Below are 72,089 nucleotides of genomic sequence, written 5' to 3'. Positions count from 1 at the left end.
TTCTTATGCAAGTTGCAATGATTAATATCGCAACTTTTAGTCTAGATATCGCTTATAATTTAACATTATTATAATTTCTTTTTTAAAAAGATTTCTAAACATTACAATTTAATGTTATTTATTTTGCGACAAAAGATTACAGAAACTCAATGAAAAATCCTACATTTTGTATGCAACATTACAGATTCGTCTAAAGACGAAAAATTTGAGCAATCGACAATAAAAGGTATTAGAAAAAGATTGGCACAATAGGGGACACTTTGGGGCCTGAATAAAAAGCTAGTAATTATCTTATAATATGATGTGCCTCCTCTCGTCTTCGTTGCTTAGAGGTGGTACTCGTGGAGCCTTAAATTAGAGATCTGTAGATGCTATTGTATTACGAGACTGCTGGAACTCTGTGCGCGAAGATTAATATTTCTAAATTTCCACCCTCTCGAGAAAGACTTGTACTTAATCTTGGACCGATACTCACATGCAATTATCTAAGTTAAGACTCTGAAAGCAATAAGAAACACGGCGTGACGTATATATCATCGTTGTTATCATCACGGATACTCAGTTGTGTGCTCTCTTTTCCTCCCTTTCTATCTATCTCGACAGTGAGCGAGAGACACGTGAGAACTTAAGAAAGTAATACTTAGATAACATTTACTCTTACGCCGTATACATTAAAAGTAACAAATTTTATGGCTCCACTGCTGCTGCGTAGTCGCTTTAGAATAAGAAGGAGCTTTGCTTTATAACGATAATAGAAAGAACTTAATAGAGTTCTATATCTACCTCCTACATACATTTATACGTCATTTTTAATATGTGTAAAAGACTTTTGCATCGATCTTCTGGAAATTGGCTTTTTTCGTTGAATTGACTATATAAATTTGGATAATATAAATTTGGATACACACATTGCAATCATCATTCTGAACAAATGTCTTTGTAAGACCAACTTCCTTCTATGGCTAGTTTTTGTTAAAATATAAAGGAAGACGTATTGAAAAATCAATAGCTTCCGAGTGATTTATACTTTACTTTGGCACATTTTAACATGAAATATTAAATATCTCTTTAATTATTAATTGTATTATATATGTATTTACACATATATATATACATATATATATATATATATTCATACATATATTATGTATATATTTATTTTACATATTTATTAATAATGATATAACATTAATAATACATAGAAACCCAATTAAAAAAAAAATAACTTAAATCTTAAATTTTTGCACTACAAAAACTAGCCATAGGAGAAATTTGGTCCCATAGAGACATTCGTTCAGAGTGATGAAGATATGTCCAAAATATAGCCAATTCGATAGAAAGTTAATTTCCATAAAGTTGGTGCAGGGTTCTTCATTAAAGTTGAGATGGATTTAAATAAAAATTCAATTTCAGTTTTTTGATCATCAGAATAAATGAGATAAAAACAATGACATACAATATATCAATATTTAGAGGCTATAGTTTAAATTCTATAGTGAAAATCATACATCTCGATTGTATTTTCAAGATACCGGATGTCGATTTTAATTTCTTTTTTGTTTTATTCCAATTTGAGTCTGTACGCGTAGTAAAATAACAAAAATGTAATGGGCCGGGGTCTCCGCCCTCCGCCATTTCTCCAGAATTGTATAGCTAACGCGTCAAGAAACGGGTGTTAAGCGATCTTATAGCGCATAATACTATGGCCAGTGCATCTACTCATGATATCGTAATATTTAACGTGTCGTATACCTAATCAACATTGCCAAAAATAGATTTAGTCTACGTACGTAGGATAGTTAAGCACGTACACACAAAAATTTAGCCTTCTTTACTTTCCACCCTCCTATCTCATCACTGTCTTTCTTTATCTTTTTTTTTTTCTTATCTTTTCCCTTTACCCTTCTCCTCGTGTACATAAATATATATTTCGTCGTCTTTCTTTTTTTTCCAAAATCATAAAAAAATCATACCTTGTTTATTAATTTTTCTTTCCTAATTCTTTTCCTCTTATTGCGGAGACCCTCGGAATGTTCTTGTAAGATTTCGAAAACAGCTCGCAGCAGCTCGCGGAGTACCTTGACGTTAGTTATTAAAGGTCAAAGAGTCTTATAAACAAATACTTTTCCCATTAGGAATGCCGTTCTATTGCCTATAAATTATTTCGATTTCAAATCTGTTCTTTTCACAAAGTGAGGAGAGTTTTAGGAACTTAATTTATAAATATATTTAATTTTAAAAAATCACAGAAAAATGTATTAAAAAATTTTACTGCTAAGTTTTTGCAGATTTTTATTTATTTATTTTTTTTAAGAACATAATTTTAAAATATTTGAAAGAACGACATTTTTGGATATTGGGGGAATGTTCTCTGCGTGCGTGCATACGTGCGTTGAGAGAGAGTAGAGCTTGAAACTTTTAAATATTTTATAAAAATTATCTTTTTTACATTGAGTGTTTCCGTATAATTCATTAAAATCAGTATATATTCTGCATATTAATAATTTTATCATAAAAAGTTAACATTGCTAATATATATCGGTTTTGGTACAAAAATATTTTATATATTAATGACAATTCTATAAAAAAAAATTGTTTCTTTTATCTCATTATTATATATTATTAAACAAATGGTAGGATGATTAAATTCATGAATAATTTTTAATTTATATAGCAGAATATATAGAATGAATAGATTTTTACGGAATGAGTATTTTATTATATTACATATATAGAATATTTGTGGAAGTTTTTGAACTTTTTCAATTTTTTAATTTAACTACATTGTTTTATACAAAAGCGAAAAGTTTAATTTACTTATTGTACTATATTTATTATACATATATAATATTTCAAGTAATTTTTTAAAATCTTATTTTTTCAATATGCGATATTATATATAATATATATTTAAATTAACATACATATATATACTCGTATATTACTATATATGTAGTATACAGGATGTTACAGACCAACTATATCACTCTTTTTCTTCAGAAATGGATAGTTGTCGAAAATTAGATAAAAAGTTTTATTACTAAGACCTGTATGAATTGTTTTATGAAAAAAATCATTTTAATTTTCCGGAAACTATTAAAAGTGTGGTAAACTTGAGTTAAGTCTGAAATTTTTAATTGGTCAAGTAAGATATCTCAAAAATGTAGCAAACTTTTAAACTTTTAATTGAAACATAGATGAGTAAGATCCATGATTGAATAGTTTTATTGAGGAAAAAAACACCTCTTTAAATAGATAAGTTTTAATATTTCTTTATCCAATGCGTGATAGGTCTTCCTCATCTATATTTTAATTTAAAAGTTTGCTGCATTTTTCCTATTCCTCTTTATTCTTAGAAGTATAAACACCACCATTTATTCGTAACATCCAACGATACTCTATTCGACTTATGTTCCTATTAAAAATTTTGTATTTGTTCCAGGGTTATTCTATTTGTGATTATTCTATTAGTAATTTTCCAAAAAATCAAAACACTATTAGATTTATATAGGCTTTTGTACTGAAATTTGTTTGCCAAACTTCCGACTACTATTCATTTCTCAGAGAAGAGTGATGTGAGTGCTTTGTTACACCTTGTAAAATACACACATGCACGCACACATATATAGTGTGCAATAAATAGGGTAGTCAATTCTAATCTACCTACTATTCTATGTATATATAGGGTGTCCCAATAACTATTACCACCTGAAATATATATTGTCTAGGTACCAAGATTTTAGAAATAATTCTAAGTCCTGTATCTTTTCGAAATATCGTGTCGAAAATATTTAAACATCCATTCTGTTTACGACACACTGGATTACTTAAAAATAATTCCAAGTTCTATATTCTTCAGAAAAAACAGGTGTAAACGAGATTGTTGAAAGAATTTAGACATCCAAATGTACTCTGCTTGCAATCAACAACTGCTCAGCAATTTTTGGAAATTAATATGTAATAACTATTGCGAAAATTTTTTGCAAAATAGTGGAGGACTTTTTGACTCAGTTTTTAGTTCGGTTTGCTTGCCCGCAAGCGGTGTATGAACAAGTTTGGGACACCCTATACGCACGCACGCACACACATACAGAGAGAGAGAGAGAGAGAGAGAGACAGACAGACAGACAGACAGACAGACAGACAGACAGACAGACAGACAGACAGACAGACAGACAGAAGTATACATATATATGTATATAATATCTCTATACCTTCAATATAAAATTCGATAAAAATAATCGATGCATAAAAGAAAATTTACTATGTGATTCAATTTATACCTTCGACGAAAAATATTTCAATATTTAATGAAAATAGGTTATAAACCTTGTAACATATAATGTTATTTTAACGTGATAAACTTAACTGAAAGATTTAACTGTTATTTGACCGTATTAATATGAATTTTCGCGTCATACGGAAACACTCGTTAAAACTAAACGAATCATTTTTACATTCTGCTGCCAATGTATATGTGTGTGTATAAATTATACATATAATAATGCATACGCGCATTAACGGGAGAAATATTCTATATATTATTATATAGGGTGTTTGAGAAATATTGAAAAATTTTGTCGCAAAGGGGTAGAATGGACTAAACTGAGAAGAAAAGTCCTATACCATTTTATAATTTTCGCGGTAACAAGCGGCAATGATCGTCATTAGACAATGTCTATTTATAATGTTATAAACGTGTGCTGAGCGATGGCGAACGTGCGTGGCACGCCTCGCTGGGCGGTCGTATTCAGCCGCGCGCTTGCATTTGGCGGTGGGCCGGGCGAATTTGGATATTTTTATAAATTGATATCTCGTTAACTATTGCGAAAATTGTAAAATGATACAGGACTTTTCTTCTCAGTTTAGTCCATTCTACCCCTTTGCGACAAAATTTTTCATTACTTCTCAAACACCCTCTGTATATTGTCAAATTTATATAGGTTGTTCTCATATGAGCTACTCTTTTTTTATCGTAGGAGATAAATCAATAAATGTAATATTACATTAAACGTTTCTAATTAAACTATTGTAAGCACTTTTAAAAAAGCTATTTATTTTAGAAAACGGGAAAATATGTAGATATATTTCTTTTATAATGAAAATAAATATTTGAATGTAACAGTTGTTGCGTCCGTTAACGAATACGATGAATGATATAACAAAATTATTTTACAAAATTATACAAGTTTATAATATGTTAGTAATAGAGTTCAATAAGTTTGAAACTAATAATAAAGAGAAACAAGGTTATGAACCAATAAATTCGTAATTTTACAAGTTCGACGACTGTTGATTCGAAACTAAATAAAAAGATAGTCATTTGCAAAAATTTTAAATCGAAATAACACACACACATATAATATATATCATTTATATAATAATTCTGTTATATCATATATCGTTATATCGTTAGAACGGATGCTACAACTGTGATTACATCAAAATTTTTATTTTAATATGCAAAACTTATACATATCTCTCCGTTTTCTAACATGGATAATTTTTCTAAGTAATCACTGTGCTTGTAACAAAGTTCAGTTATTGGAACTGTTTAATTGGATGTTATATTTATTACTATCTCTGTTAATTTTTGAAATAAAAAGGATTGGCCAATTATACATATATGGGGACATCCTGTATGCAAGACGTTTGGTAATAATGGCAGTACTTCTTGTGAGATATAACGGATTAAACTCATTGTCAGTTGAAAAGATACACGCTCATTCGGGGATCTTTAGAAATTAATTTTTTGTTAACTGTTACAAAAGTTGCAAAACAGGACTTTTTGATTCAATCCGTTCTATCTGCGCACGAGAGGCGGTAATTACCATTTGTGATTATTATCTATGTATATCCTGTATAACTATATACAGACCCGCGTAAAGTGTGACAAGTTAATAACTCGAAAAATATGGAAGATACGAAAAAACATTTTTTTTGTTAAATGGAATTATGTTTTTTTTTTTACATAATATATGATTCCTTTAATTATTTTGTATTTAAAAGTATTGAAATAGAGACATGAAAAACGAATAGTTTACAACATATAATATTTTATACTTTATTCTGGCACATATTGACATGAAATATTAAATGTTTTGTAAAAAAAAAACTATTGATAAAAATATCTTAATACTTTTGTGATCAGAATAATTAGATCAATCAATTGATGTAAACAAAACACATAATGGCTTATTTAAAAAATTACTCATTTTACCTACATATTTTTTTAACATAATTACGTGTTTTTACATCAGTTGATTCATTTCATTATTCTGTTCATAAAAGTATTAAGATAGGATTATCAAAAAATTAATAATTTACGAAATATTTAATATTTTATGTCAATGTGTGTCAGAATAAAGTGTAAAATTTCGTAAACTATTGGTTTTTTATATCTCTATATTAATATTTTTATATACATAATAATATTAGAGAGATCATATTACGTAAAAAAAAAATTACGTAATTTTATTTTAAAAAGTGGAAGTGACTTTTATGACGGTTTCACTTAGAAGACACCGAAATACGTTCCTTGAAATTTTATTGTCTGAAATGCTTTTCCGTATCTTCCATATTTTTAGAATTATTGGCTTATTATACTTTACGTGGGTCATTCTGTACAGGATCTTTTAGATTCCTCGTACCATTGTTAGTAGCAGATTTCTGAAATCATTTCGAAACGAAAATTTTGATACCAAAATATCAAGGTTATATTAGTTTTTAAATTAACGATTAACATTCTCTAACCACAAAGCTGATGTTTTGTACGCTCAGACGTGATGATATGAAGTAATAAAGATGCTTCAGCAATTTCAAGATTATTGTGAAATATATCACAAATATAGATAAATATATCATAGAAGCCCCCCCCCCTTCATAGATTCCCCCGATCATATTGTTAATTTAAAAACTAATTATAGCATCGAGACATTTAGTGTTATAGGATTTTCGTCTCGAAATGATTTCAGGAATTTGCTATTAACGAGTGATACGGGAGATCTGGGACACCCTGTATACACTGGTATGTTTATACACACTATTGCACTTTATAGTTCGAAAATGCTTGCTATTTTCTCGCACTTTAAATCAACTGAAGGGAATCTTAAAGTTGTCTATAAAATTTTTATACTTGAAACATTCTTTAAAATATTTATTTATAACATCGAGAGTCCCACCATTCGTCTTCGGAATAAACAATAAATGTGGACAAAATGTACCTACTTTTTAATAAAAAAGATTATTGACGGTCGAAAATATTTTTTAATTTTGGAAAAGCTTGTGCAAGTCAAGCACTTGTGATAAACATTTTTTTCTTTATCTTTTTTTATAAACTTTTTATTTTTGAACTAAAAATATTTTTAAAAAAGTAAATTTTCAAATAAGAAATTCGATTCTTTTGCGAAAAATTATGGTACCATCTTTTTTTATAAAGCATTGATACAAATTTTGTCCGATGATGTTACATCAAAAAATATAACATTCAAAACAAAAATATTTAAAAAAAAATACCAGTTTTTAATATTATGTAATGTAAAAACATAATATTATAGAGAAGAAATGATTCAAATATACTGTTTTAAAACTGCACCTTTCTATTTTGAAATGCACATTATCAAAAATTTGATTTTTTTTACCGATACTTGAAACTTTTATGAAATGTGAGAAAATCAGAAGCGTTCCGTTAGTATATGCGATTGTATCTGTATATATGTAATTGTGTATGCATACATATGTGTATATTTGTACAGGTGTATACATATTTATACGTGCGTGCATAGGTCACAAAAGTGTACACAAATAAAAATGACAATATATCACTGAATCGTAAATGCTCGTTTCCAATGTAGATTAACTTTAATCTCAGTTCAACTTATTGTTCATCTTTTTCTAATTTTTAGAACTAGAAAAAGACGAAGAGCAAATTGAATCGAGATTAAAATTAATCTACATTGGTGAAAATGGGCAAGTCGCGATGAATTTATAGTTGATAATGACGAGTACAAAATATAAATACGATGACATGGAGCTTCTGGTCTTGTATGTATATGGTCGAATGACCATCTTTTTATTTTAATTTGTACTCGATATTCTCTCCTCTCTCTCTTTTTCTCTCTCTCTCTCTCTCTCTCTCTCTCTCTCTCTCTCTCTTTCCCCTCTTTTCTCCCTCTCCTTTATACAGAATACTGCTCGTTGAGTAGTCGCAGTGGTCAAGAGATGTAGTAGTGTCTCGCGCCAAATTATCTTAATAAGGAAGACAAAGTAGTATGTAGCTTTAGTGTATCATCGCATTAATCAAAGCTCCCTCTCTTTCATAATCCCTGTTTTTTTTTTTACTTTCTTTTAGGAGACTTAAATTATTCAGAAATGCCGTAGCTTATCTGAAAAGCTTGACCTTAAAGCCTATTTGCAATTGGCGTTAGCGTAGTTATAAGGAGAGATTTACCGGATCGTAAAATTACCGATTACCGGATATCGGATATCCGAAAAAATGTGACACCAGTTATCCCATATTCGATCAGAATTCTTTATTTAAAAAAATAAGAGGAAGCAAAAAGGAAAAAATAACGACAAATACTTAATCTGCTGCGGATTGTTTGCAATGCAATTTCAATATTGCTTAATAATTAAAGTTTAATAATAAATCTTTTGTAATGGACAAAGACATTTCAATATTTTCCGGTGACAATCTATTTCGATTACCGATATAAACCACCGTAACTGTACAAGAAGTTTAGCTGAAAAAAGAATAGTATTCTGCATCAATGACGCAAACTTTCAATATAAAATTTCAACCGGATAGATTGCAATAATATCCGGTTGTCCGATCGGATGATAAAAAAATATCGGATAAAACTGGATATTATTTGGAAATCCGATGTGTCCCTTGTATAAGTGGTTGTAATTGTCAATCACAATTAAATATTTTCTTCATATTCGACTGCGATTGGTCAATTCTTACAACTATACTTACGCAATCGTACAATAGGCTTTATAATTATTTATACTATAAATATTAAGCAGACAAAAAAATCGCGATAACAAATCGTAAGCCTCTGATGCTGACTAAATCATCCGTGAGAAATACAGAGCCGTGACGTGCATCCGTTAATTAAAAAGTGACGTTAAGATATCCATTAGTGCAGTGTTCAGTAAATCGACAAAGTTTGAGACGATAAACGGAAGATATTACGAAATGGAAAATGTCTGTATTTACAAGCGGCACCGTTAACAATTTAAACGTCAGAAACGCGAACATTAATTTCGAGATTTTGGGAATGTTTTTGCTGGTCAGTACCGAAAGGAATAAGTCACTGTGCAGATCGCGTAGCTAATTTAGCGTCCGTCCAACACTTGGTGAAGAAAACACTACGCGAATTTAATATTGTATGTCGTATTAGTACTTTATCCAAATCCTCGGCTGATCCTAGTTCTCCATCTCCTTACTTTTGGATCGAGGCGAACGAGCTCACTTCGTTCCGGGAATAACGCGTCGATGAGCTAATCTCTCACGCCGGTTATCGAACACATCAGCCGAGCTCTCTATGCTGTAGAAATGCCACTTTTATAGTAAAAGAAAAAGCGCATTGTCGTTAGCGGGTATATTAACGTAAAGAACGATGTACTTTTGCTATACATATACTCCCCGATCGTGATTGTACATGATAGAATTTTGGTCGTTGGTCTGACACATACACACTTATACACATTTAGATATTTAGATATTATATTATTATTATTATTATTATTAATAATTGAATAATTATTTACATCATCACTAAAACATAGATTAGGTTAGATTTGAGCTCTCTTCTAAATGTGGATTTAGAGAATATTTTTATAATCATTACGATCTGAGTATTGCTATATTATTATATATATTAATTATTATTAGCGCTTATTATTATTATTATTATTATTATTATTATTATTATTATTATTATTATTATTATTATTATTATTATTATTATTATTATTATTGTCATCATCATTATCATTGTCATCATCATCGTCATCATCATTATCATTGTCGGCGACGTTGATTGAGTATATCCGATCAAACGACGACGCTGCCCTCCTTATCTTGTCTTCTGTTTTAACTCTCTTAAGATCTTTTTTTTTTTCGAGTATGTAGCTACTTTGCGAGTAAGCGCCATGAGTTTGTTCCGACAATGATAAGGCCGAGGCTTTTTATATACGTGTTTTTTTTATGTATCAGTATTCTACGCGTTTGATTTTTAGTGAATAAGCAATTGTTTAACCGACGTTACTTAAATCCTCAACACACACGCGACATGGCGAGATTTACAATTACTTAATTAATAAATTATTGATTTCGCCCTCCTTTTATTGTCCCATTCTCTTCTTCCGTGTTTTTTTATATGTCTATCATTATATAGTCTCCTTTCTCTTCACACCCACTATCCCTCTACCTAGTTGCTGCTTTCCTTTTCCACATCTCTCCTTTGGAATATTATTTAAATACTAATTTATTGTATTTCACGTGTACATCCATACGTAATATATACTCGTATATACAGACGTACATACATATTTACACATGTACACACACGCGCGCGCGCACGCGCACTTACTCATACATACAGATTATATACATAGCATCTTTTGTGCGAATTTTGGCGACTGGCTTAATTTATTATACTATTATTACACTGTATGAACGTAAAACCGCATATGTAACAATGCAGACTTTTTTGCCTGCAACCCTTCCTTTTCTATCGTAGACGTACATTTCGCACGCGGCATGCGACACAATGACGTGTAATTTTGTATGGAAACGAAAGGGTTGAGAAGTTTAGTTTTTGTACAATAATCAGGCACTCGTTATATGCCTCTATGCCCGTTCATTCGCATCGGTGTACTTGTATTCGCTTTAATTCGCGTTGAGAGCACGTTGCCGGCGCTTTGGGTGCCTTTGCCGTTTTCAAGAATTCACGCGATATCGAATAGTATCTCAGTCTGTCTGTCTCTATCTATCTGTCTCTTTCTCTCCCCCTTCTTTATCTTCCTCCCCTCTCTTTCTTTTTTCTTCCTCTCACTCGAACGAAAGTAAACACGTTATATTTACTCAACGTAAATTTCATTGTCAGCACGATAATACAGAATTTTTCTAAAAGACTTATGATTTTATACACGCGGAAAAGCTTATAAAAATGTTATAAAGTCGAGTTGATCTGAATTGGATGGACGATGGTTCGATTGCAAAAATTTCAAGCGTCCTCGTTTATAGTATCTAAATTGCTTTGATACAATTTTAACGCGTAATACGAATATCAATTTTAATTGTTTAGAGTAACGTTTGGAAAACCGATCTTCACGTGGAATGGAATAGAATGTAAAATTAATAGCGGCGCATTATTTATGACAAAATTGTCTCGAGCAATAATTATTTATATGTATATCAAAGTAGAGGGGAAGAATAGTCGACAAAAACCGAAAACTTATAAAAGAAGAAGTAAAAGTATTCTTCGCAAAAACGTATAATAGATTTAAGAACTAGTCTCGACGTAGTCGACGAGTGATTGCATCACGTAATAATCGCCATCATCCACACCATTCAGCTCGATTTAGCTTTGCGTAGCCAATTGTCTCTTTGGATACCCGCCGAAAACTTCCCTTAAACACGAGTATTAATCCCAACCGATCGACTGAACATTATTTTTTTATTGCGAGATGTACGATAAGACGATAATGACAGATGCAATGAAATTGTAAGATGAACCGCGCGAATGTATATTTTATACAGAACGCTATGCCGAATTGCTTCGATCAATCGAAAAGTAACTTAATCCTATTGTAAACTATTATAAATCTATATCGCAACATTTTCGCGTGTCCCATGTTGATAAAAACGTATGTAACTGAAATATGCGATTAGGCTCAAACAAAATGTGCCAAAAAAAATTAGAAAGATTTACCTAAACACCGCGTAAGTACAAAAATTTTCGTAAGTACAAAAAATATTCGATTTCTTGCTCTCTATGTGTATTTTATCGTGAAATCGTCCTATATAAAGACGTAAAACAAATTACTTAAGCCTTAAGCACTGAAGTAAAAAGTAGTAACATTTTTGCTGAGATTGATTCCTGGGACTTTGATAAAAAAAAAACGTGTCGTGTTTTTACTACCAAGGCTCACATGTCACTAGCTAAACGAAAGCTACATAATAAGCGAAAATGAGATAGTGTTTTGTTTTTATTTTTCATAGTCCCACGGACCAACCTCAATACATACTTGAGGATAAATGTTCCTTGATACTATGCTGTTATATTGCAAAATTTACTACAAGTACTGAACATCTATAGATTACGGCACTATAGATTTTCAATATCGACAATAAATTTTGGCACATGGCCGCAATGGGACATATTTTATTATTTAGAAAAAATGCTTTCCATACCAATTCGTACATATTATGCCATAATACTATCGTGAAGTGAGTAATGTTGTATAAAATGTACAATAGCATTTTGATGTCTTATTTTCATAGCTTTGTTTCAAAAAAGGAAATTAAAAAATCAATCAATTTTTTATTCTTCTGAAGTGGAATTGTTACATTTGATAGATAATTCGTCAGCGATGTTACGATTAATTTCGAATATTAAAAAATATGTAATATTTGATTATATTCTTTAATCATACTTGATAGAGTTAAATAATGTATAATATATTGAGCGAGCTGTACTGAGCTGTACTGCGCAAATCTTGATATGAGATATTTATTTTCCGATTTTCAAAATCGATTTTCCCAAAACAGAATATTTCACTCAGCACACTGAGTATAACTGTTACATACCATAGATGTAACAGTTATATAAAATACGGTAATGCTAAGCACGGGGAAATGCCAGCTGTAACTTTCAATTTTCATAATTCAAAAAGTATTTTATGAAATTTAACTTTATTGTAGTGTTTTGAAAAACGTTTGACACTCTAGCTATTAGATTCTGAACAAAAAATGGGGTATGCTTTAAAAAAATGTGGCCTTGATTTTGGTGATGCCATCTGAGGTTAGACTGATCAGACCAGTGATTAAATCATGTAAAAAAACCTTACCATTTTTGTAGGAAATATTTCTTTCGGAAATACTTAGTTTTCGAGATATTTCACCGGTTCGGGACTTTTTATTAATCTTGTATATTTACATCTATGTTACGTAATAGTTATACTCGTGGTTTGTTGGGCATATAGTAATTCTCCGTTGAGCTCATTTTCTCATGTAAAATCATCTTCCAGTTATAACAACGGAATATATCTACATATATGTTATTCTGTACGTATTCGCACTTGTCAATGACACGCGTGAATCAAACCGCATATTTTAATTACATCATGGTTGCGTCCGGTTTAGACATTCATACGCATAAGCGTTTATATAATCATCATTCTGTCTATCGTTCATTAGACGTGAAAAAAAGTGAAAGCACTGAAAACGTTTAAACTGAATGCAACTTATATCAATATAAAAAAAGAGAAATCGTTTTTTCTTTTGTTGTGGTGATTGAAAGAGCGAATGGGACACGCGGGAATTCCGTGACACAATTGAAAGCTTTCCAATCAATCAGGAAAGCCGAGATGGAAGCGTGCGAAACGTAGCAATAGCGAGAAATTACTTTTGTATTTATGATGTATGCGTAAGTTAATTCGGGCCAAGGCCAGCAGCTGTTGAGATTATTCAAGGTTGTGTATATCATAAGTATTTTGAATTGTTGAATAATAATAGTATAAATGGACATTATAGCGTTGCACGATGCAGCTGCACCGAAAGAAATGAAGATACTTACGAAAGTGCTGTTGTTTCTATTGGCGCCGCTACTTCGTCTCCTGAATATTCGGATCAGATTCCTTTCTCTCATCACTCTTATCACACTCATTTTGTACAATCGACTTTTATTTTTATCTACTGTTTTTTTTTTTTTAACGAATTATACGCGGACTGGCCTTTTTTGCGTAGATATACGCCAGCTTGTAACATGCTGAATATACAAAACACGTCCCGTAAAAGACGTATATCAGCGATGTTAATTGAATGGATTCCCGGTATGCACCTTTTATGGGATTACGAGAGCGTATGTAGGGCGAAGCTGAATCTTCTTTCGATAGACTTCTGAAAATGATATTAATACAATGTGGCAGGATTAGTGTAGGTGAAGCGGAAACTACAATTGATAATAGATATTTGCTTTGAAATAAATCGGAGACTTGTACAATTATTATGAAAATGTAAAAATTTGCTATCTTATTTCTTAAATTAGTGCTAAGAAAATACATGTATTATCGCATTTTAAAATAACAGCGAGAAAGACGAACAAAGTTACAAACACACGTACCTGAAAAGACCTAAAGTTCAGATGAATAAAAAAAAAGAAAGATATAGAAACATGTGTCGATTTAAAGATCATTCTCTGCCAACGCAATGAGAAAATTAGTAGACATATTTATGCTGTCAATATACGCGAAACTTTGTAAGATAATCCCATGTTCCACGTGAAAAATAACCAACAGCAAAGAAAGCGACCGCCGTCATTTATACATTGAACAAAATTTCCTAAATCCAAGTAATATTTTCTCGAATAATGTTAAGTGAACATTTCCTTTATTCTTGTTGCAAATAAATATTTACTAAACAAATATATATTATTTGATTATTGAAGTATTGATTTCTTTTTTTGAATAAATATTTGTTTGCTGTAAAGAAATGTTTATTCAGCATTATCGAAGAGAATTTTATTTAGATATAGAAATTTTTTCAGTGTGTAGTTGTAAATAATAAACGTTTTTATTTATTTGTACTCTTGCGCCAGCAGTATCTTTTGTATTACACAGAAATTTGCGAATTCGTTAGAAATAATTACAAATGCCATTTACATCACCTGTACAAGTTTGTCGTTTGAGTTTGGCTTCACCATGTATACGTAGATACACGTTGTACGCGTGGGTATGTTTTTACATGTCATATATGTACCTCAGCAAACCATGAGTATGAGTATTACATAACAGATGTAAATACATATCATTTACGTCTATGTTAAGTTATACTCGTGGATTGTTGAGTATATACATATATATGTGCACACATACATGCGCACGCAAAAACACACACATACACACATACATACACTGCTGCATCGGAGACACTTGTGTAATTTATGAATATTAACAGCGCACTTCACGTGATTTCTCTTCCATGACAAGTATACCTAATTAATTATTTACTTACGGATTTAACGAATCATTGAAGGCCGGTTGTTCCATATTCGGATAAACTATGTGATAACTTATCTAATAAATAAACAAAAGAGTAAAAAAATAAAGAGAGTAATAAAAGAGTAAGAGTGAGCTGAAGTTTATCGAAAAGTGGAACAACTCAACCTAAATCGCGTTATTTTCTTCCTTTTTTCTTGACTATTCTTTCTTTTCTCTTTCTTCCTCATTACGTAGCTAATTGTTTAAGCTAGTTAAAGTCTAGGGCGCATAATAAGTATTTCTCTACTTTCTTTTCCTTTTTGTTTTACCTTTTTTTCTTTTATCTCTTCTTCCTTCTCAAGTTTTTATATAACATACGGTAGGCGATAACGCTGTTAGACGTTTTAAGGTATATTTATTGGGCTGCTATGTGATTTGTTGGAAATTATTTTGAAAGATCTTTTTTAACTCGGAGAGCGGAAGTGCCCGGAGATGCAGCTGTAACGCCGGTGGCCTTAGTAATAATGCGATGCGATACAATGCGATGCGATGCGATGCGATGCGATACGATGCGATACGATACGATGTGACACGATATGATCCGATGCGATGTGTGTTGTGCACACATGTTTGTATTTAATACAGCTATTTTGTCAGATTGAGTTTAAGCAATGGCGTGTAGCGACAGGCGAGATGGGCAAAGGACCAAAATGTATAATTCGCATTTGTCGATCTAAAACTCTTATGATTGGCGTATTCACATCCATTTTTTATACGCGACGCATTAATAAGCATCAAGGAGTCTTCTTTATCCGTAATCTGGATGAAATGACTCGAGGCATCTTGTACTTGCAAGGGCATTGTTGTGATACCACAGATGCAGCTTCATTGAAACTTGAATAAAAAAATGCGTTAACAAAACGACATTTATTTATTTCCAATTATTGCAGGTTTTTGTATTACGCGAATCTTCCATATTGGCCTCCGTGTTGTTGATTTATTATTTTAGGACACAATTAGGTCTACTCCATACTTGACACTTGAAACGAGAAAAACATTCGCATTCTAGCGAATAATGATTTTAAAATAAAAATAAAAACAGAATAGAAAAATTAGGATATTTTATTATAGTTTCTTTTAAATATATTCTCTTCTAAATTTTTTTATTACATTATTACTATTTTTTTTTACATTTTATTTTTTATTCCGAGGACTCCATAGATATAATAAGAATAGACCGAGCGTAACCTCTCTACTTTGGCTTTAGCATGAAAAGTAAAAAAATATAAAGAGCAACCTGTATAGCAAGTATACCCTTAAATACCTACCTAACAAAAAAATCAAACGAAATAGTTCAAGTAAAAGTTACTTAATAAATTCATTAGCTCATAATAAACATTTTTTATCTATGGAATCTCGTCAGAAAGAGAAAGTTACATGACATTGTCTATCCTTTTCTACCTGATCTTCAAACTACACACTCGATCTATTCTTATTATGTCTATAGGTTACTCATTAATGAAACGAATTTCGATTTTTTTTTTTAATACTATTTTAAAGTAATTTTAAAGTGATTTCATTTGCTTCCGGGAGAAATTCGAGATGCGCTAATTTTTTAAAGATTAAAGATCTAGTTTTGATCGTTATGGGCCTTTAATATATCTTTCTTATTAATTGTGCTCTCATATGTACGATCTAATAAGATTCTTATTGTTTATTATTTTATTTGTTTTAATATATAATGTATAAAAATTGTAGTATAAGTTGAGCGCGAAATATTTTTTCACTCAATTTTCTTTTATATAATACTATAAATATAATCGAAAATATTAAGGCTGTAAGAATAAATCTAGTATAAAAAAATTAAAAAGTCATGTGGTTATTGGTGCACAAAATTTAATTTATTATTTACAAATTATATGATACAACCATTTTGACCAATCTTTCTGGTCCTCTTCGATACATTAAATAATCAAATAGAGTAACATTCAAGGAAACGCACATTACAAATCACGGAAATCTTCGTTAATATATGTACAAACCTGCTAAGTTGTCTTTTGTCATGAATTAAAATAAAATAGAATTATAAGATGGTCATCTTTTTATCGTAAAGTCCAACGAAAATATTGTTTAACACTGATTGAGTGAGAAAAAAACCAATATTTATTTAATACAAGACATTCCAACAAAAATATTTGTGACTGTATATCATAGATATACGTTAATAATAATAAAAAAAATTATTAATAAATTTCACTCGTTTTTTGCAATGCAAATTAAAATAAACAAACGGTCTATATCGAGCTAAATAAATTTTATATTGGTCTTAAATTCATTCAGCTTGACATAGACCATTTATTTTAAAAAAATTATGTAATAATTATGCATAAATGTGCAAAATTATTATTAGAACTCATGTGAGTACATAAAGGATTATACCTATATACGATTATTCCAGTAACGAATAAACACTATAATGACAAAGTTCAAGCGATGCATTATTATACGAAGGGTGAAAATTATCAATTGAAAATATAAATAAATACACAATGATAAAATAATAAAAGGTCAAAGTAACAAGACTCTTTAAGTTAATTTTAAGATATTGTTATAATGGGAAACGAGAAATCAGAGTAGTTATACAAATTAATTAACCCGTATATCTGTCGTTACATATTGATTTCTTTATCACTTGACTACTGTTAAATATTACGTTGCGGTAACAAGATGACTATTTTATAATTCTATTTATTTTAATTTTTGATGATCGGTGGGAGCGCCTGATTAGGATAACCAATGGTTTTACTCAAGAAAACGATACTGAAGGTAGGTTTCTCTCATACAAAAAAAATGAGTACGAAATTATGCGACTGCAGATCTGACAGATGATCCGATGCAACAAAAGCCTCTGACCCGATGCTGTTTTCACAAAAAACTTCTCTAAACAAAGTACCCGATCTGGACAAGTTCAAAGTTATTTAAATAAACGAATGAGAAGCGGATAGAAACCGTGATTCTTAAAATTAATACAACTGAAGACGGAAGTGTGTAAATTTGATATATATTTACAGCTTCGCGTACAAATTAGAATAAAAATTTTATACATTCGAGAATACCGCGTGCCAAAAAATTTTACATTTAAGATCTTTGAATATTACATTCGATGGAATATATTATAAGAGGATGTATATTCTTATGCTCAGATTAGATATTGGGAGTTTTCCAACAAGAGAAACAGAGATGACACAATATAACATAGTGAATCATTACATCCTTATTCGCTAATGTTAAACAAAGATAAAATAATTACTGTGCTACAGTGTCACTTGTTTGAAAGCTCCCATTGAGAGATTGAGATACAACTTGACAATCAAAGCAAAGTTTACTAAATTAACTTGATGTAGGTTTTTTCTTCCTATTGGTCAATTTCGATTTAAATCTTATCTTAATCATAATCTCCAGTCTGATATAAGCATAAGACAGGCCTATTCAACACTTTGGTGAGCTAAATGCTTTTTTCTATTATATTTTATTGATCGGTACAAAAAGAAAACAAAAAAATATACATGAGAACTCTGCCTATAACTGGTTTTTATGTTTTCTCTTTACCTCGATTAAAAACATGCGATTCCATATTTATTTAATCGATTATTAGTTATTACTGACCGTATCAAACCCACTGAGTTGAACAGGCCTGCTCTAAGATATTAAATAAATACTCTGCTTTCACATATTCCGTTGACATTCTGCACGCTCACATTTAATCATGTATTTATCAATTTCATACATACTCTCATTTACAACTATTACGCAAAGTTATAGCTCTAGAACCATTTGTTTTGGACTTTTTACATCAAATTAGTCTTTGCTTCTTTCATATTTACAAAAAATCATCGAGCAAAAAGAAACTGTGTAATTATTGCAAAAAGATTAAATCTCACCAATCATTTTAATTTTCATATATAATTAAAGTCGATATAGTCCCAAATAACATATACTTTGAATCAGTGGCAATCTCTATTTTTTAAGATATGATACTTTATTAAAGTTTTCTACTTTTCAAACTCTTAAAAATAAGATATTAAGTAAAATATAGGTGAAGAGCCTATAAAAAAGTCAGTCATTGACTTTGTAAGGTGGAAAATTTAGAGTGTATATCAATTGCCCACATCATTAATTGATTCATTTAAAATAATATAATCTCATTGATTAAACAGTAAAAAATTACTAGGAACAGGTAGAGATGGTGTGTGCAATTGCGTCACTCTCGAAAATTTATGAGTGAATACATTGAATTCTGCCCTCCTCCGCCTATAAAGAACTTCACTATCGAAAAGATAGACACATAAGTTTGGGTTAAACTTCGTTTTGAGTAGAAAATTGAAGCCAGGTTTCACATGGATACAACTTTTCCTCCATGGGGAGCGGAACTGCATCTATGTACTTCTTACAGGAAGCGAGATTTTACATGGATTTCTAACTTTTCACACAAAACATGGTGAGTTAAATACATTTTCATATTGTCAAATTCTTTCATTTTACTTTTGATAATTTTTTAATAAACAATGGTACGTCAACTAAAACCTGAAAGTCACTTAGCGTTACGATCTTACTAATACATGTCAAGGTCATTTAAATTGTGTACATTAATGTAAAGATTTACTCTTTAAAATGTCCCACTATATATAAAGTAAAAGAGTACATAATTCAATGTGTGTGATGTGGATGCATCGGTTTTAATCATATATAGAAAGTAAAATGGTGAGGTTTTACCTTTTTGCAATAATTACCAAAAACTGTATTTCTTACAATTTAATGTAAATCCATTAGTTAAAAGTACCTCAAAATACCAATATCTGCTGTCACATGGGCATATTTTAAGGTAAGGCGGAATCTATATCACAATTCGCTTCTTATTCTTTCTCGTTTAATAGTTGGTGTATGTACAACATCCTGAGATTTATAATCTTGTTTCTCTATTTTCTCATCTATTTTTAGCGACTTAATAGTGTTATAGTATTTATAAAACTTTCTCTTAATCAATTGCGCCTTCTTTCGATCCTTACTAAGATCTACAGTAGAGCCCAAAATAAGATGAATATCCTTGATATGTTCTAATTTCAGTAAAATGATTTTACGTTTATTGCTAGCAATTTTCTTATCTAGAAAGCTTAGATGCCGTCTTAACTTTCTGTAATTCTGTAAAAGTTGCTCGATAATATCTAAGCACAGTCTTCGAGTTCTAGCGATACACTTATTCGGTGCTTCGGTAGTTCCTATCTGACAGATATTGGTCAGAGCTTCAACATGGGAATCACCGTCCAAGTTCGCCAGCACAAAATTCAACAAGTTTGGAATGGTAATAGGAACAGAAAATGGAAATACAGTACTATCGTCCTTCCTAAAAAAAAAATATATATATATATATCAGCAAAAAGAAATATACAAGTAAAATAATGTTTTAAATAAAAAATGTTCTGTATATGAATAAAAGTTTTTTATTGATGACAAAGAGAGGAACAGAAAGAAACAAAAAATAGATAAAGAATATGTTTTTATACAAATTTTAAAGCACAATGAGAAAAATAATATTTAAACAAATTTTATCAACATGTTCAATAATGAAATTTTTGGTAATTTACACACCTTTTCGCAGGAAAGAATAAAATAGATGGAAAACGGTTCATACTATACTCCCAAGGTAAATCATTGTTGTCTCCATCAACTCTGACAAAAGTCAGATGATCCATGTTGGATAAATAATATGCCACTGTTAAATATACATACGATATGGCATTACAAAATCCACAGTAAGGAGAATGATACATTATAACGACGTCCTAAAAAAAAATTTGATTATACTTTGATTTACATTATCGTTTAAGCATATAACAGCTATAAAACATAATAACGATGAAATCTCTGCTTAGATATACATTTAAACAATTTTTTTTAATTTTGTAAAATATTTTATATATTTCCATCAATCACGATTGTTTTGAAAAGTTAAGCATTTATGGATATTAAGTACACTTATTGTATCGCATATTGTTCTATATAAATTTCTCATAAAGAGCAATAATCATTGCATATAACCGACCTTAGATGGATCTAATATAGCATCCAAAAATGTTTTTGTTGTCAGTTCAGGTACATAAACCTTTGAACGCAAATCTGCATTATTACTATTGACTTCATCAAGCAATTGCTGTGTTCTGTAACGCCTTGAATTGTCCGAACGTAATGTGCGTTGTAACAAACCTTTTGTATAATTGTTTATAAAATCGACAAGAGCGTACTCACTGAACTCATGATGCATAACGTATTGACTCTCCAACTGTAACATAAAAAATAGTCATAAAACAGAAGGAAACAACATACACAATTCGTAAAAAATTAAAAAGGAACTAACAAGAAGAATTGATTAGGAACAAACGTCAGAAAAACTCACTGGCTGCTTTCGGGAAGAGTGATATTAATATTATTGTGCCATTTTGTCCATATTTAACATCTGAATGAACAATAAAGATGAAATAAACAATACTCCCAAAAAAACAAGTTACACGTAACGTACAGGCTACGTATATAACTGTAATATAATTATAATATAACACGCGCTATAGTGCTGATAACATGCTTCCCAAACGCAGCCTTTGTTGCATAAATTGTTACAACACATTTTGCTGAATCTTAATACATGAAAACTTTTAGAATCATTAATTGCTATATAAAGTAAAAGAAAGTCAAAATAACAAATCAATGCGATCAAATAAAAAAAAATTTACTGTAAAATCTGTCCTTTGTAACTGAGTATACGTATGTATCTACATTTTGATGCAAACTTAAAATAAAGTATACATATATGTTCCCTGTCTCCCTTCCTCTATATATACAGGAGACAGGGAAACTAAGCTACAAAAATTTAAACTCTCAAAAGTATTTCTAAGATTTTTTCTGATTTTATAATTAAAAAATTGTATATATTTAAATTCCATTAGATATATTTGATAAATGTTGATTGCTTTGAAGGAAAAAACATTATCAAAACTTACTGCAGCATCCAAGATGACAACAGTGGTTTTATTTTTTCGTTTCGAAATATCAATCCCAAGATGGTCTGCAAAATGGAAATAATGCAAACTGTCGATAGCTATTAACGCTAACGTCTTATTGGTTTTGCAGACTGATTCTTTTAAACTAAAGTTAAATTGCCTCGGAGAATCTCGTGGGAATAATGATGGATGATAATCATTCCCAGCCAACCATTTTTTGCAATCACCTTTTAAAAACTCCCTTCTTACCATGTTTGCGGATCGCGAATCATTATCTTCCTTCAATAATGATGATTTATATTCTATATCTGCATTCAGCCTTAAAACATGTTTCCTTTTTTGAAAAAGTTGCTTTGAAACGATATATATATCTGTATTTATATGTGTAGGTAAATATATATTACCTCTTTAATGTTGATTCTTGTAATTTTATTGACACATAATTCTTATTATAATTATATATTTGTTTTTTATTTTGTCCAATCGTAACAGGAGTCATAAATATATCGGTCTCTTTGCAGACATCAAATTTTTTGGAAATAACTGTACAGATTTCTTTTTCTAATGGGTTCATCGCCTTTGTTTTGCACAAAAGACATTTATTCATTGCCACGTTCGCACAACAACTATTATTGATCCATTTCTGAATCGATATGCTAGCAATTGATTCCTTTATTTGTTCGGTATACGTTCTGTTTTTCTTCAGATCAGCACATTCTTGATTTCTAGAAAAGTGTCGAATCATTGCCGTACGTCGTTTTGCTTCTAGATGTGCGATTATATCCTTCACTAACATACTATCTGCACAGTTGTAATACTGTAAGCCAATTTCTCTTATCTAAAAACCAAGAACATTTCGAAATCATACAATTATTTGCTATGAATATGTATTGTAAGAGAATATTTATTATCACATTTTAGTATACGCATCAAATACTAAAACAGTTAATTTGATATATAAAAAAATTACAATATTATTTTTAAAGAATTCATATTTTTATACAATTTGTATAAAAAAGAATTTTTTAAATCTTATAATTACAACTAAAATATATTAAAAAGATATATAAATCGCAAATCGTTTCTTTTAATTAAGATTAAGGAATGTTTATGAAATCGTTCTCAAAAACCAAAAAAAAAAAGATAATGTTACAAGATATAATAACGCACCAAATTGTATATATAATTTTCCATGTGAAGTGGATTTCGTGGTGTAAAGAGAAATAAAACTGGTCCTTCGCGGAGATAGGGTGCGAGAGTGAGCGCTTTAATTCCAGGAGGCTGTAGCCAGAGAGATGGTTGATGAATAGAATTGCTGATCCAATTTAGGATGTTCTCGGCAGTCCACTCATTGCTTTCCGGATAACTCTAGTTTTTTCAAATCTGGTGTATAATGTATGATAGAGAGTAAAGAGATTTGCGTGCTACACACTTACTAAAGATTCATTCCACATGAGCAAGCTTGCTGATGGAAACTTGTGGACTCCATAATGTAATTTGCTGCACAATGCACTAGTCACTATAGCAAATACCAACTCTCTATTAGGATCTCTTTCTAACGATCGTATCGCAGCTTTATAAAACTCTCCATATCCAGGAGTTCTATCCAATCGTGTAAAATTAAAATACCCAACAACCACCGCCTGCAAGTCATCAGAGCAATATTAATCATTAAGATAATTATTGAAATATAAATAAAAAATGATAAGAGAAATTCTGGATGGATAACAATCCATCCACAACATTCAGTTCACATTGTATGTTTATTTACTTTAGTAATAGACATATATTAAATTTTTACAATTTATCTTATGTGAAAATTAAAATAAAAAAGGTTTTAAACACACGTGAGTGAAAAATGACATATTCGGTTAAGGCGCAATTTTTCATGCCTGATAATATTTCTTATTGAATATGTAAATTTAAACAATTTCCAGTTCAAGCTAATAGTGTATTACCAATAATTTATAGGTCTTGACTTGAAATACAATCCTAAGTCAAAGCAATATTAGAATTGAATTATCAAGTTATTTAGTGATATTAATTTTCAAACTATTTTAAGATCTTAATAATCTGATGCTAATAAACATTTTAAAATTTGTAAATAATTTTATATTTAAAAGTTTCACTTTCAATGTTGATTAACACTGAAAACTTCTGAAAATAAAATCAAAACATGTACAAATGAAACTTATTCCCATTCTCAAATTAGAGAAGAGTTGTTGATTAATATAGAAAAAAAAATTTAAGTTTTTAAACAAAAATTTTTTTTAAATACTTACATCATAAGCAACCAGTAATTCCATTAATTGTTCTTTATATGTTATTCTAATAATAGGATTCATAAATGCATCCAAAAAACGAATCATATATGGTGCCGTACGAATTCCTCTATAATTAATACCAGAATCTCTGGATGGATACAACATCAATACTGGATAACCATGGATTTTATTATACTGCATTCTGCACTCTGAATCGGGATGCCAACAATTAATGGCTGCAAAGAATATCTAAGAACACATAATACTCAAGTGCTTGTAAACATGTAAGAAGAAACATAGAATACTATATCACAATTTTGTACCTGTGGATGATAAAATCGAGCAACGCTTTCGAATTCGTGCCGAAGAGCCTGACTTTCTGCATCCCAGGGTGCATAATACATAATAAAGCTGAAATCTGCTTGTGTTAGCCTTTCAATCATTGCATCTAGATGACCCTTATAGAAGTCCAGTATCACTGAGTTTTGATCAAAAAAAGGTTTTGCTACAGGAGACTTGGAAAGTTTGGGTGACCTGCAAAATCCACATATACATTTATAATTGAGGATAAAATCTATGTATTACATTTACTCAAACCACTATATTTTTTTGTATGTTTTGCAAACCATCGAGAAAGAAGTGTTACAGCCTCATTGTCTGAGTGTAATCTTTTGGGAATTAAAATGAGATACATATGTATTTAATATCTGTAAGAAGCAAGAGAGTTCTAATCAAATCCAATGCAGAAATAGAAAACAGACTACTTACGTTGACAAAAAAATTTGGCTAGCTGTGGCAGCAATTGTTTCACAATTTTGTTATGTATCAGAATTTATTTATAATAAGTTGAATTTTGTTGATAAGAGATGCTTAACTACACAGAGTGTCCCAAAATAACAGATTAATAACTACTAAATATTTTATATGCTGATAGAGTGACTTAACTGAATCAAAAAGTTCTTTGCCACAAACATTTTTTGCAATTTTTTGCATTTTTTGCAAAGATATTAATTACTAAAAATCGAATATTGATTTTTAATCATTTTTTACTCAAGTACTATCAACTTCATGAAAAATCAGGAAGAGCCAAAAATTATGTTCTCATTAAGTTCTAAGAATTTTTTCAGAATTTTTAATGAACTTTTTAGTTATGTATTTCTTATTGACAACTATTTTTAACATGAGAAAATGTGATGCTAAAAAAAATTCTCAGAATTCTACGAGAAAAAAATAAATAATATTTGTCATTTGCTGTTTTTCTGTAAAGTTAAAAGTAACTTGAGTAAAAAATTTTGGAAAACTAATATTTAGCGATTTTTAGTAATTAATATCTTCACTATTGCAAAAATTTCAAAATAGCAAAAGACTTTTAAACTTAGTTTAATCCATTCTATCAACACACGAAATATTTGACTATCATTTTGGGACACCTTATAATAAAGTTTTAAATGGCATATTAATAGCAAGGGAGCCCGTATTACTACTTTTTCCTACATAGTATGTAATATAAACATAGCCTAAAACTTACGAATTGTGCAGAGCAGCCATAGCGGTAAAAGTGATCGCAAAGAAGAAACAGATAAGTTCGTAAGAAAACATTTTGGCAGCCAGTCGTTCCTCTATCGCCAGGTTCTCTTTAGCCACGTCGTTACTTGACTCGGACGTGGACGTTGACGTGATCTGGCGTGGTAGGTTATCGGCATTTCTCGGCGAGCTCGTCTCGCACTCCTTACTGGACACTAGCCCAGCCATCGCTTGTCGTCACCGGCGTTCACCGCATTGCTGTTGCTCTCGTGTTTTTCCTCAATTCTGTCCCCCTAACAATCCCAAAATATCTAATCGCTTAATGCTTATCTAATCAATTACCAAAACAACCGTTTTCACCCTTTTGCACCATTAGTACCATTACCAACCATTACTACCATCCCACGCATGGATCAAAGCGTTAAAGCTAGGAACATGCATTGGTGAAAGAAAACCAAAACAATGTGCATGACAGCATTCAAAGCGATCGGCTAGCCAACCAAATTTTGATTCTTACATTTTCGTCCTATCAGAAGAGAGAAACCTGAGAGAAGACGTAAGAGTGCAGTGTTTTCTTATTGACAACTATTTTTAACATGAGAAAATGTGATGCTAAAAAAAATTCTCAGAATTCTACGAGAAAAAAATAAATAATATTTGTCATTTGCTGTTTTTCTGTAAAGTTAAAAGTAACTTGAGTAAAAAATTTTGGAAAACTAATATTTAGCGATTTTTAGTAATTAATATCTTCACTATTGCAAAAATTTCAAAATAGCAAAAGACTTTTAAACTTAGTTTAATCCATTCTATCAACACACGAAATATTTGACTATCATTTTGGGACACCTTATAATAAAGTTTTAAATGGCATATTAATAGCAAGGGAGCCCGTATTACTACTTTTTCCTACATAGTATGTAATATAAACATAGCCTAAAACTTACGAATTGTGCAGAGCAGCCATAGCGGTAAAAGTGATCGCAAAGAAGAAACAGATAAGTTCGTAAGAAAACATTTTGGCAGCCAGTCGTTCCTCTATCGCCAGGTTCTCTTTAGCCACGTCGTTACTTGACTCGGACGTGGACGTTGACGTGATCTGGCGTGGTAGGTTATCGGCATTTCTCGGCGAGCTCGTCTCGCACTCCTTACTGGACACTAGCCCAGCCATCGCTTGTCGTCACCGGCGTTCACCGCATTGCTGTTGCTCTCGTGTTTTTCCTCAATTCTGTCCCCCTAACAATCCCAAAATATCTAATCGCTTAATGCTTATCTAATCAATTACCAAAACAACCGTTTTCACCCTTTTGCACCATTAGTACCATTACCAACCATTACTACCATCCCACGCATGGATCAAAGCGTTAAAGCTAGGAACATGCATTGGTGAAAGAAAACCAAAACAATGTGCATGACAGCATTCAAAGCGATCGGCTAGCCAACCAAATTTTGATTCTTACATTTTCGTCCTATCAGAAGAGAGAAACCTGAGAGAAGACGTAAGAGTGCAGTGGGGTGCAGTCCCATGGAGCGTATCGCGGATTAGCGGATCGCCAATCACAGAATCGTTCTGTTAGATTTGCTTACAAAATTTGTAAAACAGATCTAACAGAACGATTCTGTGATTGGCGATCCGCTAATCCGCGATACGCGCGATACGCTCCATGGGACTGCACCCTAATGCTTAGTTCACACTGGATGCGATGGGCGATCAACGACGAGCGATATCCAATAAAAGCTTTGCTTTTGCTCACACGACGATGTAAAGCAGAGTTCTTATTGGTTATCGCTTGTCGCGCATCGCATCTAATGTGAACTAGACATAAGAGATCAATTTTGATCAGTTTTGATATTTGTCAAAAGCGAAAAGATTAGACATACTTTGCGATCTCGTCGCATCGTCCCGTTGCCTTCTTGTTTGAAATAACTCAAGCGAACAATAATAGCCTCGCGTGGCTATTTCGACCAATCACATTGCAGAGTCTGCGCGGCGTGAGCGGCTCATCATAACAGCGCCTCGATGAGGCTCTTGGTAGAACTAGAACGAACGGGAATTGGTAATAGAGGGTCCTTTACATCTGCATGGTCTTCCCGTGTATTATATTATATATATACATATATAACATTAGCTAATAATTAATTTAATATTATTAAATATGAAATAAATATTCAAACTTAAAACTCTCTACTAACTACTTGTATATGTATAATAGAGCAAACTTTTCTCTATATTAAACTTACTTACAGTTTTATTAATTCCTTTATTTTCTTAATATCGTCATTTTAATGTACTCATTTTTATAAGAATTTAGCTTAAACATATAGATTAAACAGATAATATATAGATTAAATATTGTTTTTAAACATTAATGTTTCCTGATGGAAATAAATCAGTGAAATCTTTGGCTGTGTTCCACTTAAGGCTCGCAACGCTCACGAGCATTTTGTTTTTCCTTATTTGACATTTGATAAATAATAATAAGGATAAAATGATTTCGCGAGCGTTGTGGGTGTTAAGTGGAACATACCCTTTTTATCAATAGACTCATTTCAGTGCAATTTATAATGATATAAGTTAATTGATAGAGACTTCAGCGATTTATTTCCATCAGGGTTACTATATTATGTATGTGCGTGTGTGTGCGATCTATTGAATAGGTATAAAAATAATATAGGAAACTAATATAAGATATATGGTATTGTGAGTCTGAGTGAGGTCGGAAAGCCATCCAGAGAGTTTGAAAAAGAACTAAAATAACGATAAAAGTAATGGCTGAATTCGTTACCATTACTGTAAAAATGTAACGACGTTACCGTTAGACAGAAAAAACAGTAACGATCGTTAATAGAGAAACGGTAACGGCGTTACAAAGTATAACGCGTTACTTTCCGGCAACCCTGATATACATATATAGGTACCTATATTATATAAGTCGACATATAAAACATCTGTAGAATACTCTTTAATAATATTAAAAAATATTATAAAATATTCTCTCAAAATATAATAATAACTTATTTTAATTTTTTAATAATAATATTTATATAACATATTCTATAGGATATTTTGCGCCTAAGGCGCGCTGTATCGAATGTTCTCTGACTTTTATCCATAACTGATGGTGTAACCCATAGACAGCATTAGTGTCTCTTTGATTGCCGGATGTAGTTGACGTTCGATGTATCTGGTCAACGCTTGGCTAGCACCCTGCAAAAACACTTCCTCCATTTCTTTTGTGATATACTCTTTAGATTGCCAATTGATCCTGTTCGGATCTTCTGAGTCTACAGAGAACAAATTGTCGTAATTGTCGTTTACTACGAGATCCCGCGATACATGTTGTGATGAATCTTCATTCCGGAAATGGTCGGTTAGATTAAGAATTTTAGTGAAATTCACAGATCTCGCTGTCGATTTACGCTTATTTATCAGGGTGTCCGTGAAGTTACGCGGTGTAATAACAATCGCAGTACGCGCGTACCGTGCCGTTGAGCGTTTCTGATGTGATGATAATTTGGTGATCCAAGAATTCTTCTTCCATACACCGAAATTCGTCTCAGGAATGTGTGAATAATGCAAATGTCGATTCTCATTCGGTATAACAATGTCTATTTCATCGGCATTGCCCGCTAATTGTCTCGGTTCCGCCGCATCGTACTTGTCGTTCAGAGCTAATGACAGAGTCGGTGTTACCTGTAATAAATAAAAAATATATAACAAAAGTATTGGATTGTAGGAAAAGTTCAGCGCTTTTTGTTAGCTCAAAGTTATATATATGTATATATATACAATATCTTCGTCAAAAATGAACATTTAATTAAAAAAAAATGGTTTTAAAATTTTGAAATTTCAACTTTTAAAAGATTTTTGTAATTTTTTAGTTCACGTGAATTTGGTAACTTTTATATATATAGAAAATTACAAGCTGAAAAAAAGAGAAATTTTTCTTCTCACTTTGTGGATCTGTCATGTACCAAAAAAAAATTTGCTCAACGTTTTTCTTAACAATTTAGTTTTAAAAAATGTTCCTACGAATTTTTATTCCTGAGTTATTAGCGAGTTAAGTAAAGGAACATTTTGATTTTGATTGTTCATCATTCCGTTAAAAATCATCGTACTGCAATTAAAAAATCAGGTTGTTAAAGCTGAAACTTTACTCCATCTCTATCGAATAGTACAATTTTTTAAATTTACAATTTTGAGTTAATTTACGTAAACGTACTCGACAAGAGGTAATATTTTTTCGAACTTGCTCAGTTTCAGTCTCTTCGATTGAAATTGCACTTGAGGAGATTTAGAGAGTCATTTTGCCAATATTTAGCCTACCTTGTTGACGTTACTTGAATGATACGACGGCCATTTATCTTGCCGTTTGATTTGCTTGTCAATGCGCGTAGAACGGCAATCATACGCATAGATCGATGCAAATCTGGGTTCCAGGAAGCTAGACTCAGTGCGTATACGCATCTGACCGCGTCCCCGGGTGATCGGATTGGTGAGAAAGTCTATTCCAGCGCGCCTCAGTCGCAGGGTCATTTTGCAGGATTCAGCGGAAATCAGGGCGTGATGATTTCGCGGCATTAGGGACACCATTCCTGACACTGACAAATCGTTGAATACAATGCGCGTCCGCAGAGAATTGTGATCGGGATCGTACACGCATTGTTCCACTCGCGCCCAGTAACCCCTGGTCTCCTTTGTGTTTTCTGAAAGCTACGAGATAAGCCAGGCTTATAATACAACACACAGAGATCTTTTGTTGGAGTATTATATTCTATCAACATTTTTTCACTTAAAGTCATCTTTACTGTAATCAATGTTAGCTGAATAAATTTTAATCATAATTTAATCACAATTTAATTTTAATTTATAGGCCGGTGTTTGGTACTCGGATCTTATATTTAAGATCATTAAATATACATATATTCTTAAGAAAATAAAAACCAATCAGAGAATTGTATTTGCGTCTTAAGACATTCTTAGGACAATCTTGAAATAAGAAAGGACTCTATGAATACCGGTTTCAATAGGCGTCTCAATGCAAGACATGTATGTATGAATCTAACAGCAATCAATTCGGTTTTGGATCACAAAAGAATGAAAATGCAATAAATATTGAACGTCAATTAAAGTTTATGCACAAAGAAAAAGATTTTATTCGTGGATTTAAGAGTTTTATGTATTTATAATGCATTTGTTTTATCGAAACAAATTTAATTTTAAATGAAACATATTTAAAAAAAAAAGTTTAGTTTTAATGATAATGATGACATTCTTAATTTAAACATCTATTTGATTGGACTGTTCCAATGCATTAATTTGTTTGATAAATCCTTTCCTTTTATGCGTATGGAAAACGATACATCGAGTGTGCAACTTCGACGATGACGATCAGGGTTTATTAACGGTTGCACGGTTGTCGCGAACTTAAAAAAATTATTTTTTTATGTTAAAATATACTTATATGTAAAGTTCGAATGTAAAATTAAGTATAAATGGAAAATTATTCTTAAAAAAAGAAGGGAAGAAATTTGTTTTGTGTCAAATAAATTTAAAGGTGTGAAATCTTATTGTTTGACAAAAATATTACCTTCACTGCCATACGGGAGACAGACATTTCCAGGGGAACGGAACGAAGTTCGCGCTGATACAACGTTCCAATCTCTTCTTCATCCAATTTATTTCTTCTAATGGAATCTCTGTGTAGTGCGTCCAAAGCACGTTCTAATCGTCCACTGCACGCATCCCAATCACTAATACCAGTATACGCAAAACCAATTGATAAGAGTTTAAATAACCAAACTGTTGGCTGTCTGAACTGCATTACCTGCGGCAAATGTAAACAATTCTGTTCATTAAATGGAGTTAAAAGAAATTGAATCATTAGTCGCAGGTGATTTTGACTGAAAACACAAATTTTTAATTTTTCACAGTTAGTCATCATACTAACAAGATATGACAGAAAATGAGACGCTAAAAGAGAATGGTGCTACGTAATTAATGACATGATGAAATTTTTGCACTTCAAATTGCATACAACTACCATTATGGATTTAAGTATTCGTCCGTCTACGTTCTGCCATTAAAATATCTCCCAAAGCGCATCCTGTAGAAACTTGATGAACTCGAGGCTCTGAAACAGAGCATGAAAGAGTCTCTATTCCGTTTGTGTCGTCAACGACAACCGAATTGTGTGAAACTAGGAAGTATGATCTTTAAGTCGCTCGTTAACGTTAATTATAATACACGACGAATAATATAATAATATAAATTTGTAGATCTGTCAATGTCATCCTTGACAACCAGTTTTTATAAAAATAGAATTATTAAATCAATAAGAGGTTTAATTAGTAGAAATATGTTTAATCTGACTGAATCTCTTTTTCTCTTCCTCCCCCCTCCTCTCCGTCTCTCTTTCTCACTATTTTAATTAATAAACTTATTATATTATAAATCTATGAAACTACATTAAACTAAAAATTTATCGCAGAATTTAACGCTTAAGATAAAAGTAATGGACTTTTCAAGCAAATAGTATTTTGACCCAAGTATGTTGTTGCAATAGAACGCATGTTGTTACACTGGTACTGTTTACAACGTATACAGATAAATTGCGAGATTCTACGTGGCGAAATTGCATTGTTCGCATCCTCATATGCAAATGCAGAATCCAATTCCATTCACCCCGTCTTTATACTTCGTTAATTATTTTAAATTGTATTCAACTGTTAAATTTCAACAGATATTTGTATAGCAGTTAGACAATATTATATTATAAGGTAATATTACAATAATATTTATAAAATATTAGACGAAAACGTGAATGAAGTTCACATAAAATTAATATTTCAAAATGTTGATATAATGTTTCTTATTATTTATTGATGTGCATTATTTGACAAATAATGTCGTAAACGTTTTAAAAGTTTCTTTATTGAGCCTCTGTTTACACTTGACTTGACTACGTTTCTTTACAAAAAAATAATACAACTGTATGATTTTAAAAAATTACTTTATGTATATATTTTTTAAAGTTAAAATATATTTTGATAAAAGGATTATTGTTAAACATTTCCTTTTCTTCATGCATTTATCTATAAAATGTCCAAGCATCTCAATATTAAATAAATACAAATTTAAGTAATAAAAATTTTTGAACGTATTTTTCAAAAAGTATAGACAGACAAAATTTTTTTTTGTAAAAATAAAAACAAAAAATTTAAAAAACAACAAAAATGCTTTTGCGCCGTCAACACTTTACATCTGACATTTTCGTCGCTCGATTGTTATAGCGCGTATGTTTTCGCTCTACGGAAATTATTGTCTTATTTACATTTCTAATTGATTAAAATTTGTAATTCTGGAGAAAGATCGGACACTTACTTCGCAGAATATTCAAATGGCTTTCGTCTTGGGACGACTACAGGTATGTTAGTTAGTGCACCTAGTAACACACGCGAAATCGCTTACACCTCTTCTCGCTGAGACATCGAAGAACAATGAAAGTGTGTGGTACGTGCACACCTCCCCGACACGCATCGCGGCGATTTCCCGCTGAAACCATCCTTTCCTTTTGGCAAACCGCGTTGCGCATAGTTACTGTACAGAGAGAGACATGAGGTAAAAGGTAAAACGGGCTTTATTAGAATGTAGAACAGATATGCAGGATGGGGAAAAAAGGTCGGTACTCGGAAAATATATTTTTTTTATAGAAAAATGTTTCCGACGAAAATTGTAGGGTGTAAAAAGATCCACTTGCTGATAATATCCTAGATACTATATATTTTAAGGATATTTGAAAGATATTCTGAAAATATATATAAGATATACTTAGGATGTTCCTTTCACTCATCTTGTTTAAAAGCAGTAATCAATTAAAATATCATCAGACTATCTGGGATCAGCTTCATCTTGGATGGCATGATTTGGATAACATTCGTTGAAAATTGTTCTTCTTATTTTCATTTTTACGTAAAAATGAATTTTTAATTTAGAAATACCGATCTTTTTTCCTCATTTGATATATATTCCACACACCGATGTTTTAGAATGAAAAAATAATAAAAAATTCAGGTCAGTCTTGTAATTGTATAGAGACTTTTCAGAAACTTTCTAGAATACATTAAATTCCAGGATTCAAGGATATTTTTTAGAAAATTGTCAATGAAATAAAAAGGCAATTAAGAGTCAATATTATATGTGTGATCTATAATAAACCATTTAATATATTATAAATTAAAATAAAATAAAAATAAACTAAAATTCACACTATAAATGCGCACGTAATCAAAAGTCAAAACCATAACGTTTCGGCTGCATATTCGAGCCATCCTCAGATGTACATATAAATATTAATTAACGCAGTAAAACATCTTTAGTTAACGCAGAAAAAACAAGAATAAAAACTATAATGGAGTGTTATGTTCTAAAACGTTGAGTATTTCCACAGAGAGAACAATTTAGCTCATCAAGCGATTGGAAGATCGTTTGTGATGTATCTCTGTGATACTAATGAGGACACAAAATTAACGTTATAATAAAATAATGTGACAAGCAATTGTCCCTCTGACAAAAAACTCACCCTCGAGTAATCCATGTCGTTAAAAGAGTCATTTATTAAAATTCGGTGACGATCAAAATCATTATTTTGTTAACACATTGCAAATATATTTTTTAGGATATTTTTTAGGATCACACTGGATACTTCGTTTTACGTTTTAATTAAAAAATTAAAATATAGTAATATGTACTGCAAAATTAAAATAAATACTGTTGTTGTTCGTATTTAAAAAAATTATATCTTTTTATTAATTACAATTTTTTTAAAGTTTAAATTTTTTTTTCAGTATACTTATTTTTGAATGGTACTTATTTTTAACTTTTAAATAAATAAATTTTTTTGTTGCGTTTTTTGAACGTATTGTATTTATGATACTTGGAGTATTTTTTATACCTTCGTAAGATTTTTTTTTATGGAATATAATAAAAGTTTTTTTACCGGAAGACCTGTAAGACAAAAATGTATATACATATATATAATTTATCGAACGCAGCTCTACATCAAGAAGAGCGCAAAGCGCATGACAAACAAATTAGATCCCTCCATTCGGTGGACTTCATGGAGTTACTGTGAATTTTTGTGTCTGTTAATTTAGATTAATGAGAAATAAAACGCGAAAAATGAGCATCTTCGAGTCACGCAAAGTCGACCCAAGAATTCATCCGCTGGCGTCACGCAAAAAATTACGCGATGTTTATCGCAATTTTTCAAGGTTAATTATGAAAACCAAATTTTATTTTCTTGTACCTATTTCTACCAATGTAAATTAATTTTTACTTTTTGTTTAACTTATTTTAAGAATTACGAAAAGATAAATAGTAAATCAAACAGATTGAAGTCAATCTACATTGATAGAAATAAGCATTCCCTGGTGGAAAAATTTCACAGAAATTACTGTGATATGCTGAATAATTTTAGCGGAATTTTTTTCACTAGAATAGCTGCGTTTTTCTCTCACGTTTTCTCGATTTGAGATAAAACAAGTGTATGTTTGTGCTTTCGAGCAAAACGTGAAAGCTCCAATTCGTTATTACTTACGTGTAAAAACTTTGTCAATTTTTTAGAATGCGACGTTATTTGTCCAGCGATCACAAATACTTAAATGAAGGGGAAAATGTAAAGGATGAAGAACAATCGCCTTTTATCTTTCCTTCTTGCTCGCAAACCTTGTCTCATCTTCAATGGTGGAAAATGCAAAAAAAGAAAGCGATATCTAAACACGATAAAAAATTCTACAAAGATCGACATAAAAGTTTGCAACTCCACAATATTTTACAAAGATTACATGTAAGTTATGCTTATCTATTATTATTGAGATCTCTGATAAATATATTTATGTTGCAATATAATATTATATAATTTAATTTATTAAATTCTCAAAATATATTAATCACATTGATATATAAGTGCAATAAAAAGAATTCTGGAAAATATATAAACTTTTTTAGCTTTTCTCTGAAAAGTGTTTCAATTTGTATAAAAATTCTGAGAAATTATGCAAAAAATTTTAAGGAAATTTAAAGGAAATTTTCAGAACCTTTTTATTTTTAAATTTCGTAAAACATAGCAAAATAAAAAAACTGAAAAAGAATTTCGGTGGATATGTATTATTATGCTTTATTAAAAATTCTGCACAGGTGGACTTCGAGATAGAAACAGAAGAAGCAAAAAAATACAAAAAATCGGATAAAGTTATTGCCATGACTGATGTGCATCCACAGTATTTTACAGAATTATCCGGTAGATCTGTGAAAGAAAAGTTTTCGTTGAAACAGTACATCCAAGATATACGAGAGATATTAAAAACAAAACTCCTCATTAGTCAAGAAAAAGATGATTGTATTCGCATCGATCAACAATTTAAGCAAGAAACACATCGATTACGACAAATCCAGGTATAAAGAAAAATCTTCATAATATTTTCAAAGTTGAATTAAAGAAAATTCTCGCATTGAATAGTGCAATTTTAAGGGATGTTTGACAATTTTTCGAGGATAAAAAAATCCTGATCGACGCATTTTATTCAATTTCAAAGCCTTAAAATACGTACAGGAGTACATGGATTCAGTCTCTCGGGACATGACTTTTTTATTTTGTGTGTTGCGTAATTACATATATAGTTTGACTTACAAACAACATTTTATATATGCGCGAGAAATAATGCCTTATCCATCACGAAATGATACTATAAATTTCTCAAATGAATGTTTCGACATAAATTGATCCGTTTAATTTACTGTTTTGCAAAAGTATCGTTGTCGGCGATACGTGAGTGGCTTCGAAGAATTCCTGTCGAAAGATCACGAGAAAAGTATGCAAATGCTGAAGCGAGCGGAATGGGAAACGAAACTGACGGAGGAGATTAGCGCCCGAAAGAACGAGCTTGCGAGACAATTCGGTCAGAGTAGGTTGGACATTTATGTCTTGGAAGAAAATTGGAGATTCGTGAAAATGTGCCAGATGTTCCTTTATCGCGTATCACCTGCCGCTTGGAAGGTCAAGTACAACTGGCTTCAACAATCCGAGCCAGAAAGTAGCATTACCGTCGGTACTCCATCGATCGACCTGCTTAACAGACACAAAACACTAGACGAAAGCGCATCCTTGGAGAAATTGATAGGTATTTTTAGATGAAACGTTCAGCGCTTAATACTTTTCAACATTTCTTAGACCGGTATTTATAATCGGTTCTTATTTCAAGATTGTCTTATAAATAATGTTTTAAGGCACTAATACAGCTTTCTGATTGGTTTCGATACTTCGAAACTGAACTTGAGACGGTTTTGAATATAAAAACTGAATACCGGTCTTAGATTCGGTTTCACAACTCATGTTAACTCGGTTAACTTATTTCTTACCTCTTTTTAATTATAGAATTAGAAAGAGCTAGATACGAGAAATAAGAGAGTCAAACGTAAGTTGTGAAACTATGTGACTTATGTACGAACAACCGTTTCGTGTTAGAATTATTCGAACAGGACACCACTGATGCCGGCCCGGCCGTGTTGTACTTCGATGATCCATTCGATTTAATCCGCATCTTCCGGGCAATGGAGACCCAGAATTTAAACGCACTCGTACATCTCGAATCGCTCGCCGCTCCGATGGCAGATATGGCCACGACTATCACTGAGACTGAAGCACAAATCAAACGAGAGATCGACGAGATTACTTCAACGATTGATGACTTAGAAGTTCGTACCAATTCAATTTGATCAGTCCACGTGATTTACAAATTCAACATGTTAATATATTGAGTTGGAGGAAAAGTTCTGTTGTTTTTGTTAGCTTAAAACTATATACATATATGCAATATCTTCGTAAAAAATGAACAAAATTTAAATTGAAAGAAAAAATTTTAAAATTTGAAACCTCTACTTCAAAAAGTTTTTTTTTATAATTTTTTAGTTCATGTAAATTTGGTAATTTTTACATATAGAAAACTACAAGCTGAAAAAAAGGGAAATTTTTCTTCTCACTTTAGGTCTGTCAAAAAAGAATTTAGGCAAATTTTCGTATTTGACGTGAAAGCTTAAAGTTTTTCCTGAAAATTTATTTTTAAAAAATGTTCCTGAGTTTTTCGAATTTTTGTTCCTGAGTTATTCGCGATATAAATAAAGGAACATTTTGATTTTAATTGTTCATAACTCTGTTAAAAAATATCGTACTACAATTTAAAAAATCAATTTTTTTAAACTGAAACTTTGCCCCATCTGGATAGAATGGTATAATTTCTAAATTTTTAAATATACAGTATACACAATTTTGAGCTAATAAAATACCACAGAATTTTTCCTCCAACCCAATATGTTGGATGTTTGAAAAAAGATTAAAAAATTTTAGTGATATAATATATTTAATAAAAAGAATAATCAAAGATATATTTAATCAAGACTGAAAAGCGAATCACGTTAAAAACAAAAATAATTATCAAAACTAAATTTATTAACACAAGTGTTTGCTTTTTTATATAGAACTGTATGTTTCCTTTTAAATTTACTCCGGCAAAAATTTTTCTCCTACAGTTGTTCATATATTTTATAATTTCTATGTTCATAACTTTTAGAATTTTTGTATAATTTTATTGTATAACTTTGTAAAAAACTTCTCAGAATTCTTCCGAATTGGAACACTTTGTTGAAAAAGTCTACGTATCTTTTTTAAAATTATTTTAATATCTATACATAAAATATTTCAACTAAATTTTAATGAAATAAGTTTTTCTTTTTTAAATTATATTGTATTTTAAAGAAAAATACTATATATAGTCTTTAACATTAAAAATTTAATCTCACGAATCGAAGTATTCGATAGAATTTCATCATCAAGGCAGAAAATAGAGCAACAAATCTCGAGGAATACGCTAATTATCTTCTCCGAGATGTTTTCCGACACCTCGTGTGCTCTGAAGAAGTACTTTACCTTCACGTATTCATAGAGGATACCTACGAGAGCTGCGTGGGTCCGAACGACGCGAATCTTGATAGTTTTTCGATGATAAAGTGGATTGAAAAAATCCACGAGGAACTTAATCTCCAGCTAGATAATTTACCACGCGAAATTGTTCGTACTTGCGAGCGAGAAGGTTTTCGTCAAGAAATGAAGGTTATAAAGGAAGCGGAGGATGCCGCGAGAAAGGTAAATAATTTATTTTAAACATATATATTTATCTTTATTTTGTGTGGAAATTAATATGGCATTGATAGTAAATCTTTTATACAAATAACATATCATTAGAGTTAAGTAAAATAATAAAAATAATACCACTTGAATTTTACTTTTTAATTTGATAAAATTTAACTTGGTTAGTAAAAATAGTAGCACATTTGGGTTCTAATTTTTAATATGGTACAATAGTTTTTTTTTTTTTCGACGAACCATCATTTTTAACAGAAAATTAAAGCTGTCATTACTTGGGTTGAAAATAGGAAGATTTCTCCAAAAAGAATATTTTTGAAAAAGTAAAAAATTCAGGAAAAATATTAAGACGATGGTCATCTGTATTTTTCGAGGAGAATAATAAAAAATTACTTTTTTAATTAAATACATGAATTATTTCATAATTTAACGCAAACAATATCTCAACTCGTAACAATTTGTATGATTGCTAGTTCGAACTAATGCATCGATTACTGGACGCTCTGAAGCGCGTTATGGAACCACCTGCGAGTAAGAAACGACCACTAAATCGGCGTTCAGTACCGATCACAACCAAGATAAAGCCGCCATTACACTTGCCGAAACCGACGGACAAGGAAGTCCAATATCTCACCTTCTTCACCGATTACTGCAGACACGATGACTTCGTCACATATCGTTCCAAGTTTCCGGATGATTTCAATTTGACATTCCAGAGCAAGCGAGATGATACCGAAATCGAAACGATGATATTTAATGACGTATTTTCTAGTCGAGACCAAATGCAGGAAAAGAAGAAAGAAGAGGAAGAGGAAAAAGCAGAAGAAAAGAGAAAATGAATACTATTGAAAACGTAACAGAATGAGCACATTTATTTGAAAATTCCTCGTGCGTATATGTATATCCAAAAGGATTCTATCAGTCTAATGCGCTACGCATTGTCGATTACTTAGCGCTATTATATAATAATATGTATACATAAATAGGCGATTTAACGATCAATGTTGAAGCACAAGATAAAATATTCAGAGATAATAAAACACAACAAGAGGCATCTACAGAGTACAATAGAATTCGGAACGATAGTCGATATAAAAACAACAATCATACTTGATCTCTTAGTTACAAAGCGCCAATTTATACATTCCCTCTTATAAATTTTATAAGAAGACTGCGATATACACTCCATCTTCGAGTATCTCCTTTTCTCTTTACACACGAGCAACTTTTTTAAATAAAATCTCTACTAGAGATCACACATATGAGCGAAAGTCTGGATACAGTCAAATATCTTATAAATGAAGTTTAAAAAAAAATATTTCGTAAGGACTTTTTAATGTAAAAATAAGAGAAATAATCTGCAATAATCTTGACCTTCGGACTTTTGGCTCATACGTATACATACATACACGCGCGCGTTATTCATACATATGTGCGTTGCGTGTCTCAGCGCGCGCGTATGTGTATAGTGTCCTAGAAAAAGTGTAGGCTCTTTCACTGGCAGATTTTGTGAAACATTTCAAGACGAAATATTATTTTAATTTTATTATATTTATCCACGAGAGAGTTGTCAACACATGTGTGTTTACGAGATGTGCCTGAGCGCAAGAATTTGAGACGCTACAATTGGTGAATTTTAATGTTTTGTAATTTGAAAAGAATTTTACCTTTAAAAGTAAATATATAGCCTCGATATTTTATATAAGATTTTTCATCTTAGAATCTTTCACAGATTTTGTCAGTAAAAGGATTTGCACTCTTTCTAAGATACCCTGTATATATACACATATAATATCTCAATAATTGTCACTACCTTAGATACTTTGAATCTATAAGATTTAAAGGAAAATTTATATTTTATGTAATCAAAATTGCACAGTACAAAGAGTTATCATATAACGATAATTTTTATCCAGGTAGAGGCGCTTCGGAGATTTCAAGGTCAGCTTCTTTTTTTTTTTAATGGAATTATATGATTTTTTAATATAATACGATTTTACTAATTATTCTGCATATAAAAGTATTAAGGTACAGATATCAAAAAAACTAATAGTTTATGAGACATTTTTTATTCTGGTACATATTGACATGCAATATTAAATATCTCGTAAACTATTAACTTTTCTATACGTTAATGAAATGAATTAATTGGTATAAAGAAAACACAGTTGCTAAAAAAAATGTATATACACATATAATATAGGCAAAATGGATAATTTTTATAAATAGGCAATAATGTATTTTCGTTACACCAAATGATTCATCTCAGTATTGTGTTCATAAAAATATTAAGGTACGATTATAAAATAATTAATAGTTTACAAGATATTTAATATTTCATGTCAATATATGCCAAAATAAAGTATAAAATATCTTGTGAACTATATATATATATATATACATTGATATCTTGACATCTCTACCTTAAAATACGTATGCATACATGTATATCCCTAGTAGAGATAATAGCAATTTCGTGACGTATACAAATGGCAAATAAATGAGTTTTTGGTTCTTTCTAAATTTTTTTGTACTTGTATATTAAATATAATAATATTATGTTTTAGTGCCATTATCAATGATTTTCGAGAACTTATTAGTTTTGAAAAGTATACATATGTATAGATAATGTAGAAATTAATAACATTGAGACCAAGTTGTTCCATCTTTTGATAAACTTCAATTCACTGTCTTATTTTCTTATTCTCTTATGTGTGCTCTTACTCTTTTATTCTTCTATTTATCTGATACGTAAATTATTATTCAGTTTAACCGAAGATAAAACAACTGACTCTGAGCGGCACAATAATTTATTGACATTAATAATAAAATTAATAATAATCATCAATAAATAGCAGGGCAATAGGAACTCGAAAGTTTTTCATAAAAACATAGCGATATTTCAATGAGCAACATAATTCCATTAAAATCGCAAACATATTCATTTATTAAATGGTTCGATTAATTTTGTAAATTGGGAAATTAAAAAACAAAATCAACAAAACTTTCTGCATTACATTTAAAGTTTATAATAACAAAAGTGCTTCTTTAAAATCCCTTTAATGTATATTCAATATATTTAATAAATGAGTTAAAATATGATTTAGGCTTCACAATTAAAAAAAATTACAATAAATATTAATCCTGAGAAAAACCAATGTGAGCCAACATTGGATATTCCTGTGTAAATTAGTATATTATATATGATGATGATGAATCCTTTTATCTCCTTTGAGTGGAGCATAGGACGTCTACGAATCTCTTCCACTTATTCTATTTTGGGCAATCGTTTTTTATTTCTGCCCAGCTTTTTCCAATAAATATGATTTCTTTATCTATTCTTTTCATTTCCGTTGTATCCGTCCGATATCCGAGGCTCGTATCCGTTTCTCGAATCAGCTTATTTTCGGATTTGCGAGTGATTGACCCACAGAATCCTATCCAGCCGTCAGAGTATATACTGTCGGTCGGCCGGAGCGACCGCCGATTTATGTTTATTATTATTTTATTTATTTACAAGAGTTCTAGCTGGATTTGAACTCTGGAACTTTGGCACGGGAGGCAAAGACTTTTGCCAGTGCGCCACGGCCACCACAGTATATTATATATTATTACAATAATTACAAACGTTTCAACTCTGGTATTGGATCCTCTTCAGTATACAAAATTTGTTAGTAAATCCGCAATAAATTAATATATACAATCGATAAATTCATCATATCATTGTTAAACTAGTGTCCAAATTGAAAACTATTATATTGCCTGTTATATTATATTTTGCTGAATATACAAACTGTACAATTTTCATTGAATATATAAGTAAACACTGAAATCATATCAATCGAAATACTAAATCTCAGTCCGTATACTATGAACATAATCATAATTTTGATTGGAATAACATTATTATTCTTGATAAAAAAAAAGTTATAATAAAAGATTAATCTCTGAGGTGATTTTTATAAAGAAACAAAAACATGGATCAAACCTAAGGTCTGTTTTCTGTGACTGAACTAGTGTACACTTTTGGAACTTAAAGTGAGATAGGTACATGTTTGGTATTTGTCGGAAGCGAGAAAGAAAGTTGTAGTATAGTCTAGTATAGGAACAGAAAACAAGCCACTACAAAATGGTCACTTTTAGCAGACTCAACTGTTGCGGAGCGGATTCGTAAGCGTTCGCTGCTATTGGTATATTCTTTTAGATCATCCAATAGCAGCGAGGGCTCACGGGATCCGCTCCGCAACAGTTGAGTCTGCTCAACGCGACCAATGAAAGATTCATTGAACCTTTTGTATTATAATTTAGTCGCAAAGGATCGATTTTTCCAAGGTTTGAATGATTAGTGTTGTTGTTTTTTCGTCAATATTATATATACTTATTTCTATTTATTATGTTTGCGTACTACATATCTTATATTCTTTATTGCGAATCGATTTTTCATTTGATGTTGACATCTCAGAGTATTTACATAACAAGATTTAATTCATTGTTATCGGATTAAATGTAAGTTTTTAACGAATTGATTCATGCAAATTTAATTATTAGAATTAATAATGTAATTTAGTAGAATTAGTAATTTTTAATTTTATTGTTTGATTCAATATTTTAATGAACATTGTACAGTTTATATATTCAGCAAAATATAACAGATAATATGAAAGTTTTCAATTTGGACAATACTTTAACAATGATATGATAAAATCGATTATATATATTAATTTATTGATTATATACATTATTTTGTTGCGGATTTACTAGCAAATTTTGTACACTGAAAAGGATCTAATACCAGGGTTAAAACGTTTATAATTATTGTAATTATATATAACATACTAATTTATATAATATACGAATATCTAGTATTACCTCACATTGGTTTTTCTCAAGATTAATATTAATTTTAATTTTTTAATAAATGAAAAGGATTTTATAAAGAAGTTTATGAAATACGTAACATCAAATTACACGCATGTAATTAAAAAAATACATTGCTGTGTCGCTTTATATTAAAAAATATGATAACAATTAATCTTTGCAACAAAATATCTAATTTCGCAAATTTATTGCGATTTATATTGTCACAGATTTTTCAACATTAATTAAATTTCGTTGCTCGTGTTAATGCATCTTTGCATTCGAAATTTGTGCCGGCATGAAATTACAACTTTCCCGATTTATTTACAATTTATAATTACTTACATTTATACCACTTTCGCATCGACTTTTTCCTTTGTCGCAACGATAGATTTTCCTCAGTCGACTAGCATCGTCACACGTTTATATTTACGATCATTTTAATTATTACATTGTTGCATACAAAATAAATCCAATTCAATATGAAATTTAATTAAATTAAAGAAGGAAAACTTACAATATACAATAGCACAATATCTACAGCCTTGTGCAAAAGTATTAGGTACCCTTATTACTATATTTATATGCGACATGCGTTCTTAGAATTTATTTTTTTGTCAGTGATTCGTTGGATGATGTTTACTCTAAAATAAACACAGATATAATTTCAATGAAGTAATAAATGATGAAGAGCATTAATTGAGAATATTTGTATTTTCCCAATGAAGTATTATTCTAATTACGCATTTGAGGCTTTCACGGTTATTTTCTTTAATTATACCAGAAGGTTTGCGGGTTATTTCATTATTGATGCTAACGTTTCGTGAATCATGCCGTTCACTTCATCAGGGCAAGGGGTGTGCTGATACCCTCACCCTGAAGTGAACACGGCGATAACCCGCAAACCTTCTAGTATAATTGAAGTATTATTCTATTGTCGGTGCTCGTAGTGAAAATATATGTGTCATATTCTACTGCTTATATTTTTGAAAGTTGAGTTCTTTTTTGTAAATAATGTCTAAAAAATGTACAACAGCACTTGCTGTTTCCAACTTTTATACGAACAGGGTAAATCACAGTTTGAAATAGGCCAAAGAATTAAATGTTCGCGTGAACTAAGCATGGACATAAATAATGATAAAAGCAATAAATATTAACTAAAAGTATATATAGTTTTATTTTTATCTACCTTTATCACAATTTAAAGTAACTTGGTAGTTATAAGGTGCCGAATACTTTTGCACAAGGTTATACATCATTTCAAACTTATAAATTTATTTGTGCCGAACAATTGTAAATGATAAATATTCTAAATTAATGAAAAAATTTGTGTTTAAAATATACATCACTCAAGTATATGTTTTATTTTTTGCATCGTAAGAGCATTTAATTTTATATCTCATTTAAGGAATAAATTAAAAGATTACTAATAGATAATTATCAATATTAAATAATTATCTATATATTATAATATATAGATTTCGAAAATTGTTTAAACTTGAACATCAAAAATCTCGATTTTTAAGTAAAAAATGTTATATGCAACAACCTAATAGGAACAGTAGTTAATAAAATCCACCATTTCTATTTTTTCTCATATTCACATACAGCTCTACACTGATATATACTCATATGTACACGCATACAAACACAAACACACATACACACACCTAAAAATCGATGCTAGTAATTTCAACAGCATCTCGCTGAGAGTGAAAGTCAGAGGGAAGTGATCGCACCCTTCATGATCACCGTTCACTTCCTTCGAGTCAATATGCTACGTCCTCATCGCAATTAGATAGAGAGAACAAGATGGAAGTTGTGGAAAGCGTAGCCAAAGGAGAGGCTGTCCGCAATCGACAATATCAGAAGACGCATGTGCAGTCTTCCGAAGCCCTGGCCTACCTGGCCCGTTTCCGATTCAGTTTAGCCAATTTGCGTCGTTTCAATATCAGCTGGTACAATGTGTCTAAGCCTTCGTGAAGTCCTTCGCCTGTAATAGCGCACGCTGGTTGCACACGAATACAAGCGCTGCCTGGCATTCCGGTTAGTTCCAACACTCCCAGATGCTTCTCCAGTTCACTAACTTCTTTCGCACCTATACAATATAAAACTTGTCTTGTAACGAAATAAAGTAAAGTGTTTATATTATTCTTATCTATTCCATAATTCAACAAATTACGTTCCGAAGTAAAGGTCAATCAAAATTGCAACGTTTTGTTTATTCATGTATAATTTTTTGCCATAATATACCATTAGAAAGACTTATAAAATACGAAATTCGCGCATTTGCAATTTATAATAATTAAAAAAATGAATAGATAAATAAAAAATGCTTATTGTATGTATTTATATTTAAATAAATCTCTCATTTTTATAGTTTTTTTGCTTAGATTTTTTTTTATAGTATGTATTTTACATTTTTTAAAATTAATTTTTCCATCAATATGAAAACTCAATATTTAACAAAAATATGCGCTTGTTCATATTTTTATATAATTTCTTACAGTGTGTAATAATATGAAAAAAAAGCACGATGTGACACGACGCAGAAATGACAAACGCATCCGTGCGCGCTACGGTTATTTACGCCAACTGCTACGAATCAAGTTTGCACACAAAAACAAGTACATTTACTGCGTCATATGTATTACGCAAAAAGTTTGAGAAAAAAACATATTAAATAAATATGAAACAACAAAAATAGGAAATATATTTAGGAAACAAAAATAAAATATTATAGTACTTCCCAATTTAAAAAAATGTCTAATTTCTTTGAAATATAATTTATAAGTTTTAAATAAATTTTATGATATTATTATAGTTATATACCGGGCAAATCTTGTTTGTTGGCGAGGATTAGGATCGGCACACCCGTATTGTCGGGACTTCTCGCCGTTCTGGTGAGCTCCATTTTTGCCTCCTCAAGTCGTTCAGTATCGCAAGAGTCAACGACAAAAATAATACCATCGGTGCATCTTGTGTAAGATTTCCACAGCGGCCGTAGCTTTTCTTGCCCACCGACGTCCCACACAAGAAAATTAACACCTGCGATCAAAAGACATACTTCGTTCTAAGAGGAAAAAAAATTATAACGATGTAACGTGGGCGTCCAAAAATGATGTCCGTGACTTATTACACTTATAATCGAATTTTTACTTATTGTTAGTTTAGTCATTGGAAACCGAGCAACTTCTCTATTCTTGACAACATTTAATTTGATGTTTAATTTTTTAGTTAATTTAATTTAGAATTTATTTTTTTCTTATCGAATATATCGAAAAAGATTATTGTAACTTTCTCGGTTTTTTTGTCCTGTATGTCTCTGTATACGAGATTTGTATAGAGATTCTATTAATATCTGAAATTAACTAAAGCGAGTAATGCCGTTTGACTTCTTGAAAATTTATTCGCGAGAAACTCTTTCTCTTCGATCATTAGCAATTTAAGAAACATCGATAATCACAATAGTCTCGCTGAAAGAAAAATCAATTCTAGATTCTTAGCCAACGAGATTACCATTAGCCCGGATCTACACTATAGATTTTTAAGCCTTACACCATAAAAAGTGGCATAATAAATACGTAATTATGTTAATGAATCCAGTTATTGTATTAATGAATTAATTGGACATTAAGTTGGACATTGATTAACGGTCATTCGTTGAACCAAAATTTTTTTCAGTATTGGAATGTACCTTTAGCTTTTCCGATGCCACCGCGAATTCTCTCACAGTTAAAGCCAATAGTCGGTACGGTATTGAGATACTGGTCAAATTTCAGTCTGTATAAGGCGGTAGTTTTCCCAGCGCTGTCAAGACCGAGCATCGCCACGTGTAGTGGAGTTCCTGTGGGAAGTGCCTCGAGCAGACCGCCGCTCGTGCCGCTTCTACCCATCCCAGCGCCCATCCCTCTCCCTCCCTCACTCTTTCTCTTACTTTCTCTCCTCCTCCTCTTCCTCCTCCTCCTTCTTCCTCCCCGTCCCTCTTTCCTCCCCTATCTCTCGTCCTCGTTTCCTCTTCCCGCTAATAATTCTCTCTTTCGTGTTCTTTCTTTTTTCTATTTCGTTTTGATCCGGCCTAGCATCTAGAATCTCTTCCTCCCCTGTGCTGCAGCACGCGAAAAATATCTTTTTCTTCTTCAAATTCAACCTTGAGTCCGCTACTGCGAAGTCATCCACTACCGCATCGTCTGAAAGCAAGTGCGTTTCACAGTTAACGTCTCTCAACCGGTTCCATCCGAAACAGGTGTGCGTATCTCGTCTAATAATATAAGTAGGACCCGATCACCCGATTTCCATCGAGGTCAGTGTCACTTTCAATTAACTGAATTACAACGAATATCGTTTTTTTTTCCTGCAATCACTAAAGCCTAATCTATAATGTGCTTTTTGCTTTCTAATCCTTGTTGTTTTTTGTTTATTACCTTTTTTGCCTCTTCGCACACTGTTTTATTGGCTGTTTAATTTTCTTGTTTCTCATCTTTCCAAAAGTTCAAAAGGAGAACGAAGAGCACATTATACATACATACATATATATATATATATATATATATATATATATTTAGGCTTTAATTATTAAAATAAATTAAATAAAGGATTAAATATTAAATAAAGGAAAAAATAAATAAAAATGCGTACGTGTGTGTGCGGGTGTGTGTGAGGGGAGTGTCTACAGAATCGTAGAAATCTTTTTCGAGTAAAACTTTCACCCTCCTGTAGTCAGACTTTCTAAAGATGGTCGCGAATAACTGATAATTCGCTTATTACCATATCTACCGCGAGGATCGAGCTCATTATTTGCATCGTCTAGGTCAAAATCCCTGAATAAATATATCATTATTTCGTGTGAAGTAGGCTATGCAGTTAGAAAAAAATGGAGTCCTTTTTAGGACTGATTCCTTCGAAATTCAACAAATCCAAATAATCTGGTTTACTTTCTTAGTGAACAATTTTTAGAACTATTATCTAAGTGACATCTTCTTCACCATTTTTTTTCACCAATAACTAGAAAGAAAACTTTCTCTGATGTTTTTTTTCTTCTTTCTTTTGACACATATTTCTTCATAGCATCTAACAAGTGCATATAACAATTGCAATAGTTATACACATGATCAGGCACTAGATATCGACGTTCTTCATTCATTCTTCTTTGCATATAAATACTGATAAGGAAAAGTGTCCTCTCTTCTCCGAATGAAACCTGATAAGTTTGTGATGGGTAATGATTTTCCACGCGAAGCGAGATCCCGTCCCTCTTTTTATAGAGTAAAAATTCTAACATGGGGCTATAAAAAATTCAAGAAAGTTCTTAAAGTATATTAAAAATTATAGGATAAAAATTATGGAATGGGATTTAAAAATTTTTTATTTTTAACAAAATGTGCAGGATTTTTAAACTTAAAGAATTAATTTTCGACAAAAATGTTAATTTTCTATTTGAAAAGAGAAACAAACATTGGCACATAAAAAAAACTTAAGATTTAAGCAGTAAGAAATCCAATATGTTGGATTCGTTACTGTTTACGTTATGGTTTACGATCTCTACTGTGATTGGTCAATTCGCTTATTGCTTAAGTCTTACGTCTTAAAATTTTCTAAGTACCAATAAAACTTCAAACCGCTGCAAGATAACACCGACTACGTTTATACAGCAGGTTTAATAACAACAGTAGTTATAATTACTAACGTAAATTGTACAGGAGCACATAATACAAAACACAGCATGTATTAAAGTTTAAATATTTCGCTAAGAGTGGCTCAAATCAATTAAAATGTTTGAAGTCAATATTCTGATTGGTAGTAGTGATCGTAATAATTGCTTGTTATAATCATTATTCTTGTAATTAAATGTATAATATTTAATTTAATTATAAATGAAATCGTGTTGACTCCCATAGTCTTTGTTTCGAATCCGTTAAATACATTAAATATTTCAGAATGTCGAATCATATCACAATAATTAGAAATTCTTCTTGGTTTCATACCATTATAAATAATTTCTTTACTTTTGGTCTTGGAATTAAAAAATGGAAGTATTATCAAAATTCACAGGCAAAATTTCATAACAATCAAGCAAGAAGTTTACAAAATAAGAGAGTGGTCCCAAAAGTGATCACTCGTCTATAAAAGATTAATAAAAAAGATTGATTTTGTATCAAAACAGTAACGAATCCAACATATTGGATTTCTTACTGCTTAAGTCTTAGGTTTTTTTTATGTGTCAATGTTTCTCGTTTCAAATAGAAAATTGTTAAATGAGCAAATGATTTTAAACCACTGTTAAGATCTAATTTATTCAATCTTTGTGACATCTATATATACATATATACATATACTATGAAACTGGAATCCCCACTAAATACATAGCGGCGATGTCACGTTCCTCTAAGCGTGAGAAAGAGAAGAAATGCAAAAATATGTTTCCAACAATTTTGGGATGCCTGCAGTAGAAATCACCGATGCGAAGTGGTTTTGGTGTTAGCTGCTTCAATAGTGCATTATCGACTCGAGAAGATGCGCATGCGCTACGTCGTGCCACGCCACTCTGTATTTCCGTTGTGTGTATATGTGTGTTTACATATTCATTTATGTATTCACAATTTTATATTTCAATATATATTCCTCTTAGAAGTCGTACGGTCGAAATAACTACGAACAGCTGTATAATGAAAAATTAGTCCAAATGTGCTTCAAAACCATCATCACTTCTTCTATTTTAAATAATGAGACTTTAATAAAATAATATATGCAGATTCAAGTACTTTTTATATGCTGTAATAAACACGTTACAACTAATATAATATCTTTACATTAATATACATAAGTATATTAAGATTTCAATGATTGAGTAATTGGCTAGCCGTGCAAGTGTCTTATCAATTTACTGGTGACACGCAAAGTACTGAACGAAGCTGAGATTATCTCGACATCAGGAAATTATACGGAACACTTTATGTTTGAATTCGCTCCACCAGATATTCCTTTATTCACATTTTTGACATAAAATAATTCTCACTTGTCCTTTAAGCTATTAATGTTATATTTATGCTACAACATTTGACAAAAGTTCAAGCTCTCTCTAATCCAGGTCAAAATATGTTTTAAACATCACGTTAAATTAACGCATTTAAAACAAATGTTTAAAACATTATTTTTTAAATGTATTTTTAACTATATTTATAAAATATTAAACTATTAAATTTTTGTTTAAACTATTAAATAAATTTAATTTGAATATGTAATACCTTGAAAAAAAAAATTGTAGCAAATTATAAAACCCATGTGATAAAAACCATGTTTATTGTACCAAATAAATAAAATCCAAACAGTACTATTTTTATTATTTATTTAACTAATAATATGTATCATTTGTATAATAAAATTATAATTTGTATAATAAAATTAATTTAATCATTTGTATAAAATATTTGATGTCAACAATTTAAATTCTAAAAAATTAAAAAATATAACTTATCTTTATTATTAATAATAAGTGACACTATCTTTATTATTCACTTAATTCTCTCTAATTTATATACATATGTACAATTTGTATAAAATAATTGATATCAACAACTTGCGTTAAATCCCACTTTTTTTTTAAATTAAAGTATCTATCTATAATTTGGTTCATAACGTCCTACGATGTTTTCCAATCTCCAGTATTGAGATTTTTAACAATGGGTTCTCTTTCCGGAATTAGATTGTCAGCCTAATGTCCGATCCTCAGTCGGAGGATAAAGACATATATTTATAGTGATATATAGGACTTACCATTTAACGCCGGATCCGAACAACGTGCGCTGGGGGTATGTTAAGTTAGCACCCCAACTATAGTACTCAGGAGTTCTGATTAGAGTTCCCACTTCCTTTTGACGAGACGAAGAGTTTCCTATAGTTAATAACAAGAGTTCCGCTCAATAAACATTTTTTTTACATTTTTTAAAAATGGGGTGCTAACTTTTTATCGAATTTCGAGGTGGAATAGTTCTGAGCGACTTAATAGCTTCAATTTGCGATTGCCTAGAGTTCCTGACATGTAAAAAAAATTTTCTAATAATAAAAAAAAAATTAAAAATTTTTGAAAAATTAATTTTTACATACAATAGTTCTGATGATAATTCCTGCTTCTTTTTGACAATACGAAGAGTTCTCTATGATTTTTAATGACATATGCGCTTAATAATCATTCTTTAATAATTTTTTAAAAATGAAGTGTTAACTTTTTAACAAAATTCAAGGTCCCATAGTTCTGATCAGCTTAACAGAACTATTTTGTGAATACCTAGAGTTCTTGATACATAAAAAACATTTTTGAATTATAATAAAGTGTAAACAAATAGTGGAAATCTTTGAAAATTTTTTTGAGAGTACCGAGTAGTTCTATTCGGAGTTCTGGACAGTTCTCGGCGAGTTCTGTCGAAAAGTATGAGGGTTCAAAGCGATTGGACCAACGGTTTCCGAGATATACTCTAAAAATTGTTGATCTTCTGACAAATGTCGCTGTATCTTGCAAACCGTTGGTCCAATCGCTTTTCCACCTTACAGTTTTCGATAGAACTCGTCGAGTACTATAAGAAACGCTACTCAGAACTACTTGGTACTCTCAAAAAAATTTTCAAAGATTTCCACTATTTTTTTTAAACTTTATTATATTTCAAAAATGTTTTTTATGTATCAAGAACTCTAGGTATTCACAAAATAGTTCTGTTAAGCTGATCAGAACTATGCGACCTTGAATTTCGTTAAAAAGTTAGCACCCCATTTTTAAAAAATTATTAAAAAATGATTATTAAGCGCATATGTCATTAAAAATCATAGAGAACTCTTCGTATCGTCAAAAAGAAGCAGGAATTATCATCAGAACTATTGTATCTAAAAATTAATTTTTCAAAAATTTTTAATTTTTTTTTTATTATTCGAAAATTTTTTTTACATATCAGGAACTCTAGGCAATCGCAAATTGAATCTATTAAGCCGCTCAGAACTATTCCACCTCGAAATTCGATAAAAAGTTAGCACCCCATTTTTAAAAAATGTAAAAAGAATGTTTATTAAGCGGAACTCTTGTTATTAACTATAGGGAACTCTTCGTCTCGTCAAAAGGAAGTGGGAACTCTAATCAGAACTCCTGAGTACTATAGTTGGGGTGCTAACTTAACATACCCGAAGTTGATGACTATTCAGCTAATTCTACAATGTGCTTTTTGTTTCCTGTTTCTTGCTGTTTTTCTCTTACCTTCATGATCAAAAAGGCAAGAGACAGAGAACAAGAAACAGGAAACAAAAAACACATTGTAGAATTAGCCTTCAGGTTAGGAAAACTGTCATAACCGCGAAATACCGCGATGTGCGCATGTGCTGCGGTGGTCACATTTTTATGCAGTATGACCGCTGCATGCGCATGCATTTTACGTACTTCTCGTTATTTTAACAGAGGATACGAAATTTGAAATCAAGATGCATGCACACACTATGCTAAACTTTTGTCATAGCGTGGTGGTTCTTGGTTTGCGTTGTAAAGTGTATGCGTTGTAAAATGTATGTAAAACGCAGTATATGCCTCCCTGAGGGTCCCATATATCATGGGATATTAGCTCTTACTTCTCTCCAAATACGTCAAAATGTTGTATGTGGGCTCATGAATAAACAAATAAAGATAAATATCGTATATTAATTTTGTAAATTACACACTGACAATTTTGCTATCTCTGAGCGCGCGAAGTTTTAGCTTCATTATTTGTAATTTTTAAATTCTTCACATTTAAAAATTATCCGACATTTTGGTATTAAACTTCTCGTCTTAAAGTATTATAAAGAATCTTCATTTAAAATATTTATCGTCAGTGATGGGACACCATATATATTAATGTTGTATCATATATGCATTAGAGATTTCACACAATTTTCCATATGTTTCCATGTTATTGATTTTCCTATGAAACAGTTAAATATAAAAGATTAGTAAGAATCATAACGATGACGTTCATGAAAAAATATCAAAACATTGCAGAAAGTATTACGCTTTCGCCGTTTAAAGAAGAAGATAACTTTATAATATTTTCTAATATAATTAGTACTTTTAAAAATACAATAATAATTGCGATTACGTGTGATTACGGCTTTAATCCGTAATCTGACTATGCATTAAAGATTGAGACTGAAGATTAAAGATTGAAATTTCAATCCACCAATGAGAACAAAGAAATTTTGGCTTCTTTTATTTTGATTGGTCAGACTTTAATCTTCAATCTCATTTTTCAATGTGTAGACAGATATTGGCCTTATTTATTGTTAGTTACCGATTCACATGTATGAAGATAAAAGAATATAACGCGTGTAAGAAAAAAGCACTGCCTCTTCAGATCCGGAGTATTGTATTAAAAATAAAACCTTTCTTGTTTATGTTTTCTTGCTTGATGTGCTAAACGATTTACGAATGTTCATTTCAAAATGGTGTGATGGAAAAATATTAAAAATTGCATTAAAAATATTTCGTCAAAACCTAAACTTGATTGTTTAGTTTAAAATACGTTAAACCAAAGTTAACTCTATTTTAATCCATGTCCTGGACAATGAATAAATAGGTTAATTTTGATCAAAACAATACAAAGATCCTTCTTATGCATGTTTGTTTATATTTTTATGTGCTAAGTTATTTGTAAATGTTGATTTTACAATTAAAGTTCAGATTCCGACGAAATTATGATACTTCAATGCGATTTTAAACATTTTCCATCAGATCAGTTTAAAATTAATACTATTACAAATAATTCAGCACAAAAAAAAGTACAAAAAAGCATGTATAAGAAAGATTTTATCGTCTTCACAAAAATTTAGTTATTTTATAAAAAATGACGCAAATACTGATTACATAAGAAAAAAGTTTAATTTGCATTAAATGCGTAAAGATTTCGTATAATTTCTATTTAATGCAAATTTTGAAAATGGATAACACTAACTTACTTTTTTATGCCAAATAATTAAAAAAATCATATTAATAAATTACATAACCAAATTTAAAAGGGTAATAAATTTTATATAAACTTGAAAAATTATTTATTAAAAAATGAATTAGGATTCGTCAGTACATACAGAGCGACAGCACCAAACTGATTTCTCGAAAAATATGAAAAAATAACAAAAAAGTAGATTGGCTCTAACTTCATCTTCCTTTAGTGGAACATTATTTAAAAAATCTGACAGAACAAAAAATTTTTTCTTTGACAACTTTTTAGAACAAATGAGCAACAAATAAAAATGTTAATTATTTTAATAAAGTTAAATGTATATATTACAATCATTTATTTGGAACAAATTTGTTATATCCATTAAACATCAATATGATAATGTTACATTAATAAATATTATAATTTATTACTCAACACACATGTTAAATAACTGTTACATACAAACTATATTATAATTCGACACATTATTCAGTGTGAAATTACAATATTGGTGTAATGTTACTGTTAATTGAGGTTTGCTAGGTATTTTTGTAATTCTCTAACTAAATACCATTTTGTTTGCATTAATAAAGTATACATCTGTTAATACAGAAGAAACTATATGAATATTCTAAGCCCTCAGGAATTCTAAACATGGTGCATATAACTTCTTGAAATACTCCTATTGTATTCTATAAATTCCTAATACGGAATTACAATTCAGGAAAAGAGAAAACTTGAAGAATACTTTACGAATTCATTATGCTATCTAGGTTGAAACTGCGTGACAACAAAACTTCAGGTAACTTTTCACGAGGTGTATAAACAATGTTAGAAGTGTATTTTGTAAATTATAAGTGATTTTTACTAAATTAGGATCTGTAACATTACATTAGGATGGTTTTTGTCTATTTTGTTCCAATAAACAAAAAATCTTCTTTAAAGTAGATTTTTTTGTCTAAAAACGTCCAACTGGATTTTCAACATGTGTCAAAAATGTATTCTTTTTAAACCCAGTCAAATGTCCTCAATTGGCCGAAAAAGAAAAGAATACATATCCAGGCAAAGCTGGATATAATGGTCATCCTAACTATGGCATTTCAGGAGAATTCAATGAAAATTAGAATTATTAGTTTATCCGCAGACTTAAAGATGCACACATAAAATAATAATTTATATTTTTATCTGTATCAGATTTTCTGACTGATTTTCTGACTTTAGAAATCAAAACGTTTCTTTCGAGTAGAAACACATATCTATATTTCGCTTATTTATTTTTTATAAAAATGGTATGAAAAGGGATACAAACGTACTTTTGTCACAACTATTATGATTTCGTTGAAATAACATAATAATCAGGGAGGTGTTATCCAGTACAAGAATTGTAATTCTCCGCTAGGTTTAATTCACGTCTCGACCAAACGGTCGGGAATTTGCTGCGATTTTACACACTCTTTCACGAACAACGGTACACAAACCCGAAAATTTCGAAGGCGTAGCGGCGCTGATTAAATCGCCACACCACATTCGCCACTCGGATCTTCGACACAGAAATCATGAACACACTCACCATGTTAAATCCGGAAGTATAACCCATGTCCGCAGACATATCCAAGTCCACGGATTTGACACAAAAAGCACCGATCCACTGATTTCGCGCGTGCACTGACAGAGAGCAAAAGAAACTAATCGCGAAAATGTACGCAGCGATTAACGCGACTGCTCGAGTGCTCGAAAGCGTATCCGAACAGTTCAACGTTCAAGACGAACTGAAACGAACTGAAACAATCTGATGCTATGACGCGTAGCGACCAACCAAAGACTCACAGGAACGAAAGGAGGTAACTTCTTGATTTGCCGCGCGCCCGCACCGCTGTTGTCCTACTTGTTTATCTGCGTTCCGAAACTCGACTCCGTCGACCCGAATATCGCTTTATCCTTAATCCTTTACCAAACGAACAAGGATAATTAGATCTGTCGCGTTATTTAAAAAATTCCCAATAATTTGTGCACTTAAAATGAGGTGAATTATATAAAGTGGGCGCGTTCAGCGGACTCAGCAGTTTAGTGAGCGTTCGCTGTTATTGGTCTATTCTTCTAGATCTAAAATTCTGATTGGATGATCCAAAAGAATACACCAATAACAGCGAGCGCTCACTCAACTGTTGCGTCCGCTGAACGCGCCCATCGATACTCGGACAGAATTGAATTTTGGAACGCACCGTTGAGCAGCAGATTCGATCATAGATCAGAGAGAAATCTAAGAGAGGACGCGAGGGCTTTTTTCCTGTAATCGCAAAATGCTTGTGGCAACCTTCGAGAAAAAAAAGACCAAACAGATACAGAAGCTCACTGAACGGTCGTCGTACTAAATGCACCTAATTAATATTATTTTCTAATTAATATCACATAAAATAATTATTAAAAAATTTTTTAATATATGATTTAATTTTTCTTAATATATGTGACAAATATAAACATTATATAAATATTACAGAAACGTTACATATTATTCCAGTAATATTTCTGTGATTCATTTTCGTAGACATTGTAATATTACTATGCATTTCAATAATTTAGGGATTTTTGTTACGTCCATTTATGGTGATTTTCATACTTGACTAATGTCTCCGACGCGCATGCGCTGGAAAAAGCGGCTAAGCAACCCTGCGTTCGACGCGTACAGTGTATACTCCAGTATACTCTATGGCGACGGAATTAAGAACGTACAAACCGAGGACGAAGCGCGGCGAATAGCCGAGTAACGTTCGTGAACCATCGTAGCCGGTATCGATTTGTCTGATTCTCGCCTGCTGATTCTCTGATCCTGGCTGGTAGCGCTCTCGATTTGAGCGCCTGTACCGACGCGGCTACCACGCGCGGTACCGTTATGACGGATTCGCGCGTCGCTGCATATTGTACGCGGGTCGGCGGCTATTTGTGTGGCGGTTTCTCACATGCGAAGATCTTTCCGAGCAATGGCGCATAGGGTTGCTAACGAGTGAGAGCCCAGCTCGGCCCAGCTGATCACTGAACGGCGAACAACATGGTAGCTCGCAGTGACCGTGCACAGGGAGACGATACGTTTCTGCATACGTGAGCTACGACCGGCTGGAGGCGGGTGAGCGGCCAGGCAGGACGGCGAGGTTTAGGCTACGATGAGTACTGACAGTCATGACGAGACGAAATCCTGCAAAACATCCGCGAGGAACGGACAGGGGAACGCGTTTGATGTTAAACGAATTAAAAAGGAGCGCAGTGACATTTGTGTGGAAAATGGTGACACCGCTGGCATTATCACCGCCACCTCTACCTCCTCAGTTACGGTTGCTACTGTTGCTGTTGCTGCTGCTGCTACCGCCACCACCACCACCACCTCCACCACCGCCACCACCACCACCGTCCTCGAGAAACGACAGCCACCGGCCGGCAGATTTGCCTCGAATGGTTTTCACGGAGACGGTGATCAGCTGCAGGACTTTGTTGCGACCAAATTCACTACCTTGGCCAATCATGGTGCTTCTTCCAAGCAGGACAAGATTCGGATTATGATAGAGGATGGCATTAGGTTAAGTCAATTTTTTAAGTTTCTTAGAAACCTGATCTCTGGTTTCTATTTTTTTTTAGACTACAATTTGTTAGAGATTGATATGTTGCCTAATATTAGCTTGAGTTTACAGTAGAATGATTCTAGTAAGCAAGATTAATAGTATTCTAAGGGTGGATTCAGATCTTCGTAGAAAGGTAGAAAAGCCAGAGTCAATCATAACTTACACTGGTAATTGCTGATTTTGGCTTTTTGTGCCACTGTTCACTACCATCGTAAATTTTGATTGGTTGCTGATTTTCTGCTTTCTGTTTTTCTGTCAAGGTTGTGGTACCCAAAAAACTGAAACGAATTGGCCAATTGCATTAAAGATCGTAAAGTCATAATTTATATTGTAGCCAATCCAACAATTGATTTCCTTACTGCTTATGTCTTACTGAAGTTTTTTTGTGTGTCTTGATCCTAATGTCTATTCTGCAATAGTCGTAAGCATAATTGTAAGTGGTTGTAGAGGCTCGTCTACAATAGTAGTAAGTCATTGTAGTGGTGATAAGGCTGCATATATAAGAACAAGAAATTGACCAATTATAATTGATTATTTTCCTCCTATTTGATTGTTATTAGTCAATTTCTTACTTTTACAGCCTTATCACTTGTAGATAATCTTAAGGTCATGGTACACAAAAAAAACTTAATTACTAAGCATTAACAGTAAGAAAATCATGTTACGTTGACTACTGTTTACAATACATTATGATCTTACAATCATTACTGATTCTTAGATTGGAAGAAAATGGTGCTTAAATTATTCTTTACACTTTAAACTAAAGGTTTATCAAGTATCAATGTAATACTATGACACGTTTTTACAGGAGATTAATTTTACTAAGAAAAGAAAATGCGAACTTTTGAGCAAGTGTCTTCTCAAGAGTTCTCATTAATTTGCGATTTTCACTTTTTATTTTTAATATGATTATATAATTATTACAAATATTAAGTAAATATATCACTGAATATGAAGCAGAATATGCATGCACGTAATACAAATAGTACAGATTTACTAATCAACGATTTAATGCAAAAATCGATCAATTCATTGTTGAAAAATATAGAAAGAAAATGATCAAAATCACAAAATTAAAAATATCTCCTCTATCGCTGAAATGATCACAACGATTTTTTATACACAGATCAGCAAACCAAAAAGGTACATTCTGTGTAAAACACAGTTCTTACGATCAAATAGTTTCGTCGTAAAACTGAGTGTAAATTCTTGAACAATGCGCACTTTTAGGCAGTCTTACCCTATATGTAACAAAATTAAGAATTCAATTTAGGTCTTTTAATAGTTTGACTTCTCTACCATTAAACTGTCCAGTGATGAGCCATCTAGATTATTTTAATTCAGAGTTGTTCAAGATTTGTAATTTTCAGCTTAAAATTTTAAAATACATTAATAATTATAGGTCTGTTGCCGTTGCTTACTTTACAGTTAATTTCCCATGGCGTGAGATTCCTGATCTCAGGATCATTATTAGCTTAAAATCATTAAAAGATTATGATGTGAAGTATTCTATCAGTTCCATGTTTAGTGAATTTTGATCGCCACTAATTTAAAAATTATAATATTATAATTTCGATATTTTCGTATTAGGATTTTCTACTCAAAATCATCTCCGAGACATTCTTTAAGAGATAATCGATAGTTGCGAGACATTCTGTTTTTATATATGTACTCGTATATTTATTTAATAGTAAATTCTTTGAAATACTTTAAGACGAAAATTTTCTAATATGAAAATATCGAGGCCAATAGTTTCTAAATTATTAGCAATTAAAATCTACTAATTACAGAGCTGTGACAATTTCACTCGTTCAAAATGATGAATGCATGACAAGCAAAATGGTAAAAGTAATCCACAAAGGTCCTCTTAAGAATTTCATTTATTATACAATGATGTTTTTATTAAGAAAAAAATTCTTGTATACAAAATCTATTTGTATATTACTTACGCATAATTAATATCAGAATATACCACAAAATATCAATTCAATAACGAGATGTTACATGTATTAAAATAAATTTAATATTTTCGTACTAGGTTTTTCGTTTTAGAATATTTTAAAGAATCCGCATTTAAAAGAATATACAATGATTGTAGGACATTGTATATATTAGGGATACACCGAATATTTGGGAAATATCCGATAGCTGACATTATTCGGTACTTTTTTACTACTCTACCGAAAGTTATATATGTATCCAGTTGAAATTTTCTATTGATAGTTTGCGTCATTAATGCAGAATCTTGTTCTTTTTAGCTGAATTTCTTGCACAGTTCATGTTCCCTCTTTTTCTTTTCACGTTGGAAAAATAGAGAAAATTATTATCATTCTTTTTTCTTTGCTGCCCTTCATTTGCTATTTTTTGCTGAAAAACGAATTTTTTTAACTCAAGTTTTTTCAAGGCTTGGAAGTAATAAAAATCGAGTTCTATATATTTCGATGAGGATTATTTTGGTACCAAATACGTTTCCTAAGGATTATTTTGGTACCAAATATTATACATGCGAGTAAGATAATTCTGTGGAAGAAAAACTTGAAGCGTGACGAGAAGCGTGCAGTTTAACTATTTGTTTTTCACATATTGCACTTGACAAAAATATAATCAGGTTTGGTCATATTCACCATCTTGAATTATTTTTAAAGCAGCTTGCTACAGAAGACGAACATGAAAAATTTAATCAACAAATCATGCAGATAGAATGTCGATATATATATATATATATATATATAAATATCTGCTATAATTTTTTACTTTTGCTAATCAATTGCTAAATAAATTTAAAAAACATTAATGTAATCGTACAATCTGTTTAATAAAAAATTCATTTAATGCGAAAAAAGTTGTAGCTAAAAGAATACAAAAATAAACGGGCAGATGTATCTATACATGTGCGTGTATTTGTGATCATATTTGACCTCAAAATCTTAAAAATACTTGTACTCCTCAAAATTTATAATTTCAAATTGATGCCCCATTCTTATACGATCTAACATTACCAAATTTTTTGGGGAAATGATAGTGGATTGTGTTTTTGGCACAATCAATCCCACGCGATCTTTGGAATATTTTTGTAGTCGCACAGTGTTCTTATACGTAAGTAATGAAAAAAATGTATGCTAAATGTTTTAAGTACTTTCCCGACATCTATTCTGATACATTTTTATATCTTTAAGAGATTATTTCACTGTAGTCAAAGTCATTAATATCTGTTATCTTTTTAAATTATAGCGAAGATTCTAGAGCGCTTGTGGATAAAATCTTCTCGGAGGTGGAACAACTTAAGATAGAAGAAAAGTTATTGTTGTACCTGAAACTTCCGTTATTGCTGACAAATACAAGTGGGACCGTTGATCCACTGAGGCAACCGCTAAATCCATTAGGAAATCGTTACGAAATTCATCAGACCATTATGTGGATTAAAACTCATTTAGAAGAAGATCCGGATGTATCTTTACCGAAACAAGAAGTGTACGATGAATACAAGTAAGTTGTCCGCTATATGTATACAGGGTGTGTTCTAACCACGTTAAAAGATTTAAAAAATTGATTTCTCTTTGACTCTATGTATTTTTGAAATTAAGTTTTTCGGACATATGGAGTTTTGTTGTAAACTTTTGTGAGGATTCATCCTTTAAAATCTTTTAGCGTACTTAAGACACACTCTATATGAGAGAAATTTAGGTTTTTCTATTTTTGTAGCCAAATTACTTGATTTTAAATAAATTTTTATTTAGCAAAAATTTGCTAAGTTTAAGTCTCAATTTTTCTATTTATTGAAAACGTCAAATTATAATGTGAGATTAAATACATGCCTATTTATAGAAGAATATATAATTGTATTTGTAGAAAAATATTAGAAGAATATATTACTTATATATTGTATATATAGTGAAACTTCGCAGATAATTATCTGATTGTTTGTGAATATATCTGTGTTTTTTAATAACTTTTCAAGAATTTTTTTCTTGAAGATATATATTGCATATTGTTTTTATTTTTAGCATGTATTGTATAAGAAATTCTATGAAGCCGTTATCGACGGCTGATTTTGGAAAAGTCATGAAACAAGTATATCCGCGGGTGCGCCCTCGTAGGCTCGGCACACGGGGCAACTCTCGTTATTGTTACGCTGGTATGCGCAAGCGAATTAAATTGGATCCTCCAACACTGCCAAAGATATCTGGCTCTCAAACTGTGAGCAACAAACATGCAAATAATATATTCTATAATTCTTGCGTAATATATTTTATTGATAAACTTCTTGTCGGAAAAATTATTTAAATTTTTTTCTTATATATTTCCCTGTATATTTTTCTATTTCTCCCTTTTAATTTTCTCATTTGCTTTGTTTCATACTTAAAGTATTATGCTTGTTATATTAATATTGTATAACATGACAATTATAAAATATGTTTTATTGTTCTTATTATTTCTTTCATATATACTTTCTTCTGTGTATAAATACAGTTAGAACCTCGTTTGTCCGATCCTCGTTTAACCGATGCTCCGTGTAATCCGAGGCATCGAATTTATCCGAGCAGTAGCTCGAATGATACGAAAAAACTTGGAAATGCGGAGTAAGTTAGAAGCGTACATCGTTATTGCTATTTTGTTTTAACGTGCGTAAACTTGTACAAGCTTGTTATAAGTACTGCTACAAACCAAATGCAACAGTTCCGCCGTCATCGTGATGGCTCAAAAACAGAAAAAGATTGTAGTGAGTGTTCAGCAGAAATTAGAAGCAATAAAAAGATTGGATAGTGGCGAAATCATCAGAGAAATCGCGGCTGATTTAGGAGTTGGAGAACAATCAGAAGCTACTGCAAATAATTTTTTATATATATTTTAATAAAAGGATGGAGAGATATTTTAGCTAAAAAACGCATTAGCAAATTAAGGCAGTCTCTCATTACTGACTTTATTAAGCCAGTAATGCATGTTTGCAACAAAGAATAATGTGCATTCGTCAGATGACTCTTATATTTTATATTTTTATACATCTGATCATATGTTACGCTTTCTAATATGTACATACATACACACATAGAAATAAAAATCGTCTTTGAATTGTATGTTTTCCGTATTATCCGAGATTTTTCGGTTGTCCGAGACTCCTCCTACATTACCACGGATAAATAAGGTCTACTGTACTCCTTTTTAAATTCTTTTATAACTATTGAACTATATCATACGTAAATACGTAATGTTTAATTATTAATACCTTTAGGAGGAACATTTAGAGGAAAACATTACGGAGGAAATGTTAGGCGCTGCATCTACATTGATAAGAGAATGGGCAGAGAAAATGTTAGGCCCGAAATTTCCAAATTTGAGTGCCTTAGCGCGGCATCTTGTTGATAATTTTTGTGTTGATACTCGGTCTTTAGCTGCTGTATGCATTCTTTCAACTTCAGATCAGCGTGATGCTTCATTTAATAAAGGTGAGCAACTGTTGAATAAAGTTTGTAAAATATTCTCTTTTTTTTAATTTTTTTTTTAATTGAAATATTAATTTGCAATTTTCAATCGTTAGAGGCGATTTCGGATCTACCAACACCGCCTATAAGTGATAAACCCATTAAGCTCCGAGAAGCTCAGTTACAATTACAGCGCAAGCTTCAGCAACGCGAGTATATAAAAGATCAGAAGCATCGCACGCCCGATTCTTTTGTACAGGTATATAGTACAATGTAATAAAATTCTAATTTAGTAGATAAAAGAAATATGTGCAAAGTTATCTTTTGACGATATATTTTTTTATTTTTTACTCTTTTAAAGCGTTAATGCAGAGTTTAGAGTAACAGTGTGTTAGTTCAGTTTTTTTATAGATATTTGAAGTTTTTAAGATATTTTACTTCAAAAATTATTTTCTTATAAACTTACTAATCTAAATTTTTAAAATTTTTTATCTTGTTTCCTGTCGTTCGTTTTGTAAGTATAATATGAAGAATTTATAAAAAAAAAACATTAATTGATAATTAAACAATATTTTTGTCATTTCGTATCAATATTTTTTAAGTAGAGAATATTAAAAGTTAGTAAAGTATTTCTAATTCAATTAACTGAGAATTTTATTATATTTTGCACACAGAATGTAATTTTATTTTTACAGAGCAAAGAAAAATCCATTGATAGTAAAGGAAATATCAGCAAAGGATGCAAGAAGATTAAGTCCAATCAGTCACCTCAAGGTACAAATGTAGCAGCAACAACAGTAGTTACACAAAACTCACTAACGAAATTGAACTTATCCGCTGTAGTTTATAACCGGCAAAAAAAGGTATCGAAAACTTGCAATCAACAGCAACAGCAGCAACAAACTTGTAATGTTTCTCAAGAGTCTAACTGTGATAACCTAGTGGTACAATCGCGCAATGACAGACAGAATAATAGCAACCCTAGAATAATGTTGAATACGCAGCGCGATGTCAAAGGTAAAAATTCCAGGAAACGTGCCAATAATCCAGTTGTAGCACAGCAGGAGCCCAGCCCTGAGAAACAGACGAAGCTCACAGAAGAAAGTCCAGAGCATTCCAACGCTTTGTTACCCAAGTTAGCTTCTATCCAACGTGGCGGCAAGATATCAGTAATACTAGCTAGCTCAAAATCTATCAAGTGTAAAGCAGTTGAGACTGCGGATAGTCAACTTGTTAAAAACTGTGATATTGACTCATCGAAGAGTTGTTCCACTACTAGCAACATAGTGGAAACGTCTTCGGGACTCCTTACGAGGGACCAGATCCGCCTCTTGCAAGATACACCAGTCTTCAAAGATGGAAAGGTTCGTGATATCGACACGGACGCTTTGGACGATTATCTAAACGGTGGGAACAATTCACAGGAGCAAGAGGAGGAATTGCTACAGTATTTTCAGCAAAGTAGTTCATCTAGTTCTGATGTGGAAACTAGTGTCGTTGCCTCCGATACTGAGCAGATCTCTCGATCGGACAAAGTGTCGCAGCTGCGATTGATATTACAGCAGAATTTGAAAGCACCCGTTATTGCCACCGATCTGATGCCCGTAACTATCGTTCGACAAAGCGTTGCCGTGGAGAAACGGGACCCCGTACAGAAACATAATCTCATACTCCCGACACTTTTAAATCACCCTAACCCGAGTAGTACGCGACGTCGTGTTAGTTTCGAAACGAATGTCGTCGAGCATGTCCAAGAGACGACAACGCCCAGTGTAGCCAATACTGTGCCACAGAGTCCAAATACGCGACGCAGAATATTTAACTTCACACCGATCTCACCCGGACCGCATTCCCCTATTAACGGCCGCGCGTCTAAATCAAACTCGGCAAACGCAAGTCCATTCGTATCTCCGCGTAACACACCAGTGCCGAGATCACGCAGTAATTTGCAAGCCGGTAGTTCGAGATCACGTAGCCAAAAGACGCTCTCTCGATCCATCTCGTGCAGTGTGCCGTACACCATCAAAACCACGGACACCTTTATTGTACCAACATCGAGCGGAGCGGAGCACTCGCGGCAAGTGCTGACGGTGGCAACGAACAAGTCATCGGAGGTACAGACCAGTCGAAATTGAATACAAGCAATTAAATTCGAGTCCAATTAGAATTTTTTTTGACAATGAAGAATTTTTGTACAGGTCAATACAATTGAGTGATACACAGCTAGAGATAAAAATGACTAAATTTTACGATATAATTTACTTGATAATTTATTGTAAATTAATCAGTAATTTATGGAGGCTGGTAAAATGGTAATTTAAAAAAATTATAAAAATGTAGAATAATCTTATCATATAATATGATATATTATACACATATATGGTATATATATATATATATATATATATATATACATACAGAGAGAGAGAGGGAGGGATTTTAAATCATCAAATTTTAAATAATTAAATGTTAGAAATAGAAGAGAAAATATATATCATCGTGTGACTTTTCAAATTGTGATTTACATATTTTAATTACATGATTTCGTTATGTCATTTTGTGACGTAATTTTTTTCAGTAAGGTACGTTTAGATTTAATCAATATTCTGTCAGCGATTCCTATTAGGAATATTGAATAATTGTATTATATAATTTTTAATTTAATTATACACAAGTACGAAAATACAGACTATTTATGCTTAAAACTATAAGAAACAACATATTTTACCAAAATTACCAATAAATTACCATTTTACCGTAAGTATCTATAAAATTAAATTTGACAGTAATCTTGTATCTCTATATACAGCTGACAAATGCAGATATTCGTGCGATATAATATTTAAAATTTAGTATTCACAATCCTAGTTTCAAGGCTGGGCATATATTTGAAATACTTTTATTTAAAATACAATTTTTACAATACAAGTGTATTTTATATTTTGTATTTTAGTGGTGCATATATATACAAGTATTTTGTATTTAAAATCGAAAGATTGAAAGTATTACGTATTTCATAATTTAAATAATAGAATATAGAATAGAATATTTATATTCACTTCAACATTTCTTACAAGCCAAGAAGGGGACTTGGTTTATAATTTACCTTAACTCACTCATCCATACCTCCATACCTTTCATAATCATCTTAATACTCTTAATATCACATAATTGTACAACTATTTTTTCTTAACTACCTATAACTTTACCAATGCATTATCTGTGACTTCTAAACTGCCACTATGTAATATATACAATGTATCCTATATACAAACTTAAGCAACTTTAAACTTTAGTTCACAACCATTACATACAGCCTTGTTTATATTGCACAACATACTACTATTAATCTATATATTAATCTTATGCTATACTATACTATATTATTACTATTATTACTCAGGGCTCGGTAAAATAACTGATATGACTTATATTTAAAATAAAAAATATAAAATAAGTTCCAGAAATTTATTTAAAATATTAAATAATAAATAGATCACAAAAAAATTATTTTAAATATAAAATAAGAAATAGGGCTTGAAAATGCATTTATTTATTTAAAATATAAAATAAAAACTTGTTTAAAATATATAAATAACTAGTTTTTTTATTTTAAATAAGTTTTCGGAGGCTATTTCTTATTTTAAAAAATAGATTTCGAAAACTTACTTAAAATATAAAATAAGAAATACGTATTTTAAATAAACATTTTACATAATAAATATGAAGTATTTTGATGATTTATTTGATATATGTATATAATATACATTTGTATACATTTTATATTGTATTTCCATTAATTTTTTTTTATAATAACCTATAATTAATACTTAATAATATTAGTGCTATTATACTCAGTTAATCGGTAACTGACAAAATTTATTTAAAATAAAAAATATAAATCGATAAAAAACTGATACAACTTATTTTAAATAAAGAATATAAAATAGGTTCCAAAAACGTATTTAAAATATTAAATAAGAAATAGGTCAGAGTAAGTTATATAAAATAATAAATGCCAAATAACTCTCTTTTTAATTTTTCTTTATTTAAAATATATATTTTATATAAATTTATTTTAAATAAGCCCGAGCCCTGCTATTACTATTATTCATGCTTTATAACGGAAATCCTTTTTACCTAATCCTTTCTAATACCTTTAATATCTTTTGAACCTTAATTTTCATCATTCCTCACCTCTTTACTTTTCATTTCCTTTTCTCTCTTTCCATAGACTTAACAGCACCCAAACTTCGGTGTTCGTCTAAATCATCTCCCCTATATATTTTTTATTATCTCTTCATTATCCATTCTTAACTCCTCAAAATTTACTCGCACCTTATTACATATTTTCTAACATAATGTTCTACACTATTCTCACCTGTACTACAAAACTATATTACATTACATCTACTCTCTCCTTTTCCTATCCAATATTTGTTTGTACCCTTCATATCACCACATCTTAGTTTAAATAACGCTATCATTGCTTCCCTTTTTCTCCCCACTTCCAGATTCTCTCCCTTTAAATAATTCGGTAAACTGTTCTCAATTCCTACCTCTATATTTTTTATTGTACCTTGCTTCCTCAATTCTTTCTCTTTCCCATTGCTTCTGTATAACCCTTTCCCTATCTATTAATTCTCTGTCGAAGCCATTTTGTCCATGACCCACCACTTCCCCCTTGATTCTAACCCCCATTCCTGTTATAGTACCTCTCTCTCTTTCTCTCTCTCTCTCTCTCTCTCTAAGCCATACATATCACTCCGCCCTAGCCTTTGCTTTTCCACCCAGCACCCTCTAACCATTGCTTGTATATTCCTTGTTTTAATTTTTTCCTCATACCTTCTTACCCTTATTCCCCATTCTACTTTGAGTTTATCCATTAACAACTACCTCATAATTAAATACCTCGGTGTACAAAAATCTAATCTAAAAATTTATTTCACGTAATCTAACATTATCCTTTCTAGTTTGATCCTCTCACTTCAACCCCATATCTCTACCCCATATACGCTATAACACTCTACATCAGATATTTAAATAGCATTCTCTCATCTCCTTTTAAAATCATTTCTACACATTCTAATTCAAATAATATAAGATTAATTGTCAATCTTAGTATTTGAGATACAGAATAAAAAATACTTTCAATTTTTCATTATTAATACCGAAATGCAAAATATAAAATACCTTTATATACTTCCATAAAATACGGAACGTTTTTATGTACTCCGCTGAAATACAAAATATAGGATACAATTGTCTCACAAATATATATATATATATATAATATATAAATCTGCCTAATTTACACCGAGCACTTGATACACGTACTTGCTAGTAACTTTCTATTAAATCATTTTCATCGGCAATACATGTAAAGAACGGTATAAGATGACATAATATGTATTTAGATGATTAATTAAATAGCCATATTGTGCATATGTTTAACGCATCGTCGAAATTAAGATAATTTAATAGAAAATTATTGGTTAGTACGCGTATTTAATACTTTGTGTAAATAATATTCGTCAGTAATGGTAAATACTTGACCAAAAAAAAAAATCCGAAATCGAAACTAATATCATTATTTGTTGCAAATATGTACTGTACTTTTAATAATACATACTTTCACTATATCGCATGGATAATTGCGCTTGCTAATTTGTATCGGTCAGTATATCCTCAGTTTAATACTTTCCTAAAAACAAATATTTTTATATTATTTAATTTTATTAAACGTGAGAGAACATTATTAAAAGACAGCCTCTAATTTATTTGTAAATACATTCAGTCTTCTCGATAAAGTATTTATAAAATGTTTTCCCTGATACAGGTCGTTCTGAAGGGACCACCATGCACTGCATTTTTGGACTTGACGCCTCAGAAACAATTATTAATCAATTATCCGAATCAAGAGAATCTACAAGAGGTCAAGAATGTATATCAGAAAGGTCAGCCACCTCCACCCGATCAGGAGATTACGGAACTTCTTCACGCTGGCAGACACTTGAGCAATGAGCAATTATTCTATAGATCACAATCGGTGCCATTACACAGGATGGTAAATCCCATGTCGTTAATGTCTCCAATTTCGACGCAGCAATGTCTATCATCAGTGCAGAATCAAAGTTTCAATCCATCGACAAGCAGTTCCGTTGCACCTACTCCAGTACCGAGCGAATACAATGACTTTGGTTCTTCTATCGGACAAGAAGGCACATATCTGTTGGATGATACAAACTTTATGTCGGACGAGCAGCAGTTTTTGATAACGGACAAAGGGATCGCATCTGAGAACATTAATAATATTTTTACGATTTTGGACGAGGAGGGTCAGTCAAATTTGCAAATATTATCTGAACAGACTACGGATGAGACGTTGAACAGCACAATTGTTCTTGACGATTTGCCGAATGCAAATTTAAATTTGTCGGAAGAAGATATGTTGGATCCGTCGAGCATTCTCACCGATGCCGGTGGCGCATTACAGAAAATAATGCAATCGCGATCGTATCCGAACACGCCATTGCCGACCCCGGTATCTGCGTACACATCCTTGTATACAGAGGACAGTAATGGCTCCAGATCATACCCATCGACACCTTTGCATACAATGCAATCCCAAGAAGTGTACCAGGATTCAGGCGAGCCGATATTATCCAGTCCTATTCTTAATTCTCTTAGTTTACAGAGTGACGTGACAAACGTTGCTGTCGCCTCCGTAACCAGCATCACAGCTGGCACCGATGTTGTCGTTGCCACTGCAGCCGCTTCTTCCAATAGTCTCTGCAGAAATGTCGCTGATCTTTTGGAGGCTAGTTTTCTCGAAGAAGCTGACACGGAGACGGATGATTTGGATCCTCTTGGCAATTTTGACGGCCTGCAAGATGTGGATTCGTTGACGCCGCTGTTCAATGAAGTCACGGAGCCTAATCGCTGAGATCATCTATTCGGTCTATCATAATTTCGCATTTGTACAGGGAGAGGTGCGATAAAGTATAGACTGGGTTCTCATGGTTCTCAATCGTATTATTTCATAGATTATTTTAGAATAAACGAGAGACGGTTAAAAGCAAGATATATAAGTGAATTTTAATAAGGATTAGATATTATTCAATTTTAAGATGTAGGGTATTTCAGAATTTTGCTTATATCTGTTATGATATAATTTGATCATAAAATATTTCAAATATTTTAATTATTTTTTACTACAAATTGTGTATATAGATTTCTTATATAAAAGGCATTATTTCAGCTTATAGTAAATTATATTTTGACATGCAATTTACTATCCAGGCTGTATTGACGACTGTTTAATCTTCATCGCAATAAAAAGTAGTATTGAAGTGATATCTGAAATTTTGGAATTTTGCGCGATTTTTAAAAGGTATGTTTTTAAATTATTAAAGATTATATACCGTTAAGAATATGATATATATAATTAAAAAGGAATGTTTGTTTTTTTTCTATGAAACTTTGTTTTATTCCTTGGCAAAGCTTGTGAACCCCTTTGCAACGCGAAAGTTACATAAATACAAATTTTTAATGCAAATTGTACTTTATGCTGAACACTTCATACGATAATACAGTTTGAAAATACTTGTATATTTCAGTCTATTTCTATTTCAATCATTTTTGAAATTGAATTTTTGAATATCATTACATAAAATTATTAGCTTTTATAAATTAACATTACAACATACTTTTGTATATTAATTAAAATTTTTTAGTTGTCATTTTATGATTTAAATTTAATTGAAAAACGATTCAATTACATTTAATTAATTCCTATAATTGTTGTTCTGTAGAATATAACTAACTGACTAACGATTACAATTATAAAAAATTATAAAAAGTAATTTTCTCAAAGAATCTCCATTTTTTAACGCAACATTTAATTATTTTATATAATGTTAATGAATTTTCCAATTCTATTATATATAAATGAAGTTATTCAATGGATTAAATAGTGAATATTAAATGTTTTTTTAGCGGGAGAA

General features: G+C 31.3%; 5 protein-coding genes across 6 annotated transcripts; 2 read left to right on the top strand and 3 right to left on the bottom strand.

Annotated features, from left to right (window-relative positions):
• Positions 1-19,932: 19,932 nt before the first annotated feature.
• Positions 19,933-26,410, bottom strand: LOC108780450 (thioredoxin domain-containing protein 11). The gene is made up of 10 exons (XM_018548162.1): positions 26,055-26,410; positions 24,850-25,060; positions 24,545-24,775; positions 23,699-23,905; positions 23,433-23,630; positions 22,667-23,100; positions 22,263-22,581; positions 21,311-21,547; positions 20,857-21,050; positions 19,933-20,611 (listed from the first exon to the last, which is right to left on the bottom strand). Exons 1-10 carry the CDS (start codon positions 26,276-26,278, stop codon positions 20,110-20,112), a joined length of 2,757 nt encoding a protein of 918 aa, XP_018403664.1. The 5' UTR covers positions 26,279-26,410; the 3' UTR covers positions 19,933-20,109.
• Positions 26,411-29,153: 2,743 nt separating this feature from the next.
• LOC108780473 (uncharacterized) lies at positions 29,154-31,705 on the bottom strand. The gene is made up of 3 exons (XM_018548195.1): positions 31,639-31,705; positions 30,375-30,761; positions 29,154-29,741 (listed from the first exon to the last, which is right to left on the bottom strand). Exons 1-3 carry the CDS (start codon positions 31,663-31,665, stop codon positions 29,154-29,156), a joined length of 1,002 nt encoding a protein of 333 aa, XP_018403697.1. The 5' UTR covers positions 31,666-31,705.
• A 3,968-nt stretch (positions 31,706-35,673) lies between these two features.
• LOC108780363 (cilia- and flagella-associated protein 100) lies at positions 35,674-41,240 on the top strand. Its single transcript, XM_018548042.1, has 6 exons — positions 35,674-35,895; positions 36,246-36,503; positions 36,859-37,228; positions 37,573-37,802; positions 38,923-39,246; positions 39,720-41,240. The coding sequence occupies exons 1-6, from the start codon at positions 35,674-35,676 to the stop codon at positions 40,083-40,085; spliced, it is 1,770 nt and encodes a 589-aa protein (XP_018403544.1). The 3' UTR covers positions 40,086-41,240.
• Positions 41,241-46,004: 4,764 nt separating this feature from the next.
• Positions 46,005-56,769, bottom strand: Arl4 (ADP ribosylation factor-like 4). 2 transcript variants are annotated; one of them, XM_018548171.1, is made up of 5 exons: positions 53,269-53,294; positions 51,877-51,905; positions 47,801-48,293; positions 46,936-47,151; positions 46,005-46,201 (listed from the first exon to the last, which is right to left on the bottom strand). In XM_018548171.1, exons 3-5 carry the CDS (start codon positions 48,009-48,011, stop codon positions 46,005-46,007), a joined length of 624 nt encoding a protein of 207 aa, XP_018403673.1. In that variant the 5' UTR covers positions 48,012-48,293; positions 51,877-51,905; positions 53,269-53,294. The 2 variants fall into 2 exon arrangements, with proteins under 2 accessions (XP_018403673.1, XP_018403672.1); XM_018548170.1 differs by lacking the exons at positions 51,877-51,905; positions 53,269-53,294 and adding an exon at positions 56,623-56,769.
• Positions 56,770-57,916: 1,147 nt separating this feature from the next.
• On the top strand, positions 57,917-71,215 carry LOC108780396 (DNA-binding protein RFX7). The gene is made up of 7 exons (XM_018548084.1): positions 57,917-58,620; positions 61,895-62,149; positions 62,668-62,860; positions 63,894-64,107; positions 64,200-64,342; positions 64,779-66,197; positions 69,923-71,215. Exons 1-7 carry the CDS (start codon positions 58,211-58,213, stop codon positions 71,027-71,029), a joined length of 3,741 nt encoding a protein of 1,246 aa, XP_018403586.1. The 5' UTR covers positions 57,917-58,210; the 3' UTR covers positions 71,030-71,215.
• Positions 71,216-72,089: the final 874 nt, after the last annotated feature.

This window comes from Cyphomyrmex costatus, unplaced genomic scaffold (assembly GCF_001594065.2).
Source record: "Cyphomyrmex costatus isolate MS0001 unplaced genomic scaffold, Ccosl1.0 scaffold70, whole genome shotgun sequence".
In the NCBI taxonomy this organism is placed as follows: domain Eukaryota; kingdom Metazoa; phylum Arthropoda; class Insecta; order Hymenoptera; family Formicidae; genus Cyphomyrmex; species Cyphomyrmex costatus.
Note: the sequence above shows the minus strand (reverse complement) of the source record. Positions and strands in the feature narration are given on the sequence as shown.

Bases quoted from the DNA above. Each gene is read 5' to 3' on its own strand.
- LOC108780450 (XM_018548162.1), bottom strand. From the start codon at position 26,278: ATGGCTGGGCTAGTGTCCAGTAAGGAGTGCGAGACGAGCTCGCCGAGA. The intron at 23,631-23,698 runs GTAAGTGTGTAG...TGAAAAAACTAG, and splicing joins TCATGTGGAATGAATCTTTA to AGTTATCCGGAAAGCAATGA. The intron at 21,051-21,310 runs GTCGGTTATATG...ATTTTTTTTTAG, and splicing joins CTATATTAGATCCATCTAAG to GACGTCGTTATAATGTATCA.
- LOC108780473 (XM_018548195.1), bottom strand. From the start codon at position 31,665: ATGTCTGTCTCCCGTATGGCAGTGAAG. The intron at 30,762-31,638 runs GTAATATTTTTG...CTTATCTCGTAG, and splicing joins TCTCCCGTATGGCAGTGAAG to CTTTCAGAAAACACAAAGGA. The intron at 29,742-30,374 runs GTAGGCTAAATA...TATTTATTACAG, and splicing joins ATTCAAGTAACGTCAACAAG to GTAACACCGACTCTGTCATT.
- LOC108780363 (XM_018548042.1), top strand. From the start codon at position 35,674: ATGCGACGTTATTTGTCCAGCGATCACAAATACTTAAATGAAGGGGAA. The intron at 36,504-36,858 runs GTATAAAGAAAA...GTTTTGCAAAAG, and splicing joins ATCGATTACGACAAATCCAG to TATCGTTGTCGGCGATACGT. The intron at 37,229-37,572 runs GTATTTTTAGAT...GTTTCGTGTTAG, and splicing joins ATCCTTGGAGAAATTGATAG to AATTATTCGAACAGGACACC.
- Arl4 (XM_018548170.1), bottom strand. From the start codon at position 48,011: ATGGGCGCTGGGATGGGTAGAAGCGGCACGAGCGGCGGTCTGCTCGAG. The intron at 47,152-47,800 runs GTACATTCCAAT...TTTTGATCGCAG, and splicing joins TGGCATCGGAAAAGCTAAAG to GTGTTAATTTTCTTGTGTGG. The intron at 46,202-46,935 runs GTATATAACTAT...TATATTGTATAG, and splicing joins CAACAAACAAGATTTGCCCG to GTGCGAAAGAAGTTAGTGAA.
- LOC108780396 (XM_018548084.1), top strand. From the start codon at position 58,211: ATGAGTACTGACAGTCATGACGAGACGAAATCCTGCAAAACATCCGCG. The intron at 58,621-61,894 runs GTTAAGTCAATT...TTTAAATTATAG, and splicing joins ATGATAGAGGATGGCATTAG to CGAAGATTCTAGAGCGCTTG. The intron at 62,150-62,667 runs GTAAGTTGTCCG...TTTTATTTTTAG, and splicing joins GAAGTGTACGATGAATACAA to CATGTATTGTATAAGAAATT.